At 31.2% G+C, this 53,548-nt stretch overlaps 7 protein-coding genes across 14 annotated transcripts; 4 read left to right on the forward strand and 3 right to left on the reverse strand.

Annotated features, from left to right (window-relative positions):
- Positions 1 to 1,900: 1,900 nt before the first annotated feature.
- Positions 1,901 to 5,445, forward strand: LOC113869003 (probable serine/threonine-protein kinase PBL15). The gene is made up of 5 exons (XM_027505080.1): positions 1,901 to 2,373; positions 4,039 to 4,174; positions 4,298 to 4,431; positions 4,551 to 4,674; positions 4,867 to 5,445. The coding sequence occupies exons 1-5, from the start codon at positions 1,957 to 1,959 to the stop codon at positions 5,310 to 5,312; spliced, it is 1,257 nt and encodes a 418-aa protein (XP_027360881.1). The 5' UTR covers positions 1,901 to 1,956; the 3' UTR covers positions 5,313 to 5,445.
- Positions 5,446 to 7,464: 2,019 nt separating this feature from the next.
- Positions 7,465 to 8,919, forward strand: LOC113869995. The gene has a single exon (XM_027506579.1). The coding sequence runs from the start codon at positions 7,465 to 7,467 to the stop codon at positions 8,917 to 8,919; it is 1,455 nt and encodes a 484-aa protein (XP_027362380.1).
- A 624-nt stretch (positions 8,920 to 9,543) lies between these two features.
- LOC113868625 (protein NUCLEAR FUSION DEFECTIVE 4-like) lies at positions 9,544 to 13,635 on the reverse strand. Of its 3 annotated transcripts, none has more exons than XM_027504379.1 (4): positions 13,164 to 13,513; positions 11,241 to 11,817; positions 10,883 to 11,210; positions 9,544 to 10,471 (listed from the first exon to the last, which is right to left on the reverse strand). In XM_027504379.1, exons 1-4 carry the CDS (start codon positions 13,470 to 13,472, stop codon positions 9,994 to 9,996), a joined length of 1,692 nt encoding a protein of 563 aa, XP_027360180.1. In that variant the 5' UTR covers positions 13,473 to 13,513; the 3' UTR covers positions 9,544 to 9,993. The 3 variants fall into 3 exon arrangements, with proteins under 3 accessions (XP_027360180.1, XP_027360179.1, XP_027360181.1); XM_027504380.1 differs by having other exon boundaries at positions 9,758 to 10,471; positions 10,883 to 11,136; positions 11,191 to 11,817; XM_027504378.1 differs by having other exon boundaries at positions 10,883 to 11,817; positions 13,164 to 13,635.
- Positions 13,636 to 22,584: 8,949 nt separating this feature from the next.
- LOC113869937 (omega-hydroxypalmitate O-feruloyl transferase) lies at positions 22,585 to 23,946 on the reverse strand. The gene has a single exon (XM_027506486.1). It carries the CDS (start codon positions 23,944 to 23,946, stop codon positions 22,585 to 22,587), a length of 1,362 nt encoding a protein of 453 aa, XP_027362287.1.
- A 6,193-nt stretch (positions 23,947 to 30,139) lies between these two features.
- On the forward strand, positions 30,140 to 30,595 carry LOC113869921. The gene has a single exon (XM_027506451.1). The coding sequence runs from the start codon at positions 30,205 to 30,207 to the stop codon at positions 30,589 to 30,591; it is 387 nt and encodes a 128-aa protein (XP_027362252.1). The 5' UTR covers positions 30,140 to 30,204; the 3' UTR covers positions 30,592 to 30,595.
- Positions 30,596 to 36,590: 5,995 nt separating this feature from the next.
- On the reverse strand, positions 36,591 to 39,850 carry LOC113868771 (carbon catabolite repressor protein 4 homolog 4). Of its 3 annotated transcripts, none has more exons than XM_027504650.1 (10): positions 39,668 to 39,850; positions 39,492 to 39,574; positions 39,385 to 39,425; positions 39,199 to 39,248; positions 39,046 to 39,115; positions 38,846 to 38,967; positions 38,268 to 38,410; positions 37,776 to 37,917; positions 37,497 to 37,644; positions 36,591 to 37,271 (listed from the first exon to the last, which is right to left on the reverse strand). In XM_027504650.1, exons 1-10 carry the CDS (start codon positions 39,706 to 39,708, stop codon positions 36,960 to 36,962), a joined length of 1,152 nt encoding a protein of 383 aa, XP_027360451.1. In that variant the 5' UTR covers positions 39,709 to 39,850; the 3' UTR covers positions 36,591 to 36,959. The 3 variants fall into 3 exon arrangements, with proteins under 3 accessions (XP_027360451.1, XP_027360453.1, XP_027360452.1); XM_027504652.1 differs by having other exon boundaries at positions 36,601 to 37,271; positions 37,776 to 37,899; positions 39,492 to 39,594; positions 39,668 to 39,710; XM_027504651.1 differs by having other exon boundaries at positions 36,710 to 37,271; positions 37,776 to 37,899.
- Positions 39,851 to 44,350: 4,500 nt separating this feature from the next.
- Positions 44,351 to 51,277, forward strand: LOC113868496 (pectin acetylesterase 8-like). Of its 4 annotated transcripts, none has more exons than XM_027504122.1 (17): positions 44,351 to 44,674; positions 45,648 to 45,769; positions 45,875 to 45,957; positions 46,388 to 46,517; positions 46,603 to 46,682; positions 46,786 to 46,872; positions 46,945 to 47,069; positions 47,162 to 47,222; positions 47,375 to 47,428; positions 47,515 to 47,592; positions 47,890 to 47,995; positions 48,320 to 48,465; positions 48,606 to 48,731; positions 49,009 to 49,080; positions 50,017 to 50,085; positions 50,187 to 50,260; positions 50,685 to 51,190. In XM_027504122.1, exons 2-16 carry the CDS (start codon positions 45,649 to 45,651, stop codon positions 50,196 to 50,198), a joined length of 1,350 nt encoding a protein of 449 aa, XP_027359923.1. In that variant the 5' UTR covers positions 44,351 to 44,674; position 45,648; the 3' UTR covers positions 50,199 to 50,260; positions 50,685 to 51,190. The 4 variants fall into 4 exon arrangements, with proteins under 4 accessions (XP_027359923.1, XP_027359926.1, XP_027359924.1 ...); XM_027504123.1 differs by lacking the exon at positions 44,351 to 44,674 and adding an exon at positions 44,752 to 45,333 and having other exon boundaries at positions 50,685 to 51,277; XM_027504124.1 differs by lacking the exon at positions 44,351 to 44,674 and adding an exon at positions 44,752 to 45,294 and having other exon boundaries at positions 50,690 to 51,194.
- The last annotated feature ends 2,271 nt before the right edge of the window (positions 51,278 to 53,548 follow it).

Raw genomic sequence — 53,548 nt, forward strand, 5'->3', positions numbered from 1 at the left:
CGAATTGTTTAATTTTTTAAAATGTCAAGACATTGGTCGCGTTAATTATTTTTAAAAAAATATTTTCACTTTTTAAAAGAGACTAATCATGACATGTATGTTAAATAAGTGTCACCACCAAATGCTAGCACTGAATTATTTATTTAAATTAATATGTGTCTAATTCATGTTAATTTTTTTTAAAAAAATATGTACTTTTTTTAAATAATTACATAAATTTAATAATTCTTATATAATTATACGATTTAAATTTACTAGTCTCATCTATATAAAAAAGATTTTTCACATTATATATATATATATAAATTTTTATAAGGAATTAATTTCTTTTATTACATAGTATGTGTGTAGAGACGGATATTATTTTTTAAAGTGGAATTCATGTTTATCTCATAAATAAAAGAACCATATACCGTAATATTTTATTTAAAATTTAAAAACAAATCCACATGCTATCGTATAAATTACATGTTTGTATATGGCATGAGAGCAAGTGGATGATAATCTAGCTACCACATTTTCATAGTTGGATAATGTAAACAACACTAACAAACCCACTTCATTTGCAGAGTTTAACGTTTTGGAGTTGGAAATGGAAGCACCATTGGAATCACCAAAGAGAAAAGGGACATATCAGGCACAGGGGATAGTTCTGAACATTAACCAGAACATAAAATTTGGTAAATATCAATAGACCAATCCCTCTTCATTTAATATGAGAAATGTGGTCCAAGATAGCACCATAGACATTGCTTGATGAGGGTCTCAGTCAAAATCGTATGAACATAATTCTATTTGGGTTGAATCTCATTCAAATGATACTGCCGTAACCAACATTTTCAAAGTTTGACATAATTAACTTTAAATTCATCGATACTTTTCTATCATGCAGTTGAAATTGGGGCCAGAGGACCGTGTGTACACCTCATTCACTGCTTAGTTTTTCTTAGACTAGATTGTTTAATACCTTATCCAGCACTTCAACATGCAACTGCTCCTCTTCGCTTAGGACCATTTATTACTTGTCAGTAGTTGTATTTCTGTATAAAGACAGAATTGATGCTATCATTCCCTTCATCACTATTTTGGTTTATACGTTACTTAGGCTACCAAATCATTAGCAGACATATTAATTGCAAGGGGTGCTGTTAAATTTTCTTAATTATATTAATGGAAGTATTAGCATAATTTGCACTCATGGATCAGATAAGGTTCTACCCAATCGCAAATATTTTACGATTTAAACTAAATGTATCCTCACGCTACCTGGGCATGATTAGAGTAAGTAGAGATGCATATATAAGTATTACTAACATCTTGATTTTAAAATTATCAACTTCTCATCGAATTTATTTATAATTATAGCCAATAATTTTTGTGATGCATATTTTTAAGATACTCAAGATAATGTGGCAAACTTTTCATAATGGCAAACAGCATAAATATCTGTCAAAATTACTTCCAACCTTCAGGTTTAAGATAAACATGTTATACATATAAGTTGTTTTGTTTAATTAAACACACAATAATTAATCATAAGCCAAATTGGAAAATGTAGGAAATAGTTTTAATTTTCAATCCTCATTACATTACTGCCTCCACTGCCCGGAACAATTAAGGCAAGCCAATAGGTATCTGTCTCGTGTGGACCTAAAATAGCAGTGAGAGGTCAATACTACCAAAAGGCAAAAAGATATTGGTGTATTCTGCATGAAGACACAACTTAGATGCCAAATTTAAAAACAAAAAAGATAACATATAAGTAAATAATGCATGACAACACAATACCCCTCAAAAATTACTAGAGTGGTTAGGGCAGTTGAAAGAATATCTTCCTCTGTCTCTATCACATAGAAAAAGTTTTATGTTATATTATATGATCATGGTACTTATATTTGGCACAACACCCCATTACCCATTTGCACAAAGCCCTCTAGTTCCTCCTTTAGCTAGAAAATGAAGCAACCATCAAAGCCATGGAGGCCCTTCACAGCAAATTGCTGTTCAATGGAAGATCAAAGCATCTTTAGAAACATGAGCCGGTGCAAGCCATCGCGTTCAGACTTGTCAAAGAACATTGCTCCTTTACCATCATTTAGGAGACTATCTTTCTCTGATCTTAGCCGTTCCTCTTCCGTGCGAATCAACGAAGACCTTGCACAGTCTTTTGGTTCGGATTTGCATGACTTTCAGCTGAGTGAGCTACGTGCCATTACCCAGAATTTTTCCAGCAATTTCTTGCTGGGTGAAGGTGGGTTTGGAACTGTGCATAAGGGTTATATTGATGATAACTTGAGACAGGGTTTGAAGGCTCAACCTGTGGCTGTTAAGCTTCTCGATATTGAAGGCTTACAAGGACACCGTGAATGGCTTGTAAGTATATATGTATATATGTCATAATATTATTAAGATTTCTTTATTATAATTTTTGTTTATATTGATATATTAATGTGGAATGGGGAGTAATACCTCAATTTCAACTCAACCTTTACCCTCTTTAATTAGCTGAAGTGGTAAGTCGCAAAAATTTATAAAGTTTACTATAATATTAAGTGATGAGTTATATAAGAATTTATCTTGTATACGTGATTATGTTTAATGTGAAACTATAAAGTAAGTTGTAACAACTCTTTTTTATATACGTTTTCAATGTTTCATAATCGTATATTTTGTTGTAGTTAGAACCTTCACTATTAAATTTTAATGAGAATGAGCATGATGTGTACCTAGTGAGTGTGGACTACAACCTACTGTTGGTTAGTATTGGCTTTCATATTATCTAAAATGTTTAGCATATCTGATTGGGCATTCAAAGAGAAAAGTCAGGGAATGGGGTAACTTAGAAGATTTTAATATTAGCTTCAACAAAAACATAAAAATAGAAGACTTCAATATTGATACAATACTTTATAGTAGTAGGAAAAAAAACTAATTATTTATTTATTTATTTTACTTTTGGGATGGGTGCGGGTCAATCTCTTATAAAGAGTGATATAAAATAAGAGGATGCTAACTAATGCTTCAACATAAGGACATTGATTAAGAAATAAAATTAAAAATATTTGATTAAAAAATTATTTTTTCATTGTGATGTAATTTTAATTAAAAATACTATTTATTAATTCTTTAATTAGTGACTCTTAGATAGTGGTTAGCATTACCTTACAAAACAATATGATGTAGAAAGCTTGCAAAAATCATTATCTAATTTATTTAAGAAATAGGATTTTCAATAAATTATCGTAATTTAATGAGTTGGAGTTAAAAATAAAAAAAATAGAGCAAGAGAATCCTGCGATTTGGATTATGTGTTAGTAATGCATGAGCTAAATAATACGGAAAATAATGATGTATTTCTATAAATCATTTAAAAACATCACTTTTATCTTTTTAGAATTTACAAAAATAGGAAAAAGAAGAAAACAAAACATTATTTAAGTAACTATAATAAAACTAAAAAATAAATCAAACACCTCCTTAAATGTTTATAAAAATATAAAGAAAGAAAAGAAAAAAAAGTTATTGTTCATATTATGGTTTACAAATTTTTTTCGTCGCAAAAATATTCAGTTCTAGGTGAAAATTTCAGTAATGAACTTGATAATAGATTTTTTAAAAAATGCATTATCTAAATATTTCCCCTTTATTTTGAGTTTTTTCTTTTTAATTTCCAGGTTTACTAAACCAATATCAGATTTATCAAAGTGTTTTTATAATCAGGTCCAACATCTTTCTTTTTTTGTCTGAACATCGATTATGTAGTGTTTTTCATTTGCCCCATCGAAAACTTAAAGACCATAGGCAAAAAGCATATTGTTCGTTGACCAAAAACACACACTGTGCCAAAAAAATAATAGCCTCTGAAAAAAAAAAAAGATCATTTTTTTAGGTACAAATGAACTCGTAATTTTAATCATTATTATTTGATGTAACAGGCACATAATAAGTATCTAAAAGGAATTTTACAGAGAAAATATTGTAGAAAATTAGAACATTATTGCTGAGGCAGTTGAATTGAACATTCTGATTTGGTTGCAGGCAGAAGTGATTTTTCTTGGGCAGCTAAGACACCCCAATTTGGTTAAGTTAATTGGGTATTGTTGTGAGGATGAAGAACGGTTACTTGTCTATGAATTTATGCCACGTGGAAGCTTGGAAAATCACTTGTTCAGAAGTATGCATCATAATCTTTGTTTATTTTGTTCTATGAAACGTTATGCTTTAAAGCCTCATTTAGCAACTATTTGGTGCCTCTTTTTAAGTAACTTACTCAGTTAGCCACTGCATGTAATTGCAGGGCTAACATCACTGCCATGGGCAACAAGATTAAGAATCGCAATAGGTGCTGCTAAAGGCCTTTCCTTCTTGCATGGAGCTGAGAAACCAGTCATTTACAGAGACTTCAAGACTTCCAATGTTTTGCTTGATTCAGTATGTGTAATTAACTACGAAACATTGTTCTCCTTTTTATCAATTCAGATGGTAATATAACACAAGAGACTAAATCCACCAACTTTTTATGTTTTTTTTGTTGGTGGTGTTTAAACTAGGACTTCACAGCAAAATTGTCTGATTTTGGACTTGCAAAAATGGGGCCAGAGGGATCAAACACACACGTTTCAACCAGAGTTATGGGCACTTATGGATATGCAGCCCCAGAATACATTTCAACAGGTAATTGTCTAACTCAAATTTCATTTTGGTACACTCACTTGGGAAGTATTAATAATTATATGATATGCACCAACTTCTAGCCATATGTTTGTTACCAATATAAAGATAACCAAGTGGAAATGTAGAATTGAATAATTGATGTCAATTGGGTATGGTTTGCTCGTCTTTAATGCAACATATAATTGCTTTCAGGACACTTAACCACCAAAAGTGATGTGTATAGCTTTGGGGTAGTCCTGCTAGAACTGCTTACAGGAAGGAGAGCTATGGACAAGACAAGACCAAAGACTGAGCAAAACCTTGTGGATTGGTCAAAACCTTACTTGAGTAGCAGTAGGAGGTTGCGGTACATTGTGGATCCAAGGCTTGCAGGCCAATATTCTGTGAAGGGTACAAAGGATATGGCCCATTTGGCAGTGCAATGCATAAGTTTGAATCCTAAAGACAGACCAAGAATGGCAACGATTGTTGAAACTCTTGAAAGCATGCAACAGTACAAAGACATGGCAGTTACCAGTGGACACTGGCCAGTGTCATCAAAATCTACTAGAAATGGAGCCTCCAACAATAAGGTGAAAGCCAGATCCGGTGCAAACCTCAAGCAACCCTCTCCTCCAGTTCCAAGTAGAAAAACTTGATTGCTACCATGTAGAAGAGTGTTTTTTAAGTGTAAAGTATCACGTGGTATGGCTAAAGAGTGATTGTTAAGCCACCCTAATATATATGTAAATGTATAAAATATATATGCAACATAGATAAACTATTGAGATCCCTTTCTCAATCCATGATCAAAATGAAATTCAGCCAGATTTTTAAACCAATTGACAACAGGCTTGTGCAAGGTACCTAACTAGAGTTATCAACTGAAATAAGCTTAATTTTAAGAATAATCAGTAACATTACCCTTTCTAAGATATTTTCTGCTTCATCCATCCTTAAGTCTTGTTATCCTTAAGACTTTTCAAAAGGAAAAAAACATAAACTCGTTTCAAGTTACAACCTCTCCATGTGAGTTATAGATCAAGGATGATTTTTTATAGCATATAAATGCTATGTACTCAAAGTACCATGCAATGCTCGAGAAGGAAAGGCATTAAGCCGAAGAAGACAAGTAAATTAGCAACTGCTTTAGGACTGAGCAACCCCTACAACTACGTCACATGATTTGACTACAATTAGTTCCAAAAATGGTTAGAAGAGACCAAATAATTGTAATACTTATAAAATCATGTACGCAAAATGCAATATAATAACCCAAACGTGCATAGCGGTTCTCCTATATGCTCATCTTGTATCTGCGTCAAACCAGCCGTCATAATTGACTTTTATTATCAAAATAGGCTTCTTAAAGGGCTTGGTTGAGTGAAAATTTGGTTTAAGATTTTACTTTCTAATATAATATGTTTAATTTCGTTATTTAATAATAGTGATCAGCCTGTAATTCAGAGCTAATATGCTTGTTTAGCAAACCCAAAAACAATTACTCCAAAGCAAAAGCAAATGTTCTTTTTACACATTTTCAGGATTGCATTTACGGTGCCTTTGGTTTTTGTGAGGTAGTTTTGAGATTAAAGAAAATAAGTCATGAAGGGGAATGTTTAGAAATTGATGTTTAAATACAAATTAAGTGAGAGACAAAAATAAATCTATTATTATATATAAAATATGAGTTTAAATTCTCAAACAAAATTAATTTTAAGAGTAATATTAAACAAGAACGTTTTTAGTAGTTTGTTTTTTTTCCTCCTGCTTATGAAACTTCTCTTCTTGCATTGAATTTTTATTTATTTTTAATTCAGTCTTATTTTTTTATTTTAAAATTTTTATAATCCACTTTATAATTTAAATTTTTTTTATCTCTTTAATCCAATAAATTTTTTATCATTTATAAGTAAAATATAAATTTTTTAAAAATATAATAATAATCATATAATATGTCTTTAATTTTTAATTTTAAAAAATATTTTTATTTAACAATGCATAAAAAAACTTATTAATGCATATAATATCAAATACAATTTTTAGAATTTGATTTTCAAATACTAGAGCTCAATGGCAAATTAGGTAGAGTTGGGATAACCCCAAAAATATTTTTTAGTTGCAAAATAATTCGATGCAAATGAGAGAGAGAGAGAGAGAGAGAGAGAATACTGACTTCTATGCAGAGTCCAATTCATAATACAGTGACATTTTTTATGTATTATAAATTTATTTTAATTTATTTATATTTAGTTATTCATTTTTTTACTGTATGATTTATTATATTTCGCATTTTTCTTTTGATCTTTATCCTCTTTTTACCATGTTCTACCGTTGAATTATGCAGAAAAAAATAATGTGCAAATATCTTACCTGGCTCCTCTGACATCAGTTTGTGACAAGAAGCAAAGTTCTAAATTCCACGGAAGAAGAGGCAGTCATAAATTTGAAATTAATCAGAGTTGTAGTTTCCTTCTTTCTACACAATTGAAGAGAAAACTTAAGCAAGAATTCAGGATTTTAATGATGATTCTCAGTCTCTCGTGAGTCCATTCTGGCACGAGTGTGGAAGGAACGCCTAATGGGGTGTGCATGTTAAACACAGTTTCTCATTCAGAAACGTACGAAACCTTTGTCACATGAATCCACTTTTTCCCCTCAAAAGGGGCGTGAGAAACGCACTTCAAGAAAAATCCAACCAAACACACTCGGTTCATTGCATGCTTTTCTTACTACCCCCATAGATAGTTCCAACTTTCAGCTCTTAGACCCCAGAATATATAGCACAAAATTTCACAAACCCATTAAGAAATGGCCTTCAACAACAAATCCAAGAAGACCAATTCATTTTCACATTTCAATCTCTGCGTCACCCTTTTCTTCGTTGTCCTCTTCACTATACCAGCTTTTTTCCTTCTACACACTCACCCCATCATCTCCACATGCACCAACCTTGACCAGTCCTGGTCAGGTGATCATCGTTTTGTTGAGTTTGCATGGAACAAACTACCATTTTTTGAAGACAAGCCTTCACCCATATACCTCAAAATCGCTGTGTTCTCTAGAAAATGGCCTATTGGAACCACTCCTGGTGGCATGGAGCGCCATGCTCACACCCTTCACACTGCTTTAGCTCATCGTGGCCATCAAGTTCATATCTTTACCTCTCCCTCACAAGAAGAAACCACTTCAGACACAGACAATCACCAAGAAGTTGCACCCTCTTCACCTCACATTCACTGTCATGAAGGTGAGCCAGGTAAGTGGCGCTACAATAAAGCATGGGAACAGTTTCTTGAAGAAAACCAGAAAGAACCCTTTGATGTTGTTCACTCAGAAAGTGTGGCACTTCCTCATTGGCTTGCTAGAAACCTTCCAAACCTTGCAGTTTCTTGGCATGGCATAGCTCTTGAGAGCTTGCAATCAAGTATTTTCCAAGACTTGGCTCGTAGGCTTGATGAGCCTAGATCTCCAGATTTTGACAAAGGATTACAAGGGGTTGTTCCAAAGGTTCTCAATGAGATAAAGTTCTTCAGGAACTATGCACATCATGTTGCCATTAGTGATAGTTGTGGTGAGATGCTAAGAGATGTGTACCAAATTCCAAGCAGAAGAGTCCATGTAATTCTCAATGGCGTTGATGAGGATGACTTCAGAGAAGATGTGGAACTAGGAAGAGAATTTAGAACCAAAATTGGCATTCCAAAAAATGCAAGTTTAGTGCTTGGTGTAGCTGGAAGATTAGTGAAGGACAAAGGCCATCCTTTGCTTCATGAAGCATACTCTAGGGTAATAACAAATCACGCCAATGTGTACTTGATTGTAGCTGGGTCAGGACCATGGGAGAACAGGTACAAGGATTTAGGGAACCAAGTTATTGTTCTTGGATCTATGAGTCCTTCCATGCTAAGAGCATTCTATAATGCTATTGACATTTTTGTCAATCCCACACTAAGACCACAAGGTCTTGATCTTACCCTGATGGAAGCCATGATGAGTGGGAAGCCACTTTTGGCATCGAGGTTTCCAAGCATCAAAGGTAGTATTGTGGTTGATGATGATTTTGGTTTTATGTTCTCTCCCAACGTGGAGTCACTGTTGGAGGCACTCGAAGCAGTAGTAAAAGAAGGGCAAGAGAGGCTTGCAAGGAGGGGAAAGGCATGCCGTGAATACGCAACTTCCATGTTTACAGCTAGAAAGATGGCGTTGGCATATGAGAGGCTATTCTTATGCATAAAAAAGGATGCATTTTGTAACTATCCTTGAGGTTTATTCTTCTTTCCGTCATTGCCTTTTATGTTTCTTTTATTCAGACATGAATATATCAAAATTTTCTCAATTTTAGATATTTTCTCATAATTATAATTTTTTGTATTACTTTAGACCATCTTTTATGTATGACGATGCTACAGTGGGCAAAAGAATAGAGCTCTGCTTTATTGAAGGTTAAATCAACTATTTTACTGAGTGGGCTCAAGGAACACAATTAGACAATAAACAGTAAACTTTTATTAAAAGATTTGACATTTAAAGTTTTCAAATATATTATAATTTGTTGAAACAATTACACATAAATTTTAAATGTATGCTGTTGTACATATATTAAAAAATGGTTAAATCAAACGCTAGCTTCATCCATTAATAGGCAAAATGATATTTCATCAAAACATAATAAAGATAATCAAGTCGGAGGGAAAATTTCTGTACTTGTTTGTTAGCTTCTTTTGACGCGTTGACGATTCTGTTTTGTTTCAATTTTAGCCTTCAGGAATTAGTGAGAATTCTCAAAACAGGATTTGGAAAAGGTCTTGTATAAGGCCACAAGTCTATGAAGCATATGTTATGGTTCTCAATGTGACAACATGACTCGTCCCCAGGAATCGCAAAGTAAAACAATTAATATTAAATATTTTATTTAAATTAAGAAAAAGTTAAAAATCATGTTTAAAAATAGAAACTCTGTACAAGTTATCAGAATTGTTATAAATAAATCTATTCACAAGTTATCCACAGCATAGGCCAAAGCATAGGTCCGGACTGCTGCATCTCCGGCTGCTATTAGAAGAAAATCTCACTCTGTTCAAAGCAGAGTGCTTACATGTTCATTGATGGACACTCACCCTTGTTTTGTCAGAGAGAAACAAAATCCTCAGGCCTTTTTGCCTATGAATTAGATCTCTCCTGAAGACCTCAACCATACTAAGCTAGAACAGAATATATATATACATGTTCATCAATATTCACCCTTGTTTTATCCCTGCCTCCAAAATCATAGCCTGTATATCTCAAGCTTCTACTATCAACAATTCTATGATCTTCACTTTTCTAAAGTGGCAGAAGTTAAGACACAGTTGATTGTGCTGAAATACGGTGACTTTCAAAATGATCATATGCATGTTTGGTTCTTAAGAATAACAGCACACTAGAAGTTAGTCCTAGGACAGACATTCCTCCCCACCAAACAAATGTCCAAAAGTAGCAATGCCTACCCATGCACACTAGTGACTCAGCCATTAAACCTCCTGGTGCTGGCTGAGCATTGGCATCATAAACAACCGCAGCCAGAAAACCATACAGAAGTGACCCAATTGGGATGTTTGTTATGAGAATGTTGTGATTGACACTCACACTGTTGGGTCCAAATAGCTCAGATGTAACTGCCACAGCAGCCGCAAATATGAAACCAGAACTTAAACCAATTAGTGCAGTGCCTATGTTAAGTGTCACAGCACTGTCTGATGAAGCAAGCAATATAAACGCAATTGGAGTTGGAATAAGTGCAATGGCTAGCCACCCCGTCCTTGCAAAGTAGAACTTACTGCAATTCAGAAAAACACCGTCATCAATTAATCATAATTGCTACAATTTTATTGTTCAAAACTTAGGCACAGTTACATAATTCTGGTATTGTTTTCCCATAAAAGTAGACTTCACCACAGTAACATATGATAATATCAAATGCAAATCTTTTGTTGAAAATTGAAAATCTAACTTGAATTAAAAAACACTGGAAACACCTAAAAAAATTAGGCTGTCGCTGGGACACTGATTAAAACTTTCATGAAAAACAAGTTAAGAGTACATTAGAAATCAAGGAAAGAGGTTTATTTATTACTTCTCGTGACAAAACCTTTCACTTTTTATTCGTAGGACACAGGTTAGCATTTGCCGAAGAATTATACCCAATTTTTGTTTTCTTATTTTACAAGATTCATGTGAGAACACTTACTTTCTAATATAGTCTGGTCCAGCTGAAAGCAAGCGGCCAAAGAAGGAGAAAGCTGAATATAGCGTGACCAGAGTAGATGTACTTGAACTCAGGCCTAAAGACTGAGCTATCTGTCCCAGATTATTGCTGTAGACAAGACCAATTGTGCCACCACAGAAGTATGCAACATAATAGAGCCAAAAATCCAACCTTTGGACAACCAATGCCGCTGGGTGTTCTTCTCCTAGCATTGCCAACTGATCCTGCCCAAGCATCTTGTCACAACACACATCACTAGTTTTTCCATACATGGATCCATTCCCACTCACCAGGCTGTAACTGTGACCATCTCCATTGCTGAGAGCACTGCTGAGAGCACTGTTTTGACGGGTAAGGAGTTCTTTATGAAGCTCAAGATCATCAACATGAACAAGAATGAAGCCTGAGCCTTGCACCCGAAAGCTGGAATGAATGGAACGGTGAAACCAATCTCTAGCATATATAATGCCTGGAATACATAGTGGAGAGATGAGGAACACAATAGCTCCACCAAAGTAGAGCCTTGCTGTGGCTTCATCAGAAGTTGATGAGCCGAATAGAAGGAGGTAAAGGCCAGTGAAAATGGCTAAGAAGTTCAATACTAGAAATATTACTGAGTTTCTACTAGCAGCATATGGAGAAAGAGAGTCTAAAGGTGGTTGGCGAAGAATTGGGACTAGTGCTGCAATGGAAGTGAGAAGGGGAACAAGTGCATTCAAAAGCAGATACAGTGCATCAGATGAAGGGTCTATTGAATTGGCAGCAAGTGTGTAAAGTGCTGCACTTATACCATTGAAACTCACAGTGAGTGATAATGCAAGGGGTCTGTTCACTGGGAAATTTCTGATGCAGAGAACAAAACACACTGTGTTGAACCAACAGATGCTACAGCCACTCAACAGACACAACAGAAAGACCTGCCACATGCAAAGTAAATGCTTAGTTAACTTGACTTCAGAATTGATCAACCATGGTTTTTTTATTACCACATGTAATTACTAAATTAATCTCATTATGCATGTTTCTGTGATGATGAGTAAACCATACAAGTTACTGCTGCATAGTGCATACTATCACTATAGGAGTCCTTTAAAGTAGTGAAGTATGGGGGAAGGCAAAATATTTGAAGTGGAAATTAAATTAAAGAGAAGTTCTAAAGTTGTTAACATTAATCATTTATGGGAATGATTTGTTGTGTAGGCAATCACTGTTTTATTATGGCATTGATACTTTTTATCTAATATATTGAGTCATATCATATGCTGATGTAGAATATTAATCTGGAAAAGAACCACGTAGTTGGGCTCTGAACCATCATATCTGGGACCAGGAGAATGGACAAAATTACGTTGAAAAAGTTGCGAAATGAAAAGGACGTGAGCCGAACCCACGACCACAAAAACACAACTACGTGAGACAGAATTTATGGTCCCAATTAATAAAGTTATTGTCTCATAACTTTTATCCTTTTCAAAAAAATGTGGTCCATTCAAAACTAGTTAACAGTCAGACATGCTAAAACTACAATTTTAGAAAGAAAACTAGTAATTTGTCTTTTTAAATAAAAATCATTTAAAAATAAGATGATAACATTTCTCATCCTCAAAAAACATTTTCCTCACACTCTTGGACCGCAACGTTTTAAATTGAAAACACATTTTGATTTTAGAAAATTGTAATGAACAACAATTTCTATTCAAACTAACTCATTTAAGTTTTACATGAAATCGATCATGAAAAAACTGTTCGATATATTAAAAAAAATAAAATTCCTGAGTATAAATGAGAACACCACTACGCACCCGTCAGTCAATGGTAAAACCAAAGACTGTCACTCCTCCTCGTGCTACCTATGAAGAATTCAAACAAGGCAAGTTGCTTCCTAACTGCTGAAAATACATTGACAAATCAACTTTGATGATTACTTAAGCTAAAACTTCATGAGAACATTCCATGTTTGAACTTCACGGAAAATGAAAATTCCTATAAAAACAAACCAATGCCAAAAAAAAAAATGTTAAAGACTTAAGAGTAGAGAAAGCCCTTATGTATAAAAGTTTATAAAACAAATGTAACAGCAAAACACTCATTCCAAAATTTCAACGTAGTATTCCCTGGGACTCAAATGCTTGTTGGTTAATTATGAAACATATCAAAATAAAGTAAAATAAACTTATTTTGATAAAATATATTAAAAAAACAACAATAAAAAATTGTGTGTAAACTCTTCTAAAAGCTAAAAGTACATAGAACGCGACCGAACCAGAAAATAAGGCAACGTGATGATATTGTTGATGAGAAGCCACTGGAAGCCATAGCCGAATAAGCCCATGAAAGCAGCAACAAGCATGACAAGAGGGAGGGGAAGATAGATGAGAGCGAGTCCTGAAGACCAACCAAAGAGCTTGCCCATGTCATTGGCAGTGGCAAGGTAGTTGAGTTGCACCTGAGAGATGTTTAGTACAGATTTAAGGGAAGAAGAGTACTCTGAGAAATCAAAATTGGTGCCAGTGAATGCCTGAATCCATATGGTGGCCACCAAAATCATCCACTTCCGTGATTGCCCCGCCATGATGATGATGATGATGATGATGAAGCTCACTTGCGGAGGAGAAGAGTGCGTATATGAACTTGTATATACGACTATCAATGTCTCTACGTGGCTTCCTACATCGCATGGAATTCAATCCAACCACATAGCGCCACAGATTCTCTATTTTTGACAAAATAATCATAAACCTTTCAAAAATAACATGTAGATTGACTTATTGTGGATTATTTTTAATATATAATTTTTAAAAATTATATATACCAAAAATATAGTATTTTTAAAAAGATTACAAAAATATAAATTTTAAAAATTGTCAATAATAATTTTTGGTATAAATATAAAAGTAATAAAGTTTCAAAAATTATCAAATAATAAGTTTTTAAAAAATATTAAAATAAAAAAATAAAAATTGACGATGGCATTTTTTAAATAATAATAAAATATTTAAAAAGTATAAAAAAAAGTCAAATATTGCCATTGATGATTTTTGAAAAAACACTATAATTCTGTAATTTTGCCAAAAATTCTATATTTTGATAATTTCAATATATATATATATATATATATATATATATATATATATATATCACTTATTGTACTTATATATGTTACAATCTTTTTTACTTTTTGACGTAATTATAAGTTGCCTTTTTATCTTTAGAATAATTTTATATATTCTAACAAATTTTTTTGTAGTTTTTAAATAAATAAAAAACTGATGATGTATTTTATATTTTTAAAATATACATATCCTAATTTTTTTAAGATAATAAATAATTTATTCATTAATATCAATATAAAGTAATTATATATCATAAAATTTATACTATATTTTAGAATTACCTATAATGTAAATGATTAAATTAGTTACCTGTACATAAAATAAATAAATTTATTTATTTATTTATATGAATAGTAAATAAATGTCTTATTAATACTATATCATAATAAATAAAAAGATAATAAAAATTAACATTTAATGTATATACACACAAACATTAAATCAAAAGAGAAAAAAAAAAAAAAAAAAACAAAGAAAACATATGTACCTAACCCTAAAATATTCAACCCCCCGTCACCCTGTCTGTCTTGACCTGACCACCTGTTCTCATACTTTGTCCCCATTCCCTCCCTACGCTTACAAATATCTCATATCATGTTAAAATGTTTAAAATTCAATCAAATTTTTTTAAATTATTAAACTGATAAAAATATAAAATTTTATTAAAGTAAAATTTTAATATTATTTTATTTTTTTTAGTTCAGCTTAAATTTTTATTTCTATTATAAAATTGAATCAAACTAAATTATAATATATTAATAGCTTTTTATTATATTTATATATAAAAATATTTTATTTCTTAATTTTTATCCTAATACTGTATAAATATAAAATCCGGTGTCTTCCAAACTTGGGCTTCTATGTGAAAAGCTTTTGAAATTTCAAACATTAAATTATCAATTTTGTTTATATTATTTTAAACAAAATTATTAAAATAGTTTTAAAATTAAGGAAATATTATTTTAATTATTAATATTTTCAATTTATTATTATTATTTTATGTTTTTAAAATTAATTAAAATAATCTTTAAACTAAATAAAAAGCTATTTTAATACTTAATCAATATAATTATTAATATTTTAGTCCTTCATCTATTGCATTAAAATGATTAACGATGGTATATATTAATAACTAAAATAATTAAAATAATATTCTATTTAATTTATAAACTATTTTGATATAAATTTAAAAATAATAAAAATAAAAATTAGAGTTTATCCAAACATACTTAAGCCACGTTTAGTGATACAGATTTATAATTTTTTAATTAATAAGTTAATAAGGTTTATTTGATAAATAAGAAATTATAAATTTTAAAATATAGTTTATAAAAAGCTAATTTAAGTAGCTTTTAATTTATTTAAATTTTGATTATTTATTTTAATATTTTAAATAATATATTCTCATACAAAATAATTTTAATAATATTTTATTATTTATATAATTTAATTAGTTGTATAATAATTTTAACAAATAGCTCTCATTTTATTGTATAGTTATAATTATAATTAATTTTATTAATTATAACTTTTTAAATAATTTTATAAACAGAACCATAAAATAAAATTAAACATCATTATTTTTGTATAGATAAACATCTTTAAAATATACCTTAAATATAATCGAGGCATATAAAAATATGGCACAAATAGCATTTCTTTTTATATTAACGTGTCTTGATTGATGTATTTATTCTTTTTTTTTTTTTAAAGTAAGACATAACTTACGTTCCATTTTAAAATATTTTTAGTTATTTTTAATTAAAAATAAAATTTATTTTCATGATTTATAATAATATTAAATTTTCTTTTTTTTTTTAAGAAAAATTCTAATTTAAAATATGGCACTTTTCCCTGTTTTAAAAGTCAAAGAAATTAAACTAAGGATGGGTCGGAAATTTCCTTTTAAATTAATGATTACTTTCAAATTTTTCTTTTAAAATTTCGGCTTTCTTCTTTAATATACGATGTTTCTATTCTTAAAATGATTTAATTTAATTTGTTAATTAACAAACATGAGTTAGAAAAATTTTATAGTATCATTTATGTTGGTGTGAATTTATGACATTTTGGTTGAAAATCTGAAAAGAAGATTAATTAATTTAAACGGGTAAGTATCAGATTGCTGATTTTTTGGTTCAAATGAAAAATTTTTGGAGATAGTAATTTTGATGATGATTGAAATGTCAAGTGCTTATTGAAGTGTCAACTTGATCCAAGACTTGTTCATTCAACACTCGAGACTTGGTAAATTTTCAACATTGGTGTGTCTAAATTTTCAATATTATGTGTCAAAATTTTACGCATTTAACAATTATTCTTTACGTAATATGTTTATTGATTACGACTATTTTTTTTTTCAATATTCACAACTATGGTTAACAAAGATTAAAAAAAAAAACGTTTGCATTTAGAATAGAGGTGTTCATGCGTTAGGTGAAACTCAATTAACCTCTCTAATCTAAGCAAAAAAAATTAATGGGTTAAGTTGAGTAATTGAGTTCTAATCATTTACAGGTTGGATAGTAGGTCTACTTTTTTGCAAGTTAAAGAATTGGATCTAAGTCAATTACATATAAAAAAAATTAAAATATTTTATAATATTTATATTTAAAATATATTGTTTATAAATAAATTTTTAATTAATTGATAGACTATTCTAATTTAATTTAATAATTATTAAATTTTATAAATTATAAAAAAAATATTTTTTATGTAAAAACTTAATTACCTGATCTAGACCAACTCATTCATAATCAGGTCTGATTAATTTTAATCACATGTAAAAATAATAAATTATAAAAACTCAATAAACTCATTGTATTTTAATTGAGTGAAGTGGCCCATTATTTTATGATCCATGTACTAGACCATTTTGTGTTATAAATGGAAGTTCCATGGAGCCCAATATTTACACTTTTTGTAGTGAAAAACTAGACAAGAAGAAAAAGGAAAACAAATGTAATGAGCAATGTGATAATCTCAGTTCTATTAATGTAGCTTTCACTACATTAATTAAATTTCCTCAAAACCCAAGTGCCACGACATCTTCGTAGTAGAAATTCTCAATATTGTGTTTTCTTTTGTGGGAGAGAGTTGTTAATAAAAACTAAGCACACAAGATACATACATGTTAAAAGATCCATTTACCATTTACTGATTAACAAGCTAAATTCAAGGTATCAGCTGAAGAGTCATGGTATCAACTAAGCTTTCAGAAGCTCCCTCATTGTTCTTGATTGCCAAGTGTTTGTAACTCAAATCATTATATGCATCATATACTCCACAAAATATACTTAAATGTTGATGGATTCAGCGTTTATATTTATTTTATGAACTTTGCTCTCCAAAAGCTTTTCATGTTTAGGATTCGGATTCATCAGTTATTATACAATTCCCTCCCTCCCCCGCCAATATATATATAAGGACAAAACTTTGTGTTATTCTTTAGGTACTGTTAGTGATATCAGTGGGACATGATTTTAAAAAAAACACTCAACAGCGGAAACGAGAGAGAAAGAGAGAATTTTTGTTCAATATATTTCAATCTCAAATTGATGCTTACTTTTGGTATAAGTATTGATCTTTTATATAGGCTTTACAAAATATTATAATATTAATTTTAGAAAACTAACTCAAGAAAAAATTGTAAAAAAACTAGCTCTTCAACTTATGGGTCTAATTAAACGGTGCTTACAATTTTGTGCGATGTCTACAATCAGCTTTACTAGTGTGGTTGTCTTCATGTTGTCCAATTATATTATGTAATGTCTATAATTAATAAGTGCCAAGAGAAAAGCAATGCAGCTTGTATGCAATATGGTCCAATAAAAATGTTTTGTAACTGGTCAAAGTTTTCAACTTTGGTAGCTTGAATTAATATACTCACATTGCCTCCCTTAAGTCAAGCTCGTATGTTAATCATTCCAAGCATTTTTTTTTAAACTTGTAAAATAACTCAAGTTTTTACTGGTTTTGTAAACATATCAACAACTTGTTCTTCAGTTGGATAGTATTTTCTTTTTAGCTATTAGCTTTCGGATCTTGTGAAACCGGATGTCTATGTGTTTGGACCGTTCATGAAAGACCGAATTTTTGGTAAGTGCAATTGCAAACTTGTTATCACAAAATATCACTGTGGGAGTATTTTGCTTCTGATGCATTGTTTCAAGCATTCTTCTCATTCATATTACTTGTGTAGCACAACTTGTTAAAGCCATATATTCTGCCTCGGCTGTTGAAAGTGTAATTATTGGTTATTTCTTTGAGGACCATGATATTGCTATAATGCCCAGATGAAATGTGTATCCCAATGTGCTTTTTTTTGTTTCAATATCTCATGCCCAATCACTATCTGTATATCCAACAAGCTTTATATCATTATTATTAGCATAAAAAATTCTCTAAGTCAGAGTATCTTTGATATATCTGATAATTATCTTTGCTCCCTGTAAATGACATGCACATGGTTCTTCCATGAATATACTCAGTAGTCCTACTCCAAAGACAATATCTAGTCTAGTAGTAGTCAAATATCTGAGGTTTCCAATCAAACTCTTGTAGTATGTTGACTCAATTCTTCTTTCATCATTATCTTTTTTTAGTTTCAACTTTTCTTCAAAAGGTGTTAAGATTAGTTTTGAGTTTTCCATCGTGAATTTCTTTAAAACATCTGCAGCATACTTCTTTTGAGAAATAAAAATTCCATCATCCTGTTGTATGATCTCAATGCCAAGAAAATATGACATTTGGTCCAAATCTGTCATCTCAAAACATTTAATCATGACCTCATTGAATTCTGCAATCATCCACGGATTATTACTAGTAAATATTATATCATTAACATAAAGGCACACAATGAAAATATTATCAGGGTCAACAAATTTGATATATAGAGTATGTTCAAATGGACATCTCTGAAAACCATTATGCATAAAGTAAGAATCAATCTTCTTATACCATGCCCTGGGTGTCTGCTTAAAGTCATACAACGCCTTCTTCAATCTGTAGATGTCTTCTTTGCCTTCAATCTCATATCCTAGTGGTTGTTCAACATACACTTCTTTTAAATTACCATTCAGAAAAACAGACTTAACATCCATTTGATAAATTTTCCAATTATTTTGAGCTGATAGAGAGATAAATATATGAATTGTATCTAATCTTGCTATAGGAATAAATACCTCAAAATAATCAATACCTGATTTTTATTTGTACCATTTTACTACCAACTTTGCTTTGAAACGATCAATTTCTCCACTAAACTTATATTTAGTTTTGTATACCCACTTAACTCTAATTGGCCTTTTATGTGCTAGTAAGTCTATCAGTTCTCATGTTTGATTCTTCTCAATGGCACGAATTTTTTCATCCATTGCTTTTCTTCAATGTTGATTATTTGAAGATTCATCAAATGTTACAGGCTCACAATTTGCAAATAAGGCAAAATTGATAATTTCTTCATCAGATGGTTCATTATCATTATCCACAACATAATCCTCCAATCTAGCTGGTAGTCTCCATTGCCTCTGTGGTCTGCATGATGCTTTTAGCTCATCAGGTGTTAGATCTATATGTCCATTCTCCTCTTCAAAGTTTTCTGAAATTACCACAGGACTCCTTTTGGGCTTTGGAAGACTAATCTCACATTCCTTCTTCTTCAAATGTCACATCTTTATTGATAATTACCTTCTTTGTCATTGAATTATAAAGCTTGTATGCCTTTGAGTTGGTGCTGTAACCGAAAAAGATACACTTCTCTCATTTATCATCAAGCTTCTTTCTGAGTTGATCTCATACGTGGGCATATGATATACACTTAAAAACTCTGAGATGTCAAATTGAGGGCTTCCTTCCACTCCAAGCTTCTTCTGGTGTTTTTATTACAAACACTCTTTGTTAGACACTTGTTCAAAATACACACAGCAATAGAAACTGCTTCTGCCCAAAATTTTCTGGACAATTGTTTAGTCTTGGACATACATCTCACCATGTACATGATCGTTATATTATTCCTTTATGCTACTTCATTTTGTTGATGAGCGTATCTGGTTGTCGGTTGATGTTGAATTCCATGGTGGTCAAGGAAATCTGCACAGGCAAGGTATTATTGACCTCTGTTTGTCCTCAATGCTTTAATCTTGCAACCACTTTATTTCTCTACAAATGCTTTAAATGACTTAAAAGCATCACAAGCTTTTGATTTCTGTTTCAAAAAATATACCCAAACTTTTCTGCTAAAGTCATCAATAAAAGTTATGAAATACCTACTACCACCATGTGTTGGAATCTCAACCATGCATAAATCTAAATAGACAATCTCCAATGACTTTCTTGCTCTTTAGGACTTTTCAGTTGGAAAAGATTCTGTATTTCTTTCCAATTTCACAAGTCTCATATCCACTTTCAGGAATGTCTATAACAGGCAAACAAGATACATACTCTTTTCTAGATAGAAAATTTAATCCAGAAAAGTGATAATGTCCAAAGCGCATGTGCCACAACCAATCATCATTTTGTATAATGGAACTCAAGTAAGGAATTTTATCATGATGAACTTTCAAAAAGAATAGGTGATTAGGAGTCATTTTTACCTTGACAATGAATCTCCCATTTTCGTCAATCAACGTACAGTAACTATCATAAATCTGCATGTTGTCACCTTTATCTGATAATTGTCCCATGCTCAATAGGTTGTAATGAAGACCAGGAGCATAGAAAACATCAGAGATGAAATTTTGAGACCCATTCTTCAATCTAATAACAACTTAGCCTTTTTCCAAAATTAGAATGTTTGAGTTGTGAAGAAAATAACTCCTTTTTCCCACATATTTGGTTGCTGCAGCCAGTATTTAGGTACCAAATATCTCCATCGTCTACAAAATTATTTGTTGCTAGAAGTAAAGTTTGTGGATTATCAGAATTCTTGCCAATATGTTGATATTGATTTTCTGCTATATTTGATTGTTGTTTGAATCTACAATATGTTTGAACTTTTCACAGTGATAGCAATTGAAATTTGTTCTTTCCTAGTAGTTGAAGCCTCCTTTTCCTCTTCTCCGATTGGTAGATCTGAAATTTTGTCCACCTCTTTCTTGATTAGGTGGCCTAAAATTATTTTCTCTCCATTGTTGGTTGAAATTGCAACGGCCTCTTCCTTTGAAGTTGCCACGACTTCTACCTCTAAGATTTGTATTTACACCTTCACGACTTCTTCCGTCTTCACTTTGGTTAGATTCTGCTACGTTGGTAAAATTTACCTGACTTTTTGAGGCTTCTTCATTTACTTTTTCAGTTTTCTCTAAGATTTTGCTCACATGGCTTTCAATGCTACCTTGCAATTCTGCAACTGTCATGGTGTCTATGTCGTGAGACTCAATTATTGTAGTCAACACATGATCAAACTTTCAGGAATGTTTTCTCCATACACCTTTATCTTATTGACAAGGTCTGTTACCTATGAAAAATATTGTTCCATGGTTTCTGAACCAAATATCTCATATCTTGCATGTTCTCGAAACATGTATTGCAGTTTGAATTTCTGAGCTTTCTCTACTCCTTTGTATGACAGCTTCAAAATGTCTTACGCTTCTTTGGTTGTTTTGACATTTGCTATTTTGTCAAAAATTAAATAATCTAAACCTTGGTGAATTTGGGATAACGCCAATTGATCCTTCCTTTGAGTTGCATCATCAGCTCCTTGTTGTAAGCTCCTTGTTGTAAGTCTGGTGCAATAAAGCTCCAAATATTGTGAGCTTTCAAATGAGTGGACATTAACAATGCTCAATAATTATAATCGAGTTTTTCATCTAATTTGGAACTAAACCATACAATGTTATAGTTTGTGACTATCTCTCTTTCTCTCTCCCTGAAATAGACTCAAAATCTCTCCCTTTTTTTTTGTAAGGTGAGAACTCTCTTGTTCTTCACACATTCAAAGAAAAAAATTAGTCTCACAAACTCACAAAACTAATGTTGGATCTAACTAGCTCTAATACCAATTTGATATCAATGAAAAATAATTTTAACAAAAACACCCACACACAAATACAGTAGAAACAAGAGAGAAAGAAAGAATTTCTGCTCAATATATTTTAATCTCAAATTGATGCTTACTCTCGATACAAGTATTGGCCTTTTATAGGCTTTACAAAACATTATAATATTAATTCTAGAAAACTCACTCAAGAAGGAATTGTAAGAAAACTAGTCTTTCAACTTGTGGCTCTAATTGAACGGTGCCTACAATTTTGTGCGGTGCCTACAACCAGCTTTACTAGTGTGGCTGCTTTCATGTTGTCCAATTATATTATGTAATGTCTATAATTAATAAGTGTCATAAGAGAAGCAATGCAGCTTGTATGCAATGTGGTCCAATAAAAATGTTTTCCAACCAATCAAAGTTTTCAACTTTAGTAGCTTCAATTAATTTACTGACAGTTAGTAATATTTATTAATTAAAAATAGAGTTTTATTTTAGTAAAAAGGTTGCATTTAGAGTAAAATTCTAACTTTGATTGGTAAATAACACCAACACAAAATTGCACCTTAAGTTTTGTCTTAAAGGTTGCACTAAAGTAGAAGATGAGAAGCAGACATGGGCTGGAAAATTGGGTCATGATGAAATGCAGCTTCCAATTCAGGCCACAAGATAGCAGACACGATCCATGATCCATCACCCTTAGCACTTAGCCTTTGGTTCATGTAACCAACTCCTACCCTTTCAATAGAAGTGTAAACTGTCCCTAGCAAGGGAGTCCCAAATCCAAAGTCAACTTCAGTGATAGGAAACCTTTGACCTGAAGACACAACCAGTGTTGGTCCCTCCTGACCCAACACTGACTTTGCTAGCATCAAACCAGGCCTATGGCACTCAACCCAATCAATCAAGTCCAAAAAATGAGCCTCATTGTTGACCTTTGAAATTGACTCATGCACTATGTTAGCAATGTTCGATATAGTAGCTTCCTTCAATTCTTCAATGCTTGCTTCCCCTAAAGCCACAGACAAAACATTACCAACATAATTTGACATTGAATTCTTACCTCTTCCCATTCTTTCTCGTCCATCCACTAACCAACCCATCTTGCACTTTTTATGGCTTTGATCAATGGTTGTAATCATTATCTTCCATACATATGCAGAGAAAGCCTCAATCTTTGTTCTCTTGACACCATTCACAGAAGCAAGGTTCTGCAGCATGTTGATACTTGATGCATTGATGTGATAGAGGCGTTTCAGTGAGATTGGGTTCATTGTCATGTTCTGTATCTCTTCCATAGTGCACTTCATATAAGTTTGGTCCAAGGATGGTTGATATGTGGGAGGAGAACGTGCACAAAGGTGTCTACTATGGTCTGGCATGCATGAGAGTGGTTTATTTTGAGCTATTTCACACCATGAGGCAATGAATTTACCAAAGGAACTTGCATCACCTAATGCATGATCAAAAGTAAATGCTATGGAAATGCCTCCACAAGTGTATTCTGTAACTTGAATTTGCATGGGAAAATCTGGTTGAATTGAGACTACCTTATCTTTAAGTGTTTCATTGAGATTATGAAAATCTAAATCCTTTAATGGGATACATGCATGAGCTTCAATGACTAGAGCACCATTGTTGTCACAAATTATTTCAGGCTCATTAGTTTTGGGATTGTGAACAATTTGGCCAGCAAAGGGATAGTAATAATTGAGTATGTGTGCTAGCGAGCTTTTAAGAGTCTCAACAAAAGCTTCGAAGTTACCTATTTTTGGCCTGCTGTAGAAATACAAGTATGTAACAGGAAAACGGCCTGAAAGTAGGTCAAGATTTGAGAGAGTGATTGAAAATGGCTCTAGTAAAGGATTCAGTGCTTTTACAACAGTTTCCCTACTGAACTTGACTTCAAATTTCTCAAACTCTGGGGCTGCATCTTTAAGAATATCTGACATTGTTCAAAGGAGGATAACAATGTTTCTATTTGGTATTTTCTTTGTCTTGAGGCTAAGCTTTAAAATGTTCCTGAATTAATTGAATGTGGCATATACTAGTTATATAGTGTGCTTCCAGTGCATGGTGGATATTGACACCAATGCTTCAAATATAACTTTATAGATATTTTTTAGTGACCAACCTTTCATGATGCCATGTCTCATGATTACAAGCTGATCTCATGAGACCACTGTTGGTGCTTATTTCCATTTTCTACCAATCTCCTCTAATGGTTCGATCATGAAGTATAATAAAACTCGGTCTATGGTCAAGTTTGGCAGGCAACATAATTGTGGAACCCAAATAATCAATGTTATGCTGTAAAGTGATTCAAGCAAACATGAAAAGAACTACTATGTGGTACATTTGGCTCACACAGAATCATCCCCTCACAAGATAAAAGTGCATATCTTTAAAAATTAAGATGCAATTTGTAGATCATATAATAATTTAAGGAGTTGGGTTTCATATCTCTGCGCTTGATGATATGAGTCATGTATTCTTTAGAAGGATTTTGGAATCATATTTATTATTTATTTAATTTTATACAATATGTTTGAGTTGCACATATAAAAAATAAATAAATAAAAAGACAAACTTTGAACCACCCTGTGAAAAACAAGTACTGTCTACACTTTTTAAATTTTGGATGTGATAAAAAAAAAAGAGAAGTATATAAACAAAAATAATAAAATATAAATATATTGTATGAATATTTTGAAAAAAAAATCATTCAAATAACAAAACTCTAAATATATACAATATTCATAATTTTTATGATTATGAGTCTTAAGTGTTGTACTGAATTATTTTACTCATGGACAAAAACAGAACCAGGGGAAGCGATGATTGCTGAAATTATATAGTTTAGAAAGTATTTGATTGTTTTAAAATTAATGAAAATTGATTTTCAATCGTTAAATATAATTAATATTTGTTTATTTATTTATTTCTCATGTGTTTGATTTGAGCAACCCTGATTAAAGTGGGTGTGTTAAATTTATATCTGATGAATACGAATCTAATTTATTTGAAGTTATAATTTTCAGGAAAAACGTGATTTCAAAACATGCCAACAATCTTCCATATTGCACCACCACTAGTGCTTGTCACTTCAAAAGTTCAAAGCATGTGCACTGAATACAACACACATTCATATTAGAAACTTTTGCTTTTTGGGCATTGGGCTTTGCCAACGGCACTATCAACGGTCGTTTTACCGCAAGAATAACATTACCATAATTACGAGGAACACATTTTTTATTATTAATTAAAATTTATTAAGAATTATAAAATTATATAAGTTTTACTCTTCTTTATTTTTAAATTAATATTTTTCTTTTATATATTTTCAATTTTTAATAAATTTTAAGATTACACTTAAAAAGAAAAAACAATATTAATTAGCATTTAGTATTAAAATATCTATTTACTCGAAACTCAATAATAGAACATGAATCTATATGAGAAATACAATTCTAAAAATTTTATTATGTGCGCAAAATAAAAGATGGCAAAGGTCATAAAAGATCAAATAAAAAAAAAAAGTATTCTGCTTCTCAAGTTTCGAATATAGTTATATAAATGCTTGATGGTTTTATATTTTAATGATAAAAAAGTATAAAATAAGAAAACGTGTCTTTTAATTTAAGTTGAAGTATTTGATAAACTTAAATTACCAATAAGATTAAAGTTTCAAAATTAAGCCAACAGCAATCACATTAAGTATCAAAATGGAAAGTTACATGTGTTTTTAATGATTATATTTTAAAATATTATTATATTACTCTTGTTAGAGATTACGATTTTTCAAACTTAAATTATTTTAAATCAAGGTACATTTTTTTGTGAAAATTTTAAATCAAAGATGAATGCTGTGCATATACAATGTTCATACGTCGAGCAGACCAACAATAAATTATAAGCCCAGCCCATATTAAATCTGGCCCAATCCACTGTTTTTGGTGAAGAACCGATAAGCCCACCCCCTCACTACAGAATCAATTATGAACATAATCACTCGATCATTTGATAGCCATAATGATACTTTTAGTGATTATTTTTACACCAATGAATTGGTTGACTTATAACTTATTTCAACTCATCATACTTTTAAACTTAAGTTGAAGAATGGAGTAGAGAGATTAAGTATAAATAAATTTCTGGTAAAACTTGTTTGAATATTGAATAAATAATTAAAAATTATAAAAAATGTATGGAAAATAGAGTGTTTATTATTCCTTTTATATTTTTTTTATTTTCTCGGTCAATTAGGAAAATTTTTAATTTGAATTAAATTTTAATAAATAATTATATAAAATAAAATAAAAAAGAATCACTTTTTTTTATAAATTTAGATTAACTTATACTCCTATCCTTTTAAGAATTCTCTCACTTAAATACACTTATATTCATAAAATTTTGTAAATATTTACTTATCTAAATTCAAATATATTTGACAGAAAATTCGTACACATTAAATATGATACGATAGTTACTGTGCGATTAAAAAAAAAAAAGAAATGTTGAAGTTGACCTATAGGATCCATCCAAATCATCATCCCATAGGCTGCTTTGCACTGAATCAAACCCGTCAAAGATGGTGGTAAATGTTGCCAGCTGGGACTGCAATCATTCTCGATCACACAGTCTCAGAAGTTTCAAGAAAATAAAATGCATTTGTTCTTTTCCCTCAGACACAAGTCATTCAAATATGAATTCTTTTTTGAGAAATTTGGACCTTTGCAACTTGCAACAATGGCGTCTTCCATTTGAGACAATCAAGAAATTTTAATAAGTTATTAAAATTATAATTGTATTATATATAATATATATAAATTTAAAAGAGACAGAGAAAAAGAAATTATAAGATAGATAATGTGATAAAATAAGTTAAAATATTATAAAAAAAATTGTCATGAAAAAATGTTATAACTCTATTAAATATTTTATATGTTTTATATATTATTGTTAAACATTTGGTTATCAAGTTTATATTTACTAAAATAAATACATGAATGTAGAATTTAGTTGCGTAAAATAATAGAACATTAATATATTATAAGGATACGAAGATACTAATAAAGTCTAATATAGTTGGCAATTTTAAATATATTGATAAGAGTTTGATTTATAGTTGTGTGTATAAAATAGATTTTTTAAGATATATAAAATTTATGGAGAATGCCTTTGATTTATATATATATAAAAAGAGATATTAATTATATTTTTTAACATATATTTTTATTAATTAAAATATATTAAATTTTGTGTTGTTAAACACTCCTTAATAAAATATATAAAAATTATGCATGCCTATTAAAGACATGATCTCAACTTGACTTGAGTGTCTTAATCTTTCTTATCACTCATTTAATAACTTTCAATAAAGGCTCATGTATGCATGATAAGAAAAAAGATATTTCTTTTTTAATGATTTAATGGAAATTATGCTGTTATATAAAAATTGTATTCATATATTCGGACATATTAATAGAAAAAATCTACCCCCATATATATATATATATATATATATATATATATATATAATTAATGGTTAATCACAAAACAAAATGTTTTATAATATATCAAGATATCATTTAATTAATAACTTTATTTAAATAAAAAAAACCATTCATAAAAAATTCTAAAAATTACATTATTTTATTATTTCAAACAATTTTTTTTATTCTAAATAAAATTTACTTAATTCCACCACTTATCCTATGGTAAAAGTATAATGCCACGTAATAGTAAACGATTTCATTAATATAACAAATTAAAACACTATCAACTCATCATAACATGAGCATGGTATATCATTCTATTAATATATATTCATAATATCTAAGTTAACATATTTTTTATTAAATAAAATTTGTATCAATGGGAACAAGTCTAACAACTAACATACTTTTTTTAAATAAGTATATAGATTTTTTTTGTACAACAGTGTTACGAGTGTTCCTAAGAAAAATAAATAATCATGATATACATCTCGAGCATAAAACTTGGATGGTTACACTTGATTTCCTCATTCTTATTTTTAAAGGAAGTGTAATTACATAGACATTTATTTGATTATGTATAGTAAATAATAAAATGAACAGCTGAGGTAAACACAGTGTTGTAGACATGGGAATGGTCTGAGATGGATAATGAAGAAAAGGATGAATTGCCAGCTCAATCTCACGTGAATTCATCATCCATAGATAAAAGTCCATGAAGCACAGCATTCGCATTAATATTGCATCCAAAGAGACACAGACAAAACATATAAGAATACGAAGCTCTAATTGCAAATGGAATGAAGTAAAGACAAGCAAACCGCCACAAGCACGACACTGCCGTAATTTATTTGTTCTCTTTCATTATTTCTCATTCTCATGTCCATTTTTATTTCCAAATTTAGGTTCTGTGTGCCATTTTGCTTTTCTTTGGAGCAATCCACTCTCCCACATGAATTTCACATGCATGTGTTGTTCTTTTCAGTTCGTTAAAACACATTATCAATCAACAAAACGAAAGGCACTGTCATTTCACCCTAGCATCGAACTTTGTCACTAATAACTTGTGTTGTATAGTATATGCACTAGCTTGTTTTTGACATTTCCATGCATAATGAATGGACTTTGTCACTAATAACTCTGTTTAACATATGTTAATAAATTTTATCATATAATTTTCATCGATATATTTTAAGTTACACGAACCTGATTTAAGACATGTTAAATAACTAGGAATTTTTTTTCTTTAGTATTAGGATATTTTGCATGCAATGGTAGTATAAGGATCAACTATATGTTTTGATTTTGACATAGGCAACGGAGCCCTTAACACTCATCTTTTGACTTAATTGACTCATTACTACCCAAAAGATTAACTGAGTAACTCAAGAAAATGCCGAATATATATCTGACTGAGTTCATGGAGTAAGGAATTGTTTGCTTCAGTATTGGTATTTGAATGTTAAATAAATGCAATGTCACATATCTGCCACAAACGCACTTTTGATCTCGAAACAAAAGAGAGAAATTAAATTTGTGATTCAAATTAAGAGAGAAAGCGAAATAAAAATCCAACCACTTAAACTGGCAAACCATGCTCTGCATGGAAACTCCGATTCCACAAGCAATGCAAGTTGAGAGGGAGGTATTATGCTCCTAACCATGAAATTACGTGATGCAACCCAACTTGCATGTCACTGAAATTGATTCCTCGCTTGTCCCAATGGGTCCTACACTTCACGTGCCGTGTACTTATTCGTAATTCAAGGGAATCCATTTTATTTCATCATATTTTGCAGCCCTTGCTGGTAACATAATGCTTGTCACTTTGCATTCAAGCAAACAGTTTAATGAAATGTTTATTTAATAAATATTATTATATAAAATTTATATTATATATAATTATAAATTTTATTTAAAAATTAAGAATCATAAATTATTTTTATAAGCTTAAACAAACTCTTTTAGACACACTCTTAAATCATATATAAATATTGAAATAAATTAAACTGCTCGTTAAAAATATACATTCTAGCTAACTTATATATTTAAGTCTATTTATTAAATAAGTGAAATTAATTTTTTTAAGAAATATTTATTTAAATAAATTAGATTTCAAGTCTTTCATTAAACTTTCTAATACTAATAATATGTAGATCTATATTATTATTTTATTAAATTTTAATTAAAATAATTTAAAAGATCATATATTATTAATTTTAAATAAATTTTTAGACCAAGACTTTTAAAAATGTCAAGTGTTGATAAAAGGCTTGTATCATATAAATAGATTGAGTTCAGGCCTTAAATTTGAGAAATGTCAAAGGCAAAACCTTACAAAATTTAATCTACTTTAATTCATTTTCATCCAAGCCCTCAAGAAAATCCTAATTTTTTTCACAGCCACTTATTATTCCATCTTTCACACCTCGCTCTATCTACCTAGCTAGCTATCTAATTTTTTTGTACTCTCTTTCCAACAGTGTTTTATATTTGTTTATTAGCGGTGTGACTCATTAAAGTTCTCAGTGTGTGGAAGGATAACTATTCGCCTCCAAATCACATCTTTTATATCTTCTCCATGTTGGCTTTCTCTATATAAAGGCCCTCCTCATTTCAAATCCCAATTAGAATTTTGAGAAGTGAGTGAGTGAGAGAGAACACTCTTGAGCTCCACATATCATAACTTCGCCAATAAGCACTAACCAATCCATGGCTTCACAACTTGCTGGTGATATAAGATCCCAGAGACTAATGCACTGCGCAGCTTCTTATGGAGAAAGAGGTAGCCGTTGCTCATCTCTCGCTCATCACCAAAGTTATATATATCATCGAATCCAACCCGAAGGAAACTCCAAAGAACATAACATGGGACATGAAAAGGATGTCAAACGTAGTACAAAACGAGGTAGACAACAAGCACAAAAGCTTCACAGGTTGGGCTTCTCATACCTTGCATCATCTTTTCTTTACCTCGTAATAAAGGTTAAAGCTTTCTACAATGGTTTTCTTGGAGATGTTGCTGGGGAACCCAAAATTGGCATCGAAGCACCAATGACCAATGAGCCATATTTCTCAGTGCCAGTTCTTCCAAATTAACAAAGCTCCTCCTTTCTGGATTAAAACCTCAATATATATGTTGAGGTATTTAAGGCAAAAAAATATCCGAATGTTAATATTATTTATTAAAATTGAGTTAATTATTGTAATTAAATATTTTTCTAGAGTACGTTGTACTTCTATGCATGCGCAGGTTTCCTACAAAGTTCCCTGCTAGCTTATGAAGTAAAAACACATTTTTGGGAACTGATTAACATTTAACGATGTAATGAATAAAAGTTTATCAACGTGTTATTTTTGTGCTACATATTGATCACTTTTTTGCCAAAAACTGGTATGTGCTAAGATTGTCCAATTGCACTACTAAAATATAAGTATGAAGGGTACATATATGTTCCATTTTACAAGTTATCACCGCGAAAACTTGAGATATTAATTTAAAATAGTACAATATTATTAAGAATCTTAATGAGAATAAGAAAATTGTTATCCAGCCAACGGTTATAAAGTATACTATATTTGTGTAAGAGGGATGAGAAAGAGATCAATGAAGAGGCCATTGTAGTGCCATAGAGGCATGTGAGCATAAGAAAGTGCCTGTGCATTAATAGGTAATCAGATCAATAAACGCATTCAGAACATTATAGTCCGAGTCGACACGAAAAATGAAATAGTTCCAAACTAAATTAATGACATGTTGAATGTGAGATTAGCCAGCCCACATATATTCTATTCCTTTGTCAAAATAGATTCATTTGAACTACAGAAAATTCCAGAACTCAAATCAACATATGTGCCAAAGTACCTATTATGGGATGAGTCACGAGTTTGTCAGTACTCACCTTGATTAATTTATTTGTTTTCTAAAGACAGAGTTAAAAAACAATTATTTTGAAAAGCGATTGAAAAATAAATATTTTATTTTTAAATTAAGAAAATTATATAATATTTATAAAAAATAAAAATTTAGATGTAATAATCTATTATTTAGTATTTATTTTCTAAAATTAGAAAATATTTATTAAAAACAAAAAAAAAATTACACTTTCCCTTCTTCCCATCTAAAAATTAATTCCCAGAATACTCTTAAAGGAGAAATATACATACTGTAAATAGGACACACCATAAGAAGAGATGAAATTGAAATGTTTAAATCATTAATGTGTTAAAGGGAAGCTTAAATTGGTTGCAAAGGCTGATTTTACTGCACACTTAGACTTTTGGTTGATTGATACACATAACATTAGGGTGAGGACTGTTTAAACGATTAAAGGCTTTTTCTCTAGAGATATAATAATCAATTTGAGAATATCTTTCAAGAACATTCATAATCCTTAACACAATCTTTATTTAATCAAGCTTCCGTAAAAATTAATTTCATCAAACTGTATAAAATTGTTTTCATACTGAGCCTTTATTTCGGTTACGTCAAGAATCCAGTTCAAGCTCCACCCTTGATTCCACTCCATGGAAAAGTTAGTTGAAATGTCAAATATTTGATGTACCTCGCATGGCATCCCAATTAAAGTTTGTGATGTTGACCCTGGGGATAAAGCCATAAAAGGTACCTTACGTATTGTTTCCCAAGGCACGAGGGAAAATTTTTCTTTACTTTCCGACGAATAAGCAAAGATCTTTAATAGCAATCAGCCCCACTTCCTTTGGGTATGGTTCAAATTTTGGAGACAATGATCTATTGCTTCAGGCCTATAATCTAATGGCTTACAAGGTCATGTAACTGGTTAATCCTAGTTGGATTCACGTTAAATAACTATATATAGATGTCCTAATTATAATTGTTACGTTTATAGAATTTTTAACTTGAATTTAAACACGCACTGGAGTTTTTTAAGATAAGTTTGCCTATAGAAAATTAGGTTCTTGAACTCCACTTGTTAGAATGAAGCACGCATTGATGAGTCTTGAAGCCTAACACATCTACCTAATCATGTGGCTACCTTAATTGACTGATGAAGCAGCAAGCATGCGTATGAGCTTAACCAACCTTAATAAAATGTAAACTACAGACACAAACCTAAACCTACCCCTACCATCCAACTTGCAACTTGCAGTTTTCGTGGTCCCAGACTTTAAACGAATCGCACCAATCATAACTGTGTGTCGATTCGTGAGGGCCCTGCTGCAATATAACGAATAGATGAGAACTGTACAATGACCATAGAATCACTTGAATAGACAGATGAGAACCGTCCAATAGTTTGATGGTGAAAAGCAAAATTAGCTATGAACAACCGTAATTCCAAGATTCTCAAGATTAGTGAAACAAACTGAATATGATTTCATTGTTGCACCAGTATTTTGAAGAATAGATATCGAATTTAGCAACTCCATACTGGATTCTATAACCCTGTTATTAACATTGGTACATAGAAGTAATACAAGGGTAATGGGGGAAAACTGTGATGTATACAATCTGACAAGAATAGGCAATGAACATTGACTTCTTAAATCCATTGGTTAGTATATAACTACCAGTCGTTCTCCAGACCATCAAATCTTTGGCTCAATTGGACTGTTTTAGAACATGCACCACGATCATGAAAAAATAATATCGACAGCACCAGAGAGTGATACTGAAAGGAAACATCTGGTCAGTTTAGTTTCAAGATCAGTCAGAAAATTGGCACAGCTATGTTGTCAAAATTGGAATCCTACGTAAGACTGAACGAGTGATTCAGGATACAAAGCATAGTACAAAATCAGGTTAACTTAGTTCAAATCGCGATTTTCCACATAAGATTCGTACGGTTTTACGATTTTCTCGTGCCTCTGCGATCCCGATCACACTATCTGACTCGTTTAACTAGAATCGGTAGGATTATAAGATCTTATTTGGAAGATTGTAGCCTCAAACGACTTTTTCACAATCCTACTTAAACTCATTTCTTTTGAAAACACAAATCACCAAATCTGACCTATTTTTTAAGTTGACCGATTAGACTTAAAGACTTTAACTTGTTCATTTTAGCATTTTCTTCAACCTTTTTTTTTTCTCTTATGCACACAAGTTCCAAACTCCTTTTTTATTTTTCTACTTCGGGTTTGACACTATTCACTTTAATTCTTTTGCTTTTGGCTTGAACATTTGGTTCATTTTCGTATCGATTCAACTACTCCTTACTTTAGTTCAGTTGTTACACTAGTTCGGACCCTGATTCAAGTTTCTAATCTCTACGTATAGGTTACAACACTTTCAATATATTTAGTTATTTACAAAAGTTTTTTAAGTGAGAAAGGAGTTACTAGTCATTTAAAGTTATTTTGTCTTATTTTTATTAACTTCTGTGCATATACATGAATTCAAAATTATTTTGTATTTTAGATAAGATATTTAGATACATAATACAATCATACAATTTACATGTTTTCTTAACTTTTCTAATTTTAACAAAGATCTCAATTTTGACTACAGTAGAAATTTACGATATGCAAAGTTCTATACAATTGTTTTATTTTTTTATTAATTATCTTTCGTTGAAGCATAAAACTAAATAATGAAAAAAATTAAACTAGTTTTAAAACTAAGATTATGAATTATTAAATCAAAATTATTTTTTTATAAATTTTTTAACATCATTAAAGTTGATTTAAATCATCTCCCTAACTTAATTTATTTTCTCATAAATAAAATCTAAGATGGACTTATTTTTTAAATCCATCAAGCACAATAGGACAAACAACTATGATATTTATTTAAAACTCTTTATTTATAACTAGATTTCTAACAATTTTTTCATCATTAGTCTTTGCAAACTTATTATCTTTTTATACTTTGAATGTAAAGATTCTTAATAAGTATTATCATTCAAACATCCTAAAATCAAATAAAACGTTACAAAATGTGTAATTGCAAGACTAATCAAATCAGTCTTTTTAATAAAATAATATAGTAAAGATATAAGACCAATTATAAAATAAATATAAATTATGATATTTTTGTCACTTGCAATAGCTTATATATATAATGATATATTTTTCTCAAAATCTTCTACAATAAAGTCAATGAAAGTCATAATACAAGGTGTCTGATAAAGCCCTTTCCTTTTACCATAAAGTCAATTAACATTTTACCTGCTACCTTATAATTTGCAACATTATCTTTGATAAGTTACACTACATTTTTTTCTCCAACTTATTCAACAAACTAATTCATTTTGTAAAAAATTTTGTTAGTTGTCTTGCATATGTTATATAAAACAATAGAATTTAAAAACAATTACAACTATTTACTAAAAAAATTAAAGATTTAATTAAATGTTTCATCCTTATAAAATTTGCACAACTTGAATTTAGTTTCTATAAAACATTTTGTTAAGACATAATCTCTATTGTTTACAAACTATTATTTTTAATCTCTCTAACTAATGTAATACGTTGAAATATTGTCAAGTGTTAGCATTTAGTTGAATCATATTATTTAAAAAGACTAAAAATAATAGTTTATGAAAAACAAAAATTATATCTTAACAAAATATTTTATAGAAACTCAAATTCAAATTATGTGACTTTTAAAAAGACTAAATACTTAATCCAAAAATTAATTAGTCTCACTTTTTGTCAATCAATTTTCATTATAGTACATCTTATTTTCTTCCAAGAAACTTTGTGCCTCTAGAAAATTGAAGTAACCTCTAACAACAACGTTTCATATTTACTCTTAAACATCATCAAGGACAGGCAAGGTCTAACATTTTGCTTAGTTTTTACAAATGATGCTTAAAATGACAAACACCTCAAGAATATTCATCTCACAGTACTTACATTTATACAAGGCATCAAGTTTAAGCCCACATCATTTTTTGTTCTAACAACAATCTTGTTTGATTTAGATTTTCTAGTTCCACTTTCATCGACAACTCCATCTCCATTCCTTGTAACTCAACTTGAACCCATCTCCTTTCTAGGCCAAAAAATAAAACAATCTCCTTTTTCCATTGCCAGCGTTGCCACCAATCTCATTTCCAATAATATAAGTATTGGAAGTCATAAGCCCAACACAATATTGAGAAATCAAAGAATATAGTAAAAAGCACAAAATCATGAATAATAGCAACATAAATGAAATAAAAATCACACTCACAACTAGGAATAGAAATAAGTAAAATAATCTAACAAAAACCAACAATTTAGCCTAAACTCTTTAATAAACAGATAATACTTAAACTTTTTTTAAAGTTTATTTAAATAAATAGACTAAACCTGAATTATTTATAAAGTTTATTAAAATTTGATAAGTCAATCTGTTTATATATATATATATATATATATATATATATAATATTTAAATATTATTCAAAAATTAATATTTAAAAACTCGTTTATTACGTATTTGTTGACCTAAACCTATTGATTTATTAAAAGTTTTTTTTGCAGTAAATTTTGTTAACAAGTTTTAAGTTAAGTCAAGCATCCAAATCGATCAAATCAGACTGATTTGACCTAAGCCTATTGGCCTATTAAAATTTTTTTTTATAATAAATTTTGTTAACAAGTTTCAGACTAAATCAAGCCATCCAAACAGATTAGATCAAATTTATTTTCAGCCCTTTAACTGATAATAGGCTAAACTTAAACCTAATAATTATGCTATATATTTAGAATAAAGTCTAATCTGACCTGTCTTATTACCATTCCTACACACAACACCTAATCGCAAAGACAAACACAGATGCAATGTCAAGACAACCTGCAATTCCACAAAGCACTCGATAATAGTCACAAATAGTTTGATCTCGCAATCTTGAAAACATTGAATGTATTCCCCTTTAATTTTGTTTTAATTTCTTCAAACAATTTTTTTAGTCCCTCTTATTGATTTGATCACCAAAAAATTGTCAAATATTAACTTTTTGTTAAATTACATCATTGAGAGGGATTAAAAACAACTATTTGCTAAAATAAAATTAATAAAACTAAAAAAAAATTGTTTGAAAAAACTTAAACTAAAAAATCACTAAAATGTAACGTGTAAAAACATGTTTAAGCCTAATTATTCACTCCCCCAAATGTTTTCCCTGCAAATATAATAATATAAAATATAATGTCTAAAATTAGATATATGTTCACCAGAATTAGATAATAACAAAATCTTTGAAACTAACAAATCTAAAAATATAACCATGTTCTATCTTCAAAACGAGCTGCAATTTCATTGAGGGGTAAGAAGTCAATCAAACGTGAATTTTTCATCATATGACAATCTCCTAAACAGGTTTGCTTTTCGGTGACCGCTGGCCTTTTTGCCAGGTGGCTGTGTTGATCTCATGACATAATTCATCGTACACCTGCTCCCCAGCTTTGCTTTCATCTTACTTTGAGATTCAAAGGGAAAAGTTGATGGAGCATGACACCCTAGAACTCAAATAGCACTTGGCATACAAGAACATTTACTCCTTGATGATTTCAAATTCAGCACCAATTGGAAGATGATCACTTGGATAACTGAAGTTTGGCAGCCCGCCAACAATATCAGTTGCATCAGAGTCTGGAAGCTGAAGAAAACTAATTGGTTTAATGCGGTTGGAGGGGGAAAATAATATATAGTCCAGTGTTCCAGTGAAGCCAGGTGTGTAGTTTGTAAATGGTGGCTCTCCTCTTAAAGAAGCATAGACACTACATAAGGGAATAGGAGGAGGCTCGTCTAAACAGTTAGGCATAAGTTTTGATGAAGGGTTGCCAGTTACAAGGTATTGATAAACCTGTAAAAAATGGGAAACTCAATAGATCACTAAACATTTCAGGAAATACAGCTCAAATTTTGAAAACACATCTAAAGCTATGAACAAGTGCACAAGCATTTTAAAAAGGAATATAGATGAACCAATTGACATAAGAATGAACTATGGAAATACAAAGGCTTGAGGACAACAGTGTTGAGACAAAAATAAGAAATAGGCGAGTTAAGATTATAGAAATGCTAGTACCATATCTCCGGGCATAGAATTGAAGTCACCAGCCACAATGACTTCAGGTGTGCATTCATATCGATCTGATACCAGTGTTTTAAATTTTGCTAAACGAGATAGAAGATATTTAGCTTGTGCAAGCTTGACGTCAGCCCACTCAGGATCCCTGAGACAGAAATTAATTTATAAATTACAAATTCCACCACTAAAATAATTAAGTCAATATTTCATTAAAAGTCAACAATGGAAAAAAAAAAGAAAAAGTAAAACACACATACACATAAGTCATTTCATTACCAATAAAGATGTGTGTTGGCCACAATAACATGACAGGAGGGATCTTTGAGTTTGAATGCAGCCATAATTCCAACACAGTTACGCTTTAGTCTCACACTAGGATCATTGGGATCTCCACGATCTTCTATATTCAATTTAGGCCCTGGATTAGAACTTCACTTAATGAAGAAATAGCATGCTCTGATCTCTGTACAGGCATTCATGTCACAACAATTTCTAACTTTTTGTGAAGAAACAATGAATGACGACAAAAGAACAGAAAAAACCAAAAAAGTTGCAAAATAAAAGAAGATATATCAAACGAAGGAAAGCAGGGTAATGTGCCAGCAATAGAAATGAAGTAGCATAAAGAAATTCAGCTGCCCCAGTTTATCAGTAAAACTATAACCATGTCAAAGCAGAATATACTCAAAAGTCAAGATTTGAAAATCCTTAATATTAAGAAAAAATCTATATTTCAAAAAGAATTATTTTCTTTTGTTCTGCATTTACCATTTTTGGGTGCCACATCCGTTTGTTCATCTGGCTGAACTGTCTGGACATTGCTGTGTTCATCATCTTTTGAAGAGTTCCCATTTTGAACTAACTTTACAAGATCATTGTATTCAATTTTCTCCTCCAGGACCAACTCTGCACTAAACAATCAAAAGTAAGGACAAATTAAGTAGTTAAAGGTTATAAAGACTGAAAGAGCATCAATGAGATAAAGAGAACAATACCTATCTGAATACCAATTAACTGATGACTAGCAGAGTACTATTATTGCTTGTTTTAATAACCACATAATTACATTTGAGATTTTTGCAGTTTGCACCAGAACATTACATAACCAATACACAGATAGGAAAAAAAAAGTTACAAATTTAAAAATCAACAAAAACAGCCTCCGTACCCTTGAATTAGCAAAAGTTATTCTAGTTCTCTCTAACTCCATTAAATAAGCTTGTATCCAGGTGAAAAATCCTAGCTGCTCACTAGTCACATGTCCCAAAACTATAGGAAAAATCTATATTATAAACGGCTCCCTTCAAAACCACAAGTTGCATGAGTTTTGCACAGTTTGAACCTACCGATCATTCTTGTAAAATAACCCACACCCATCACGCTTCTGCCCATTTCTCTTCATATAAACAGAAGAATATCCTAACTCCTGCATTCTTCCTTTGTAAAAGCTATCGTACTCATCAACTTCCTGAAACCATTTATAATATAAGAAGAAGAAAATCATTTGAAATCAAAACGCATGGCAGCAAAAGCAAAAAAGAAAAACCTGTAGGCAGAAAAAATCAGCTCTCAAGTTCTTAAGAACTGTTAAAATTGCGTTTGAACGAAGTTTCCACCTGCGGCAAGCAAATCAATTATGGCAAAAATCAAACTAATTTCTACAATTTGTATTTGAAACTCAAGATACGAAGCACTTTACTTGAGACAAGGGGAAGGAGAGTGTGGGAACAGAATACTCTTCACATAAGCCTACATTACAAATGTCGAAAAAAAGAGTAAATAAACGAAAAACGTATATTCCTCCATATACATGATTTGAAAAAGTGACAGTTAGTTAAAAATAATAAAATCAACGTTTGTGGATTTAATTGAGAAATTAACATACCTGAGCCAATATGTTATACGAGACAAGACGGAATCTGAACCCTGGATTTGAAATAACAAATGAATGAAACTCAAATCAGAAGAGAAAATAAAGATTACGTTACTTACCGTCAGGCTTAGTTATGTCGGTGCCTTCAAAGGAAACGAACTTGGGAAATGCTGGGGTGTAACTCATCTTCCTCACAACGCTTCTTCAACAATTCACCACACACTGTCAAAGTTAAAGGGGATTGAAACACTTTGGAGTGTTAATTAATTGAATTTGAACGGCGTAAGCCAAATACCTTGTGGAAAAGCGAGTAATAGCTAGCACAGCTTTTAGCATATCTACTTTTTTATTTCTCCTATAGATTTACACTTTCAGCCACCATTTTTCTCTGTCTTTGTATTAGTTCCTCTGTTACCACAAACTTGAAGATGGGCCCACCCTCAAACTATTGCCGTTTTGGTCAAAGCCCAAACTAATTCTGAAACTACGCTTTTCTTTGCTTGGATTTCAATTTCCCTTGGGCCCTTGGCTGTTGGGCTTCCTTTTCTCTCTTGATGGAGTCGTTGGACCAAATAAAGAGAATTTACACTTATATTCTATTTTTCTTTTTTTAATGTATATATATATAGCTATATGAATTTTATTTCATAACTTGACAAATAAAAAATAAACAGAAGGAAATATCAATTTTTAAATTGTTTTAGAGATTAACCAATTTCAATTTTTACCCCTAACTTGAGACTCATTGTTACTTTCTACCCTTGTTATAATAGCTTGGTTCAAGTTCAATTCCTCTTGTAGCGATACATAGAATTTCTTCGTGGGAAAAAAAGGTTTATTATATATTTTTTATAAATTTTCTTACTATCCTAATTTTACTTAATAAAATATGTATCAAATAAAAAATTATATGTATTTCTTATTTTGAAAACATAAATAAATATTTTCTAATTTCCTGTTTAGTTAATAGGAAGATTTAGAGGCATAAAAATTTAGAATTATTCTTCCAAAATACATTTCATATGGATTAAAAGTGATGAATTTTAAAAAAATAAACATATATATATATATGTGTGTATGTATGTATGAATGAATGTATTATAACATTTCCGAAATGATTTAGGGTAAATCAAGACGTAAAGTTTCAAAGATGAAGATGATGATAAATGGAAAAAACGAAGGATATATGCAATTTCGATTGGATGTGAGAGAGAGCAAGACACTGCATCCTCGTAAGCTTATAGTCATTGCGGGACCAATGTCGCCATAGTTTTCTGGTCATTTTCAAGAAAAGACTGCAAATAAGTGTGGATAAACCGATAAAGCCTTGTCAATTCTTAATGCATAAGGTTCCACTTGCGTATCAAACAAGTCTCTAATTTTCGATTATTCTTTTATAGATCGAATGCCAACAAGCTCAGTGGACCTAATTGCGGTTGTGACGATCCCTTTCAACCAATTTTAGGTTTAGATCTACAAGCTGTTATGTTTCTAATCAAATTGCATAACGTTACAACGCAATTTGCATATCCGATTACTGGCTGCATCAATATGATCCATTTCAACGTTTCTAAGATATTAAATGCATTTATTTATTAGTATCCTTTATAAAATCTTAAGAAGATTAATTAGAGAATTTTATAGAACTTTATACTATCACTATTTTCTAATTAAATTCAAATATTTTATCAAAATTGTCCATAATTATACAAAGTGGTAGTTTGCGTTGGTGTGATAATTAACTTTCTTATTTTGCTTTTTCAATAGCTCCAAAGTATATATCGTTGGACTAGCTACGGGCATACTATAATTAAGAAAAGCCCTTGTCCATGCAAATAGCAATTGAACGTTGTCTTGTGCTAGAAAATAACAAGTCCCAATTTGCATTTGTGATCAAAATTTTGGGCTGAGTTTTGAACCTTTATATATATATATATATATATATATATATATACTCACATTCTCAATCAATGCAAACTTATATAAATTTTATCATAAATTGTACAACATTATATGCATGCAATCCTATATATCTCCTTCAGCATAGGTCAATTAATGGGGCACACAGCTAGCTACGATTTCAGTGGCTGTGTGTTCACGTGACGTGTTGGTGGTTAATTGTGATAAATCCATCTGCTACTATTTTGAGTTTACCAAGTTACGTATTTACTTTGTGGCTACAGTTTTTAGAGAGAAAGAATGACATTAAGAAAAAGTTGTCAAATTATTAAATATAAAATATTTAAAGAGAGAGTTTGGTCGCGATTTTAATAATTTTATTCGACTTAAACATGATTATTTTTAAGTAAATATTACATGTAATTTAAATAAAAAAAATTAAAGAAACAAGTAAAAATTTCTAATATATCACCTCTTATATTTGAATTTCTGTTAAATTTATTTTTTTTAAAATTACAAATTAATAGGAAAAAATAGTAATGCATGTGCTTACATTTACATCTAAATTTATTGCACTGGACCATGGAGTTTAGACAGATGGACTAAAAATATTTATTATATCGAATTACGAGAAGTGGAGGCCTTAATTAGCTTCTTTTTTTTTATGTATAATATTAACATATATACGTATGTATCAATCATTAAAATGAAAATACTTGAAAACATTCTAAAATATTAATTTTAATATACATAATTATTATTATTGTCATTAATTGTTTAAATTCTATTATAAGAATTAACATTGACAATTTGTTAAAAATCCATGTCAATCAATATATAAATGAGTTAAAAATGGGAAGGTTTGAAAGTTATAAATTTAGTAATTTGGTATTTGCAGTGACTTGTCTTATGAAGAGAAAAGACATATATATATATCGCGATGAGGCATGATGGGCAGCAGAGAAATTCTGAGAAGCACGTTTCCTCTTTAATGTTAACATAGATAGAATCGCTTCCAGTTAGGATGATTAGATGGAAGCTAGGTATTAGGCAATAACTTCACTGCTGCAGTTGTTGCCTTCCTCATTGGCATCAGTTAGTTAAACCAACTCAATATATCAAGAAATTAAGTAATCACATCAACTTTCTTCAAACAGAGTTAGTATAGGAAAGCACTTTGGGGTTTGGCACAAAGGTTGAAGAAAAGGAGGTTGGTGGCTTTAAGGTCATTGGATGACAGCTTTTTGATTAATGAGAATAACTACCTGTAGGTAGTCTTTCTCAAACAGCGTATTTAAGAAATCACCGTCAATTGCGCACCTCTTGTTGCTCCACCATAACATACTATTATTATTATTATCACATCTTTCTACTCCAATCATGCCCTTCCCATTCCTCATGCCAACATGCTCCATAAAACTATGCTATACCCCTCTTCTATACTCTTCATGAACTCTGTCTTTAGTCATTTTTTAAATTATAAGAAATCTATTTTAGTCTTTAAAATAGCAGTAATCAATTAATTTGATTCTTGAAATTGTGTCATCAAATAACACGTCAATTTATTCTCTAAATTTAACGACTATTAATTTAAAATTTGACATTAAAGACATGATTGACTAATATGCATCAAAGTCAATATTAATTTATTTGACAGACTGATGGTCCCTAAAAGTTAGAAAATTAATTGACATGTCCTAATGTCAGAGACTAATAAGGGCTAATCTGGTATATTATTCCATGTATAACATCAATTATTAGAATGTGACTATATTTAGCTTTGTTTATTAAATTATAACCTTCAAATTACTATTAGAAAAGGCAAAATATAAATAAGATTAGAACATAACTTCCCTCGTATTTAAGGATAATCTATATTATAATAAATATGATTTGTTCAACAACTAGTGAGATGTGAATATTTTATCAACTTTTTTTTTCACTGCATTTGCCCGTGATTTTTCACGAATCCACCGCATGTTATTATTATTTACATATCAAATATATGTGCAAATATTGAGTTCCCTTGCACTTAGGGTAGTTTGAATGTTTGATTTAGTTGCCACAAAGCCACCCAATGATGCATTGATATATGAAGACGAATGCATGCCGAAATGTCTCCTAATAAGTAATCATATACTTTTTCAGTCAATGAAGCATCAATACACTTTAACCTTTTCTCCACAAACACAAATCCATCTTAGAACATTACATGATGATAATATTCATGAATGATGTTTTTCACAAACAAGCAAGTTAAATTCACTGTGTGTAGAGTTAAAATTTTAATTTTTGATAATTTTAAAAACTCAAGTGACCAATACCTACAATTTCACAAAGTAAAATAATGTATTAGTCAGAAGCAAATTGCATACAGATACCTTTTTGTCTTGTTGTTTATGAAAAAGACATGAGTGGTAGAGCCGAACTCAGAATTGTAAGAAAGAGAACGGCCTCACGAGAACATGGCTCCAAAGTTGGGGTTCCATATTCCAACTTTTATTTAGTCGGCGCCAAGAATGCACATTTGAACCACTCATTGATGTGGGAACGCGCAACACCGATAAGATTCGACGCGCCCCACTTTCTTCAACCGCATTCGGGTCGGATCCTGCCCAAAAATTGGCGCCCAAGACAACCTCAATCTTGTTATTTACAAAATTTTATATTTTTCCTTCAACATTACAAGGACACCCTTTAATTTATTCTCATGCCGCATATAACTTTATAGGTTTAATATGAGTATTAATTTTCATAATATATATGTAAAACTCAGGTTAAATTAAAATAAATTTCCACAAATTGAAACAAGTGTTCAGTAATCATCTTTTATTAATTGAATAATTAAAGTTTAAATCAACAAAAAGAAAAACAGAAAACATGAGCATCGGAAACAGGTTTATTTTCATAAATTATAATTTTGTTTTCAGCTGAGATACTAAATTTTGGGACATTCTGTAACTGGGTATGGTCTGTCAGACTGTCCCTTGCAAGTAATTAAAAATAAAAAAAGTGCATCAAAAAAGAAAATGACTATAAATTACTACTACACATTTTTTTAGTGTGGTTTTTGAGCCGAAGTGTCGGCTCTTGTTCTCTAGCTGCCAAACTGAAAAAAGCTTTGTACTATCTCTCACTTTTGCAGGAGTGACAACAAAATTGACAATTGCTTAACATAAAATGAAAAATTGAGAGCCAATTCTTCCTCAAAACAACCAATTTCCCCCCAACTATGCCACAGAAACAGACTTGTTAACCATTGTTAGTTACATTCTGTTTCTACTTTCTAGACCAATTTATAAGCCATCACCCTCAACTACCTTTTATTAACGAACTTCCTTCGAGGTACCACAATCTGGTTTCCCAACACATTCAGCATTTTCCACCTCATTCTCCATTTCAGGTACTGATATTCCTACAGTTACATAATTTTATTTTTTCAGCTTTGATCGTTTGTCAGTTTGTGGGGTTGGAATGAAGATTCTGCCTTCGGCCTTAGAATCTAGGATAAGTTATTGGATTGGAATGGGATCAGTGATTGTGATTCGTTTTGTGATACTTATGGGTGATAAGATATGTACAGTTCAGGTTGATATTTTGGTTTTTGTTGTTTTGTGTATTTTGATTAATGATCTTCATATATGGAAATGCAAGTTTATGGATTAAGGGGGCATTGGGGTTGGCTTGATTAGCCTTAATGGTACAGTAATACAAGAGGTTTCATTTTCTGGGGCTCTATGGATGAAGCAATTCACTAATTGTAGGACATTATATGAAGTTCAAATATTTGCATTTTGCTTTGTCGAGAAAAGGTATTATTAAATATGGGTTGATTAGGACATCAAGTTCCATATATTTCTTTCTTTCTATATTTTCCGTTCTCTTTTCCCTTTTCTATCTACCTTTCTGTCAATGCAAGACTTCGAAATGGACAAGTTTTTCTTCCCTCCCTGTGAAGGTTTCCACTCTTCATAAGAGTTCTGAAAGCCAAATAAACCGTCCCTGCTAATACAACTACAAAAGGTGGCGTCTTGCAAGTTCACACATAATTCATAAATTCAAGTACTTCCTCTGGCGTCTGGGTTATTTCTTCTATATGAAATCAAACTACTTGATTCTATGATTTTTGAAATAACAAGAACTTGAGTAAATATTTTATTGGTAAGCGGTAGGTGGAAATGTAAAAAAGATTGGAAGGATAATATGAATAATTCATTCATCTATCTGTGGAAGGGTTTCCTTTGTTATGTATTTTTGTTGTCTACTCATTTATGAATAGAAGATCTTATCGTCATACATACTTCGAAATAAGTTACTGTGTTTTCCTTGTTCTCTATGCATAGGTTTATCCTTTGCTATTTGATTGATTTGTGCAGAATGGAGAGTGCAAGAATAGGCCAATGGATGAACCTTCTGGTGTCTGCGCTGCTATTGCTGGCAGCAGAAGCTTCTTATGTACCAATCACTTATGTTCAGAACGCGGTAGCAAAAGGAGCAGGTAAGAATTTTTGGATGTGTCTTCTCATAGGGAACTTTATTTGCTCTGAATGTCATGCTTGCTATTTATAATAATTGAGAAATTGAAATTTAAAATGTTTTGCAGTTTGTTTGGATGGGAGTGCACCAGCTTATCATTTTGATAAGGGATTTGGAAATGGGATTCACAGTTGGTTAGTTGCATTTGAGGTGTGTACCGCTCTATAAACTGCCATCATTAATAAGTCTTTACTAACTTCTGAACATAGCTTTCATTTTATTGAATTAAACCATATTTATTCTTATATGTGTTTGGGTAAAATTATTGCTTTGTTCTACTGCCAAGGGGATGGGAAGAAGGATGAATGGTAATCTTGATTCTTGACACAGTTCCATAAGTAAAATCTCTCAAATTATTTTTTCTCTGTTTGAGCTTTCTACTTCCAGGCCATGATAGCTACCGATTTTTGCCATAGGCTAAGATGTTGAACAAGATGGCTTTTAATTCTCAAATTTAGAGGCATATGTGGTTCTGTAGAGTTGTTCTTAAATATCAAATTTGGTTCATTGTGTTATCTCACCGTTTTGGACAAATCATAGAAGGTTCCCTTTTATTGATAATGTATTTCATTTCAATTAGGGAGGAGGATGGTGCAACAATGTCACCACTTGCCTTTCACGCAAGACCAATCATTTAGGTTCATCTAAGCAAATGGCCAAGCAAATTGCCTTTTCAGGAATTTTAAGCAACAGGCGAGAGTTTAATCCAGGTCTATCATACTAGGCAACAGATCTTGTTTTTCCTCATGGATCCAACATTTTGTTTTATTTTCTAATCAATGTTGTAAATTCCAGATTTTTACAATTGGAACAGAATCAAGGTTAGGTACTGTGATGGGTCATCATTTACAGGTGATGTGGAAGCAGTCAATCCAGTAAGTCTTGCAAAATTCAAAGGAATTTCAAAATCTAAATTTAAGGAAACTATTAGTCCTTACATTTTCTGATGAAATTTTAATGATATGGTGCGTAAATCAGGCAAATAGGTTGCACTTCAGAGGAGCAAGGGTTTTTACTGCTGTCATGGAGGATCTACTAGCAAAAGGAATGAAAACTGCTCAAAATGTATGAGATGATTTGTCACTCTTTTTCTTTTCCTTTATTTTTTCATTCACTCACCAGAACTTGTAACTACAGGCTATTATATCTGGATGTTCAGCTGGAGGGTTGACTTCAGTACTGCATTGTGATCGCTTTCGAGCTCTATTACCTAGAGGTGCTAGAGTAAAATGTCTCTCAGATGCTGGTTACTTTATCAATTCGTAAGTTCCTTTAATATGCTCTTTACTTGGCCTTTTCCTAAAATGTTAAGAGTGAGTTAGATCATTTTATGATTCAATGTTATTGTTAACAGAAGGGATGTCTCTGGAGCACAGCACATTGCACAGTTCTTCAGTCAAGTTGTAGCCACACATGTACCCTTCTTTCTCTCTAATCATTGTCTACTTTTGCAAAGCACTTGCATATGTCAACGCTTTTCTGCTTCTGATTTAAAATATACTTTCTGAAGCTTTCATTCAAGGGATATCTAAAATTTTCAAGTCTGATTTTTATTTGCTTTTGTTAGGGCTCTGCAAGGAATTTGCCTCGATCATGCATTTCAAGACTAAGCCCAGGGCTGGTGAGTTTGTGATGTTTAGTTTTCTCTTTCTACCTTTGCAATTCCTCCTTTGGTGTTCCTAATAAAAATTCTTAACATTCTTGTAGTGCTTTTTCCCACAATATTTGGTATCACAAATCACTACACCAATCTTCTTTGTAAATGCAGCATACGACTCATGGCAGGTCAGATAATTCTTTTTAATTGCTGAGTGGACTACAAAGTGGAAAAACTTGTAGTCTCTTAATTAATTCATAGATGAAAAAAATGTATATGTAAAATCAACTGTGATAGTATCAGAAATTCAGTCAAACCTGTTTTACGTACTATTTATTTTCCGCCAACATGTCTTTCTTTAAATGGTTCTTGGCAATTCATCAATGAACTTATCATTTGATGCTTTTGCTTTTGCGACTACTCTTAACAACTGAAGAGATCTTTCCAATCCTTTCCCTAACCATTGAGATATTACTTTGATTCAGATTAAGAACATTTTGGCACCGGGTGTTGCTGATCCTCGTGGCCGTTGGCATAGCTGCAAGCTTGATATAAGCAATTGCTCACCTGATCAGATCGGTCTGATGCAAGGTTAAATATTGTGATCTTAATAATGTGTCTCATGGAAATATGCTGAAACCCAAAATCAATCAATTTTGCCAAATTTGTTTTATGTTTAAAAACATCTCTTAAAAGTAAGTTTGTAGGAAGATTTTTAATTCAACACAAAAGTTGAAATTTATCACGTTAATTCAAATATGAGTTGAAGTACAAAATCAATTTTGATAAACACATTACATTAAACCATGTCATATTACAACAAAATGAACGTAATTTTGTGGCATTTCAACACGGATATAAACATACACTATAGCAATTGTATGACCTCTCCTATATGCATGGATTGATTTTCAGGCTTCAGGACAGAATTCTTAAGGGCGTTGACTGTCCTAGACAGCTCTTCATCTAAAGGAATGTTCATAGACTCATGCTATGCCCATTGCCAAACTGAAATGCAGGAAACATGGTTGAGAAGTGACTCTCCACTACTGGCCAATACAGTAAGATGCTGCATTATTATTCTAACACCCCCCCCCCCTTTTTTTTTTCCTGAAAATATAACATATGATTAGTTCTTTGTGTGCTTTTTCTATTGTCTTTCCTTCATATCCTGTTCAGCTGAATAGATAACATTATGCAGACAATTGCAAAGGCTGTAGCAGATTGGTTTTATGAAAGAAGGCCTTTCCGTCACATAGATTGTCCTTACCCTTGCAACCCCACTTGTCACAACCGCGTCTTTGAACCACAAGACGACCACCCAGGAGTATAGATTCATTTCATCAAAATTTAACCATTATATATATATTTTTTATCATTCTTATAATCATTGGTTAACTAGTGATATTGAATAAGAAAATTTTATTTCCAATTTGATCAACCTATCAAAATAATGAAACGCGCCACTGCACTAAACTTGTGTGCTGGGCGCTCGCCATCATTGTTTAATGTCACATGCGCTATATTATTCTTAATAAAATTTAGTATATTCTATGATGCTTTTGTTTGATGTGTAAGAGCTTCATATGTTCTGTGAATGTTAGAACAATGTGTCCACGAAAGGAACGTCAGGTGCATCGACCAGAAAGCCCAAATTTCCGAAACTAACAAATAAGGTGAGCTAAGCTAAGTTGCAGTATTCTGCTATGAATCACTCCTTTTCGGTGTTGTAACTTTACACGGCAAGAAATGCCTTTAATTTGAAGTGAAATTTCATGCTTAATATTTGGGAACGTTAATAAGAAGGGAACTAACTTTATTCCAAACGTGGTCCAAGATTGGGAACTAGACATGGGAATAAAACAAGAGACAATACTCCAATTTTTAATTTGTGAATTTGTGATACTAATTCATGTTTAAAATTTTATATTATTAACACGCATTAAAAAAAACAGCGAAGTATTATAGTATTAAAATATCTTATGGATTAATTTTTAATATTAATATATTTCATCATAAGTCAATTCGTCGTAAACGTATAATTAATGTCCTATTTAAACACGCGCTTTAAGCGATTGTACTTATCTTTACTCGGTCGAAATTTTAGTCCTGAATCGCAACTCTCCGATCGCCGTCTTCACTCGCCGTGGTGAACTGAACTCACCTTCGCTGGAAATCGCTCGTTTTAGACGGTGTTAGCCTGTAATTTATCTTGTCGTTTACCTTCTTCACTTATGCTGTTTCTATATAGTACAATTTCGTTTCACTGGGGACCAAAGTGCGAACACATGTATGTCTGAATTTTGATGATTTGCATTTAAAGCACACAAAATATTTTAATATCTTTCTCTGCAGTTCCTATTTAATTCATTCGGTACCATGTGTTATACGTATTATATAGACACATATTTATGATGCGTTGAATGTCAATTGGATTCAAATATGAAAACAAAAATTTCCGATCGATATCCAAACCCAACAATATCTAAGTGATGGGATTTTTTATTTATTTTTACTATATTATGTATCATAGCATCATGAATTATGACCTTTACTTTCAGATAAACTGCAAAGAAATTTAATTTAGGCTTTAATTTTTCAATCCCTATCAGGCACAATGGATTGAACTTTTGTGCATTAAACATGGGATCAGTGGATTTCTACTAACGTTGGTTGTTCTGGTAAGCATAAATATATAAAGCTGTCATTATCTTTATTTTTTAATTATTAATTCATAAATTCTGCAGATGAGTGACATTTATATGGTCCTTGCATCTTATAGGTCTTCCTATAAAAGTTGAGTTGCTTCGCGGATTAATTACGATCTACTGGACCATCTCTCCTTTTGTCTACCATGTAAGAAGGGTTATGATTTATGAGTTATGATTGATATGAATTTTGTTTTATTGTTTTCTGACATTTTCTTGTTATAGTACCCAAAGCTGATAGCATCATTTTCTGGTACTTGTTCAGTAGTTAATATCACAATTCATTTCATGGGACCGCATGCCTTTTATCCTCGTTAGAATTGCAGGGTCTATGACTTTGTTCAGCAAAGATGATTTGGGGAAGATGTTTTGGGCTGTGATTTGTTTGAAATTTTCCTTCTAGTACTATCAGTGTCTGAAGAAGTTGAGGGTTTTTTTTTTGTTGTTGAAAATTTTCAGTTACTTTCTGGTAAACGTCAGTTTGACTTCGTTGAGGAATTGCTATTGGATTTTTGGGTTTTCTTTTTGTTATTTAGATATAATGGATTAATCAATCACTCGGTTACTGGCAGTGCAGGACAAGAAGCAATAAAAGTCAATCCCATTGAAATTGAATAGAATCACTTTTTGACTTCAAATAAACTCCAGACACAGAGCTTCATAATTGTACCCAATCAATGTAAGCTGGAACTTAGCTGCAATTACTTGGCCTAAATAATTATTTGGTGCTTTATTTTGGGGGGAGGGTGTCTGTTTCTGCGCATCTTTTGTATGCGCTCTTTGTAAGAAACATTTAATTTTGTGAGGCATGGAAGTTGTTCCTGTTTAAATTGCTGAACTTTGAAGGGAATACTCTTATGTTGCTGGATTCTCCCTCATATCTCCGTAAATAGGAATCTAGGAGGGTTCGGCCAGGGTTCTATTACTGGTGAGGCATATGTCATGATTATGACCTTGATGATTGTTTCTGGTTGTGCACTGGTTAGAGGTACTAAACTGTACTCTATATACAAATATGAACTAAATAGCGGTTTAAGATGTTAGCGGGGGAGTGTTAAGTAGGAATTACACCAACTGCGTAAGTATATACGAGAATCCCATGAATTGAAAGATACAGTCGATGGAAGTGTCCATTAGAAATTTAGAAAATTTCAACTAATTCAGGAGACATCTCATATGAGTGTTTGTGTATTTTGTAGCAAGGTTATGCATCTGCTAATCCCAATTTCTGGGATTATGGGACACACTTAGTGGATACTGAATGTTATCAACATTTAGATTTGAGTTACATTGAATACGAGTCTAGGCTTGCTTCTTCAGTGAATACTAGATCCTATAATTTCCTTCTAGAATAGCTTCATAGAATTCATGGTGCGAATAAATATGGGCTGAATTGAACAGTATATTAATCCGAATGTGCTTTCCTCAGTGATTTGTTTAATCAATTTTTATGGTGAACTTTGCATCCAGTTTGGTAATTTACACTTTATTCTAGACTAAGAGTCATTGGTTAAAATCTTAATAAGAAAAACCAAAAATTGTAAAGATCTTAAACAATACTTTTTTCTAAAATATATAAAGATCTTATTATTCTTTGTTTTATTTAAAAAATCTTAACAAAAATAATAACTATTTGGATTGCTTAATTGACATAAATTATTATAAGGTTGTCCGGTTGAGTTTTAGATCATCCTATTACTTGTTTTCCGTCCTTAATATTATATACTGCAATAGGAGTTAAATTTTATTAAAGGGTTGTAATATTTCTAAAATAAATTTTAATAATATTCTTTTTTCTCTCTTTTTATTACATGATTTGTTTTATCATTTTTTTCTCGTTCTATTTCTTTAAGTTATGACAAATATTTTACAAATGTTTTCTTAACCTTGCTCTCCGGTTCCCCCTCGTCTCCCTCAATACCTGGCCTCCATATCTACTAGCAAACCAGAAGCTAAAACATAGCACTGAGGTAGAACACTTAAGTTGTTGAACGCCCAGTTGACTAGGGTAATGAATCCAAGTAGAAGTGTTTTGGGTTGGTTTGGTTCAATTTTAAGGTAAAATAGAATTCAAACATATTAAGTTGAAATGGATTTATTTAGTTTGGCGTTTTAAAACCTTTTGGGGCTAATTCAAATTAAATCAACCCGACCAAGACTGAATTAGTTTGGTTTGAGTCATTAGATTAAACTATAAAAATTAAATATTATATTTTTAATATTTTATTTTCAGAAGTAATTTATTGTATATAATTTTAAATTTAATATTAGTATCAGCTAAATATTTTTTATTCTATAATAATTTTAAACAATGAAATCAAATTCAAGCATCAATATTGTTTTGAATTGATATACAACATTTTTTTATATATAATTATAATTTTATACATTTCATTAATCTCTTTACTTGAAATGTCACAAATAAGTTAGATAATAACTAAAGACAATTAATAATACTTAGTAAAAAATTTAAAATAAAAAAAAGAAAAAAAATAGAAAAAAAGTTTAAATATTAAAATGACTGGGTTAATTTAAAATTTTGAAAGAAGTAATTTTTCAGCAACTATCAACATAAAGAATATTCAAGAGATCTATTTACTATTTTAGCCACTAAAAAATTACATTCTTCTTTTAATAACTACTTGTTATATACTTAAAAGCTAAAAATATCAAATTATATTATGTTCTAAGTCATGTTTTTTTAATTTTATATAGTTGATTCTACCACTTTCTCTATCCTCATCATTTCTCCATGGAGTAAACACTGCACAATAAATCATCTATGGTCGAAAAGTGGCCACCAGCAGACTTTGCCCTTTGCTTCAAGTTCAAGCTTTATTTATTGATTCAACACATTCAATTAAAGTGTCTTAAAATTATAAAAAAATTTGTAAATTTCAGTATAAAAGTTACATTACAAGATATTATTGAAGTAAATATAAATTTATAATCAGTTTTTAAAAACGTTTTGCATTGAACGCATCTTAAATAAAAAATCATTCAGAAAATTCTCCAACCTTTGGTTTCAAGAGATTGGCATTGGGTGAGTCATTACGAAAATAAGGTTCGGTGGTTTTGCTATTTCTTCACATAACTATTCCGATCACTTATGAGACAAGATGTGACTTTCAACAGAGGATGACACAACGGTCATATGTGTAACCATGTTCAATCTTCCTACAATTCAAGCTGTTCAATTTAGCTACACTGTGCATATATGTGTTCCTTTTATTCTTTTCCTCACAATTCTTGGCCCACGTCGAAAGTCTAGGCATCGTAATTCGTTGATGTGTTAAGAATAAGATCTCAAGAAATTGACGTAGCATGACATTTATAGTGCAACAAAAATGCAGAAGACTCCCTTGAAAGAGACGAACTAGATGCGAAGACCCGACACAGTCCAAGGTTAACAGGAATAGATATTTGGGCAATGTAC

This window comes from Abrus precatorius, unplaced genomic scaffold (genome assembly GCF_003935025.1).
Source record: "Abrus precatorius isolate BTA unplaced genomic scaffold, Abrus_2018 Scaffold6, whole genome shotgun sequence".
In the NCBI taxonomy this organism is placed as follows: Eukaryota; Viridiplantae; Streptophyta; class Magnoliopsida; order Fabales; family Fabaceae; genus Abrus; species Abrus precatorius.

Coding starts and splice junctions, on each gene's coding strand:
- LOC113868496 (XM_027504122.1), top strand. CDS start 45,649: ATGGAGAGTGCAAGAATAGGCCAATGGATGAACCTTCTGGTGTCTGCG. Junction 47,429..47,514: donor CAAGACTAAGCCCAGGGCTG/GTGAGTTTGTGA, acceptor ACATTCTTGTAG/TGCTTTTTCCCACAATATTT. Junction 47,593..47,889: donor CAGCATACGACTCATGGCAG/GTCAGATAATTC, acceptor ACTTTGATTCAG/ATTAAGAACATTTTGGCACC.
- LOC113869995 (XM_027506579.1), top strand. CDS start 7,465: ATGGCCTTCAACAACAAATCCAAGAAGACCAATTCATTTTCACATTTC.
- LOC113868771 (XM_027504650.1), bottom strand. CDS start 39,708: ATGCTAAAAGCTGTGCTAGCTATTACTCGCTTTTCCACAAG. Junction 39,426..39,491: donor CGACATAACTAAGCCTGACG/GTAAGTAACGTA, acceptor TTTCAAATCCAG/GGTTCAGATTCCGTCTTGTC. Junction 37,918..38,267: donor GGATGTGGCACCCAAAAATG/GTAAATGCAGAA, acceptor GTTCTAATCCAG/GGCCTAAATTGAATATAGAA.
- LOC113869937 (XM_027506486.1), bottom strand. CDS start 23,946: ATGTCAGATATTCTTAAAGATGCAGCCCCAGAGTTTGAGAAATTTGAA.
- LOC113868625 (XM_027504378.1), bottom strand. CDS start 13,472: ATGGCGGGGCAATCACGGAAGTGGATGATTTTGGTGGCCACCATATGG. Junction 11,818..13,163: donor TCACGTTGCCTTATTTTCTG/GTTCGGTCGCGT, acceptor TGCATGTGGCAG/GTCTTTCTGTTGTGTCTGTT. Junction 10,472..10,882: donor GGACCAGACTATATTAGAAA/GTAAGTGTTCTC, acceptor TCTGAATTGCAG/TAAGTTCTACTTTGCAAGGA.
- LOC113869003 (XM_027505080.1), top strand. CDS start 1,957: ATGAAGCAACCATCAAAGCCATGGAGGCCCTTCACAGCAAATTGCTGT. Junction 4,432..4,550: donor CCAATGTTTTGCTTGATTCA/GTATGTGTAATT, acceptor TGTTTAAACTAG/GACTTCACAGCAAAATTGTC. Junction 4,675..4,866: donor CCCAGAATACATTTCAACAG/GTAATTGTCTAA, acceptor AATTGCTTTCAG/GACACTTAACCACCAAAAGT.
- LOC113869921 (XM_027506451.1), top strand. CDS start 30,205: ATGGCTTCACAACTTGCTGGTGATATAAGATCCCAGAGACTAATGCAC.